This window comes from Paramacrobiotus metropolitanus, unplaced genomic scaffold (assembly GCF_019649055.1).
Source record: "Paramacrobiotus metropolitanus isolate TYO unplaced genomic scaffold, Prichtersi_v1.0 Parri_scaffold0000095, whole genome shotgun sequence".
Classification (NCBI taxonomy): domain Eukaryota; kingdom Metazoa; phylum Tardigrada; class Eutardigrada; order Parachela; family Macrobiotidae; genus Paramacrobiotus; species Paramacrobiotus metropolitanus.
The window spans coordinates 425,034-497,122 of NW_026570315.1; the positions used below are offsets into that span (position 1 = coordinate 425,034).

General features: G+C 46.9%; 2 protein-coding genes across 2 annotated transcripts; both read left to right on the forward strand.

The window, feature by feature from the left end:
* Window positions 1-18,072: 18,072 nt before the first annotated feature.
* On the forward strand, window positions 18,073-37,121 carry LOC129596770 (uncharacterized). Its single transcript, XM_055494117.1, has 3 exons — window positions 18,073-18,541; window positions 29,487-29,955; window positions 36,431-37,121. The coding sequence occupies exons 1-3, from the start codon at window positions 18,392-18,394 to the stop codon at window positions 36,892-36,894; spliced, it is 1,083 nt and encodes a 360-aa protein (XP_055350092.1). The 5' UTR covers window positions 18,073-18,391; the 3' UTR covers window positions 36,895-37,121.
* A 4,146-nt stretch (window positions 37,122-41,267) lies between these two features.
* Window positions 41,268-45,149, forward strand: LOC129596787 (uncharacterized protein K02A2.6-like). Its single transcript, XM_055494131.1, has one exon. It carries the CDS (start codon window positions 41,268-41,270, stop codon window positions 45,147-45,149), a length of 3,882 nt encoding a protein of 1,293 aa, XP_055350106.1.
* Window positions 45,150-72,089: the final 26,940 nt, after the last annotated feature.

Below are 72,089 nucleotides of genomic sequence, written 5' to 3' on the forward strand. Positions count from 1 at the left end.
GTCCTTGCACATTTCAAGTACTTTGCTCCACAATGCACCCGATTCCTTCGTATTTTCTTTCACGCTCCATGGATTAATTTCGACAATTATTCTGAGTTTGGTGATGGTTTGCTGATCATTTTCCGCCCTCGTACGTTTGTTCTGGGTGTTTGTCGGAATATCGGAGGTGGTATCAACAGGAAAAGTATTGCACTCGCTACCGGTATCGGTCATTTTAATAAAACGGTATAAACAAAAAACAAAAAAAATCATCAAGCAGGTAACGTACAATGCAACGCTTAGAAGTTCTGCTTTTCAAATATCAGTGTGCTGTCTAACTAAATGTCAGCCTGATAAAAATTTGTTGTTGTGACACTTGCAACAGCTGACCGATAGAGGATTAATCGGGGAATTTCTCCCTTCTCCTATAAGTCTTCTATTGTTGGTTTTCTCGCATATGCCTGACATCTACCGGACTCCGCATGGTCACTTTTTTGAGTCGGGCCCGTGCCTGTGGGAGCAGGCTCTGTCTTAGAGAGCTGCATCCTAATTACTTTTTAATTACTTTTTATGGCCCCTGCGCTCGGTTTGTGCGCCTGCGCCCCAGATCGGCGGCTTATCGCAAATCACGAAGTGTCCCGCGACGAGGGCCGTTGGCCTGTCGCTCGCAACTGCGCCTCCGGCTGTTACTTTCGAAGGGCGTTCTCCCTTCGGGTTACTGATGGCCTTGGAGGCATTTCTTTTGGCAGGTTCTTTGGGCCTGGCCGTTTGGCCAGTTGAGTCATGTTATATGCATCTTTGGCCCTGCCTCTGAGGTCTTTGGCCTTCGCTCCTACCACCCTTTTCTGCTCGAATCCCATCTCGTGCCAACGTCATGCGACACATACAGAGACCGTTGGGTCTTCTGTGGGATAAATCCGGGGACAGCGAAGCGTAATGGTTCGGCGCGGAAGGCGTTGGTCGTTTCAAGGACGCCGTCCCTGACCAGTGCTAGTAGTTCATTCACTAGCTGGCTGCTCAGTTTCCATGGATCCATCGTTCCCTTGTAATAGAGGGCGTTGATTGTCCTGGAAATGTCCATCAAAGGGGAACCTCTTGGGTCATGTAAATATCCGATGGCTCTGCAGATTTGTTGGAAGTAATTGTCCCTACTGCGGGAAAGTCCTTGTGGTCGATGGGCAACATGGATTTCTGCCATACTGGTCCAGTCGCGATGTTTGCGAACCAGCAGGCCTGAGTTAAGGATAAGAGTGACCACCCGCCGCATGAAGGGTGCCGTCAGTACGCGGTCCGCGAGCGGAAGTCTTCTAAACTCCTCGCCGAGTGCCATACGGGCTCGAAGGACACTGACGAGACACTGGTATAGGTGTCGGCCTGTTTATCTTCTCATTATTCTGGCGAGTGCCACCCATTTTTCGACATGACCCGCTGGGATCTCGATATGAGTAGCTTCTGGTCCTGGGTTAGGAAGTTCAGCTTCATCGTCCCAAGGTTATGGGAGCATGACTTCCTCCGAAGGCGGGTCTCCTTCGAGGAGTGGTTCGAAGTCCTCCTCTTTGCATCCTGCTGGCATGGGAGGTAATGGCCTTGGCTCTGCCAAGGGTTGTGATGGCCCTGGTTTGTCCGGGCTGTCCGATAGGACCTGGACATCCTTGTCGCCTGACGGCCGCTTCTCAAGCTGGGCGGTTTTGGCTTCCCGACTTTTCTTGGCCTTGGCCTCCTTCTTTTGGCGGTTCCGTTCGGCCTCTGGGTTTGGTGCGGGCCGCGATGTTTCCGCCTGACTCCCGCTCGGTTGAGGGGATGTTGGACGAGAGGCCGGTTTGGCCCTCTCTGGCTTCTTGGCTTTTCTCGGCTGTTTAGTGTTTAGCTCTTTGTGAGTTGGCCGAGTAAATCATTTGTGTGCCAAGCGCCAAACCTTCCATTTTCCCAGCTATGGGGAAAGTTACTGGCTGGCCAAGGGGTATGTCGTCCACTTTGGCTGGCATGGTTGACAAGACTGTTGGAACAACGGCCGTTGGGCCTGTTCCTGTTTGGCTCTGGTCCGCTGGTGTCTTCGGTGGTGAAGTGGCCCTCGATGGTCCCGCCTGCATTGGCTAAGCTTGTTGCATGGCCACAACTGGACCTGACGGGAATGTGTCCATCGGTTCCGGGTCCGGAGGCGCTTGCGTCTTCGGTGGCACCACTGTTGGTGCGATTGATGATAGCCGTTCGGCCATCATTAAGTCCTTCTCCGGTGAGGGGAAGAGGCGTCTGCGTCCTCTGATCCAGTAGTCTTCCACCATTATTAGCACCAGTCGGCAGATCATTTCGGTGAACATTTCGTAATCTTCCGGCTTGTTCTGGTCCTTAGCCTCTTGTCTCATTCTGAGGAGGTAAGGGTACTGCCGTCGGTCATTGTGTTCGACGTGGGCCACAAGGTGCCTCTGCTCCGTAGGAGTCAAAGTACTCATGGGCATTAAGGCCGAATCTGCTTCCACCTGTTCGGTCGGAAGTTTGATTGCCGTTTCCGGACCAAGGATGCTGGTGCGGTCACAGTGATTTGCACTTCCTCCAATGTGGAATCCGCGGCCACCGTTGGTGCAGGGATTCTTTCCACCGTTATGGTCATGACTGGCTCTTGAGAAGGTGTAGTATCCATCTTGTCCTTATCCGGTGATTTACCTGGCCGGCTCGGTGTGAACCTGGGAGGTGCTGGTCCTGGGGCCGGCATACTTGGCATTCGCGCCGGTTGTGATGTGGCGCGGCCAGGAGAAGTCCGTTTTTCTGGAGACCAACTTTTACGAGGCGATCTCCCCGGTAGAGGAGATTTATCCCTTACGGTCTCATAGAGGACTTTTTGGACATCTTTATCCAAATCCTCCTCGTCTTAGCTAGACAGGACGCCGTAGTAGGCTGCCAGGAATTGGGGGAATTCCTCGTCACTTTCGATCTCTTCCGGTAGGAGTTGGTCTTCCACTGGCAGGCCCGGTCTTGGGCGCGGTTCCACTGTCCAAGCTCTCGGGTTAATATGTGGCCCTCTAATGCACATCGCGTGTTCGATGATTTCGCCAGGGAGTTTGCGCTGGCGAAGAGCCTGGCTTTTGCTTCTCATAGCCATAAGTCTTCGGATGAGATATTCCGTTCCTGGACCAATAACTGTTAGCCTCGGCTGGTGCGGTCAGTCTCGTGTTCGGTCAAGGTCGGATCGCCGGCACGTATCCGCTGGCGCATGTCCTCTTCAGTGGGGTTTAGAGAAGATCAACTTCTATGGTCTCGCTAACCAATTCATTATGCGGATCCATTTGATACTGCCTGGTTGGGCTCGTTGGGGTCAACCGAATACGATGCCTCTTTGGAGGCTCGTCCCGCAAAGGTTCCGTTGTCCCCGATGGAATTTTGCCGCTCTTCCGGTGGTGAGAGCACATGGCCTTTCCCGGGAAAGTTCTTCGGCGGTGACTTCTTCTTCTTGGTCGGTAACCACGAAGTGTCAAAGTCGGTTGTTCTTTGGTCGCCGGTTTAAGTATGGACGGCTCTGGCCTTGTTGGGCCAGGAAGCTCTAAGTCCATTGGTGGTCCCCTCCATGCTGGGAGTGACCGTTGCGAAGGAGGTTCCTCTGCATCTGGAGGAGTCCTCTTCTTTCTTATGAACCCCGGGCGACTGTGGGCAACCAGTTGTAGCTGGTGTGGCCGTTCTTTCTGGTATGGCGGGCTTTTCTCCAGTCGACTTCCTGTCCGTTGGACGGGCGACCAAAGTGCCGCCTGATGTGTCGCCTTCAATTCGGTTTGGCGTTGGCGTGGTGTCTGATGATACCGTTGGCTCATCGACTACCATAGGACTTGTCGATGCACCAGCCGGTTGGACTAGTGCTGACTCTTGGGCCGGCTTCTCCGGCGAGAGCTCGAGAGTTTTATCGAGCAAGCTCACGTCCATTTCATCTTCCTGCGGAGGGATTTCCATGCTGGTATCCGGGGTGGCGGGTCCAGCAGTGTACACAGGTTGGCTTGATGTTGTCCCAGGCACGGTTGGTGCTGGGACCGCTGTTGGAGCTTTGACCAAAGTTGGGTCCGCCGATGTTGAGGCTACTGGTACGTGTGAAGTGTCGGCGCCGTTGGCGGTGCCACTGAATCTGGTCGCCATTCATTAACTGGATCAAAGCTACTGAAGCCTTCCGTCGTTGACGGGCCAGGTCGTTGGACCTTCCAGTAATCCTCCACAAATGTGCGGAGCCACCTTATAGTGTCCTCCACAACAAGCAACGAATCGCCGATAGGCATCGTGCTGTTCGTTGTAAGTTCTCTGAGCAGGGCTATCCGATGGGATTAGCTTTGCTGCTGTTTTCTCATCCGGACCGCTTCTGGGTCGAATGGGCTGAGATCCCCTATTTGGTTGGACATGCGGCGATCGATGTCCTCGGCGTCACGGACCAGGTTACTGACGTGTAGCGCCACTTGGACTGTTATTTGGATCGTGCCGTAGCCCGCTTCACCGAACCTTCGGCGCCGAGCTTCTTGTTCGTCTTCCCATTGTTGACGAAGGGTTCGGCGGCCTGGTTCGGTAGGTGCTGCCATCTGCATGATGCTAGCTATAGCACCTATTCCTGAAGTGATAGGCTGAGCCGTTGTGGCTCGCATAATTTGTTCCAGGTGCTCCGCAATTTCTGGTGGCGGCGCCGGTGACGTGGGTCTGGTATGGACCTGTCGTTCTGGTGCAACCATATGATCTGGCGGAGCCGTTAGTCCTGGCACAGGAATTGGAGCGGGCAGGTCCAGCCATTCAATGTCGCTATCTGTCTCCGTGTCCGATTGGGACGGAGTGGGTGGCCGGCTAAATGCTGGTCCCGCTGCAAGTCTTTCATTTGAGACTTGCATGATGCGTCTGTATCGTTCTCTCAGTTTTTCCGACGGTCGACGGTCTGAGGAGTGAGTTGGGACCAAGAGTCCGGTTCGGGCTCCGGGTGTTGATTGCCCCGGTAGGGCTGTAGACAGCACTCGTTGGAGTGCTTGTTCAATCAGGCCGCGTTGGTATCCTTGGTTGAAGAAATTGCGCATTTGTGGTCCTGCGTTGCCGGTGTCTATTGGCTTCTCCATGTATCGAAGCATGGCCCGTCGAAGTCGCTTCAAGTAATCTAAGATGCGCTGAAGTTCCGCGTCCAAAGCAACTCTTCTGCGAATGGTTGCGATATCCGTGCCTTTTAGGCCACTGACAACTGTGCGGATTTCTTCAGCTAAGGTTCCGTAGCGTGAAGTTCGCGGTCCAGGGGCATTGGGTATGGAATTGTCCGTAAGTCATACGGAAATGACGCTGGTTGACGCTGTTGCGAACCAGTGGCTATTGTCGCGTCGGTTGGCGCTGACAGGGTCACTGGTGCGGCTGAAGTTTCCCCTGTCGTAGCGGTTACTACGACTGTTGGGTTCAGCGATTGAGATGGCGCCGATGGTGCTGGAGGCGGGCGCGATAGTGCTACGGACTCTTTCATCAGGATCAGGTGCGCCATCCAGTGTTGTTCCAGCTTATATCTCATTTCGTGGGCTGCCGCCAGTAGGGCCTGCCCGGTTTGGTCGTGCAACGGGAATGCCTCGAGCTAAGCCCGGCGGATCGCAATTTTGTCGATGTGTTCGCGCGCTAAGCGTCGGAACTCATTCTGATCCTTAATAATCCGCATGACGAAGTCACGTTGGTGAGGGTCCTGAATGTTCAGCTCGCGGATTATCTACTCCAATTCTTTGATCGAATTCTCTATCTCCGCTAGATCTTTCTGGAGGGCGTAGAGAGGAATTCTGCCATCGGCCAAGGGTTCGCCCGGAGGCTCTGACCGCAGTGATGGCGTAGATACCGGTTCAATCATGTCCTCGGTATCATCTATTAGTGGTGGTGGTGGCGATGACAAATGTTCTGTCGGTGAAACAGCCTGGTCACGCCCGGCCAACACCGGGTTTGGTGCTGGCCCTGCAGTCTGGTCCGTTTCATTAAGGCAAGGTTGGGCTGCCAATTCTGGTGGGACTTCTTCTGGCCGATGGTATACAGTATACACCCCTTCCACAAATACCCGTAATGGGAAATCGCGCATCTCGCGATTGCCCGATGCGGTTGGCTGGAGTGGCTGGGGCTGTTCCGTTCGGAATGCCTCTGGCCCCGGTTGCGGGGCCGGTACTGACAAGTCGGGCGGCGTCTGAGCCGTAGGTTCAGATTCTGCCGCTGGGGGTTCATATGGCGGTTCGTCATACCCCCCATAACCGCCGTATGGCGGTGGATATCCTTATGGTGGTGGCGGATATGCCCACGGTGGTGGGTATCGCCACTGATTCTAGTCCGGCAGCGGCTGGTTCGAAGGTCTAGGCGCAGTATACGGTGGATATCCGTAATATGGGTTGTAGTATGGCGGCGGAGTGGAGCTTGGCCTTGGCCCAGTATGTACCGGCGGAGTCTGGACCGTTGGTCCGACTGCTACAGTTGTGACAATCGGCTGATTGGCCGATTGACCACCATACAAAACTAGTCTCGGGCCTGCTGGGCCACGCGAGTGATGTCGGACCGTTCGACCCGACGAAGAACTTGGCTGGCTGCTGGCTGCTGCTGCGTTGACCAAGAGCCCGGTATCGTCGGAAAATGTCCCTGGCGGCAAGTATTGCGGCGGTAGGGCTCGAGGTGGCAGAGGCTGAGACCGCGGTAGCGGTGTGTCGGCCCGTGGCCCGGGTCCGACTGACATGCTGGCCAGCTGTTCAGCGGTTAAGTTAGCTCGTATGTTCGGTACCTGTACACTCGGTGGCCGGTTAGACGACCGAGAGGAAGATCTGCCAGACCGGGATTCCGGTCTTGAATATGGGTGTGATCGGCCACTTTGGTCGGAGTCGTCTGAGCGGTCGGTACGTCGGCGTCCTTCCATCGTTCTTTTGGGACACTGTTGCGAGACCAATTACGCTACGTTATACTCCTACCTAGGGTTAGTTTCGATTTTAGGCTAGCTACTTCTAAGCTACCTATGTCAGACAGAACCAACCGATCCTTTAAAGTTAATGTTAAGTTGTGGTAGAAGACAAGCTGCGTTGGCTGAGATTAATATTAAGTAAAGTTAATTAATTATGGTAGCAGGTCACGGTAACGTTCGTGGAAGACTACTTCCAAGTGTTTTTATTTAGGCAGATCCTAAATTTATTTTAAGTCATTCTGTCCAGGCTTATCAACCGTCTTATCCAATACGCCCGGTTCGAGCGTATTGACCTTCTGCTTTTATCCCGTCGAGCTTTTCTCTGATTTTTCTCGTCCCGCAGTTATACGAGTGAGTAAGCCTTTGTCTGCCTCATCATCAGCGACTTGCACTTCTAGGACCTTCTGAGCCTTAAGGGTTGCTTTCGGCTTTTTTGGCGACTTTGGTCTTTTTGGCTTCTCTTGCAGCCTCTGACTTGGTAGACTTGTCTCGGGTTTTGACTTGTCAGGTGCGGCCAATACTTTTTCAGGTTCCGCAGTTACTGTCTCTGGGTTAATGACGGCTAATGGCTGGTTCTGAAGTTTGGTCAAGGCTGGGGTCTCGAAGTCCGGTTTGGTCTTCCGAGGACGGCCACGGCCTCGCTTCAGGGCCGGGTCTTCTGGTTCTGGCTTAGGAATTCCGAGTATTATGAACATGCCCTCATATTTGTTTGGGTTGGTAGGGTCATCCACCATTTTCTTCAGGGTGACCAATTCCAGCTTCTTGAACTCGGCCTGGGCCTTCTTTTTATTGTAAATGGCCGCATCCCGCAGGAACCCTTTTTGATGTGAGTTTTCGCGTTCGTTAGTCGTAAATTTTTCTGGGACGTTGGTCCCAGCAAGGACGTCTTGCGGTATGGTCATCTCCGTCCATATAACATGTGGTACGGTGAGAATCCAATGGTCGCGGGAACGGCACGGTTCATGCCGGAAATCACGTAAGGTAAGGCCCTGTGCCAACGATGTTCGTCGCCGACTCAGCCAAAGTTTCGAATTCCGTCCCAGATTGTTTGCATCTGGCGTTCGACTTGGCCTTGGCCCTCCGGGTGGTAAGCGGAACCGAACGTTTGTTTGATGCCAGATTTTGGCCACTTTGGCGAAGGACTTTGCCGTAAAATGCGTGCCCCGGTCGGAGTGCATTGTATGTGGCATTCCATATTTGAGGATAACTTCCTCGACGAAGAACTTTTCGAATTCCTTGGCCCAGTTTGTTTTGGTCGGCCGGGCTATGGTTTACTTCGTCATCTGGTCGACCACTACGGCGATGTACCGGTATTTTTCGGTTTCGGTCACCGGTAATGGTCCTTTGAAATCGGCAAAGATGCGGTACCAAGGCGCAACAGCGTCGGTCGGCTGCAGCTTACCGTAGGCAGCTCGCCGCGGTACTTTGCCGAAAACGCACGTCTGACATCGGTCGATGTAGTCGTGTATGTCGCTGCTCATACGGTCCCAGTAGTACCTGAGCTTAGCGGATTCAATGGGCTTGCGGTATCCAAAATGGTTCCCTGTTTTTCCGTCATGGAGGGACTGGATAATGTTTTTCCGCATGAAAAGTGGTATGACGAGTCTCCTTTCGAGCTTTGCATTATTTTGGTCCACCTTGGTCACGATCACACCTTGGTCCAGCATTTCCTGCACTTGGTTGTTAATGAACTCGCGTGCCTTCCAGCTCGTTCGGGTTGGGTTCATTTTGATTGGAGCAGCGTCGCCAACTTCTATGACGTGGGTCACTCCCTTTACGTCGCCGTAAGGCTTTTTGGACGTGGGGAATATGGCCCTGAGTTCCCATAATTCCTGACGGAGTAGAGCAGTTTGCTCCTCAGTCAGGTGATCGCCAAAATTTGCGTTGGCGATGTGGGCGCGGATTTCGCGTTCCACTTCAGGTCTTCCTCTCCGGTTTCGAGGGACTTGATCTGGGCGAATTCTTCGTCGGTGGCCTCCTCGTATGGCTCTACTAATCCCATGTCCACTCCCTTTCGGATTATATAGGTCTCTTTCGAGTAGTTTGACACCAGTATGGTGAAACTTCTGCCATCATGCTGGACTGGTCCGTCGAGAATGGCCAGACTCCGTTTGGTGTCCATGCTTCGGAGGTACATAAGTTTCTGTCTCGGGACCACTTCGAAGACAATGGTTACTTGGACCGGTGTAATGGATTTCGGTAGGAGCTCCGTTTTTACACTGGCCCGGACTTTTGCGGAATCAGTAATGGTACGCTGTCTCTTCGGATTGCGTCCCGTCTCTTTTGGCCATGGTAGGGCGCTGGCGTTTGGTATGGACCAATCCACACCGTCCCCACAGATGTCTGGCTTATATATATCACTGTAATACATATAGCCGATTCTTGCACCTTTACGGAGAACTTGGTCGCGTAGAGACTTATTTTGGATCTGGATCCACGCGTACTCGTCCTGACGTGTTTCCACCTCCGCCTCGATCGGTAAGAGCTGACGGTGTGTTCGTCTTAACGAGGTAAAGTGGATTGGGCGCTTTGGATCCATGGTTCTGTATGTGCGGACCTTTACACAGCAGGTTGAGTAGGCTGGTATGGTGTACCGCTTATGGACGAAGACAACTTCTTTTTCTTCTTTAAGGCCTTCCATTTGCCGCTGCAGTCTGGTTCGACGAATGGTGGGTGCTTCGGCCCGAAGTTGGCGGATGGTTGGGTCGTCTTCGTCATCACTGGACTCCTGTGATTATTGGTTGTCACAGTCAGTGTCCGGTGAGTCGCTTGAGCTTTGAACGTCCGAGTCGGCAGACTCGGTTTGTCGTCCAGCTCTAGCGCTGGCCCGCCGTTGTCATCGTTAGAGTTTGGCGCGCCGCCGGTTACCGTTGGTGCCGGTTCGATCAAGAGATCCGGTTCTCGGTTCTTTGGCGTTCCGGGTTCGATTTTCTGCTACTCAGGTTCGTCCGTTTTCGCAAAAGTGGTTGGACGGTCCCCGTTAGGGAGAGGCGAGGCTGGTCGGCCTCCTGTCCACCGCTGAGCAGCACGGGTCTGTATGGCCCGTGTTACTGCTTCAACGCCGTCTCCACATAGAGGACAAGTCAGTTGGACTTCCTCCGTTGAAGGGTCCTGCATTTGGCTGGTGTCCCACCTATGGCCTCCCTGTTCTGGGTGTGGGCCATCAAAGAAGCGCACTTTTGTCGCTATGTGTGGTGCAACTTCTGGCAGTGGTGCCGGTATGGTCCTGACGTTAGTCACGGAAAAGTCGTATTTTGTACAAATACTGACGGTTACGCCAGGATGTTGGTCCAAATTCTTGTGAAGTTTTATGATGTCATCGAAGAGGTCCGAGCACATCCGTTGGAGTGCTTTCGGCATTTCCATGTGGTGCTCTCTATATTCCTACCAGAGGGCTAGACGTTCGTACTCCCATAATGATCCCTCTTCGTGGAGTTTGTCCATTTCTTGGGCAAATGGTCCATATTCTGCTCCAATCTGCGCCCACGTTAGTGGCACCCCTTTTTCTTCAAGCCAGCCCTCTTCCAGGGCAAGGAGTCGGTCATCGCGGTACTGGTGGAAATTTCTTACTCCGATGGACCATGTTTTGTATCGCTAGACCAGTTTCTCCCTGGTTTCTCTGTCAGGCACCGGCCGTTGGCCCGCCGACACCAAGGATTTTGTGTTCCGTCCTAATGGCTCAGTTTTGATGCCATTGGCCGCTGCAGAATTGCTGGCTGATAAGGGAAGTTTCTGCTCCCGTATCTATCATGGCGGAAGTATGAACTGGTCCAATTTGGACTGAGTGTGTCCAGGCCCTGACAGTCTTCGGTTTACGATTCTTATCGAGACCAACTGTCACTTCGCGCATCACCGGTATAATGGGGATCAGCAACACTGGTCCTGGATCGTCAGAAGCATCCATGGCTGTTAAGAGCTTCTGTTGAGCGGACTCTTCCCGTTGTGGCGCTGCCGATTCCCTTAAATTCGAAAACGCGTGAATTCCCGGGAATTTTGTGAAAGTCCGTGAGCTGTTAATGGTCCGCGCTGTTGGTGCGGATCCGAGGGGTCGTCCACCGGTCTGGGGCCAGCAGGTTCGGGGACTTGACGCCTCAAGAGGTTCGGCTGTCCACTCTTCTAGTGGTGCCACCTCGCTGTCCGTACTTGCTACGGACCATCCTTCCGGTGCGCTGTCGGAGGATGATTCTGACGCCGATCTTGGGAACGTCATATTCGTGGTGCGACGTCTCGCTTTCCCACGTGATCGGTTGGCCTTAGGGTTAACGGTGGCTCCAAAAATCGACTTTGGTCGCCAGCTGGACGACTGTCAGTCTGGTCTCACTTCTAGAGCCAGATGGACTAGGCGCGACTTCTACGCGTCCTGGCACGACCACAGTTCTAGGGTCATGTGGCTTAGTCGCCGGTTGGGCGCTAAACCTGAATCCGCCGGCGGCTGGTTGGACGGCCGGTTCCGGTTCCGCTGCACTTCAAGCAGCAATTGTTAGTTTAACAGGAGGGTTAATTATATCCGGCAGTTTTGGTTCCGGTAATAGGTCAGGAGAGTTGCCGTTACTCCCTGACCTTAAGCGTTTTCCGCAGTTGGGCTGGCCCGGTTAGAGCCGCCTCCAGTGTTACTGGTTGGCTGCAACTGCTGGTCAGTTAACGGCGGTAAGGCGGTCCTTTCGGTCGCGGGTGTTTGAAATCCGCGTGGTCCGCCGTTTTGCCGGTTTCCGCCACCGGACCCACTTCCTAAGCCGGTGGATTGCCTGCGGTTGCCGTTCCCCCCGCTACCACGTTGTGGTGGGGTTTGTTTGGGTGGCACCAGGTCGAAACGGTTGGGATTTTGTGCCCCGGTAGGGTATCCCTTCCTGTACCTTTCGCGCCAATCCAGGACCCAGTTGTGGTTAGGGTTGTTCTGAAGGTTCCTATTGGCGCAGCCGCATTCATTGTTATTGTGGTTTCCCCAGAGACAGAAGTTGCAGGTTATGGCTTTGTCCCTGGCCCACCTTTCGAACATCCGTTCGATGCGGTCAATGTACATGTCCTCTGCTTTACGAGGGTTTTCGGAGTTTGGAGCTTGGCGTTGGCCGGTTTGGCCTCCGCTGCCTCCTTGGCTCTGGGCATTGCGTCTGGGGCTATTGTTGTTGCCGCCTCGCTTTCCGTTGAGCTGGCGTTTCGGCCTCCAGAATAGCCGCCTCGTTGTACTCCGCCGCTATTTTCCTGGCTATAGCCATAGTTACCCTGGTTTTGGGCCTGGCCATAGCCACCACCACTACCATTAGGCGGTGTGGACCCACATTGTGGGAATTTAGGTTCATAGCCGCGATAGCGGCGTATGTTGGATCCACCTGGGGTTGAGGTGAAAGCATCTGTGGGGGATAGTATGCCGGCGGTGTTGACTGGCGAGGTACGACTTGGGCTGGTGCCGTTGGCATAGCCGCCCGAATTACCGGGTAGTCTTGGCCCGCCTTCTCGTCGTACTGGGATTTTCCCGACGTGAACTGCCGAATGTAGTCCCGGAATTCTGTCGGGGACCTCGGCAGTCTGATGTCCAGAGCGCGGCGCAGTTCGGACTCGTGCACGTTGTTTTTGAGAAAGTGCAGCGTCATGGTGTCGTCCAAGTTGGCGCGTGCCTGGAGAGTCAGGATTGCATCCTAATACTGTTCCGGAGTCTCAGAACCGTGTCGGTAGAAACGGTTCGTGATTTCTCCCAGAGCGTTGGCTTGCTGGTTGTCATTGCCATACCGCTCTTGGATCTTCTGGAGCCATTTTTCGACCGTATAGCCATCGTCTTCTTCGCGGTTCATTTGGTCCATATACCACTCTTCGACCGGTTTGGTCAAGACTCCATAGATTCGGCTCATGAAGTCCGGGTCTGGCTTGGTTAAGTCAGACGATTGCTACAAGATCCTTTTGACCCGGGCAATCCATCCCTTCACCATGGTTTTATCTCAATCGAAGGGTGGTAGAGTGGTGCGGTTATTGGCTTTCACGCTGGTTTTCGCATATCGGTCAATGGTCTCCAGGTTGTTGAGGGGTGGGCTGGCCCTTGGCGAAGGTGCAGGCGTTATCTGCTGTACCACCACATGTGGTGGCGGCTGCAGTGCTGTGACGCTGGGCCGGGGATATATTGGATGGCCCCGTTGGATGCCATCCATCCACATGTCCCATTAGGTAACTGGACCAATGTGGGCGCATTCTAGCCCTGGTTTGGCTGAGTAGCCAGTCCGGGTGGAGCCGCAGCCGTTGGCGCGGCACCGGGTGGGTGGGGCACATTTTTGCCCTGGGGCTGGCCCGGGGGTACGTTCTGGCCCGGGGGCGCACTTTGGCCCGGTTGTGGCTGGGCTTGGCCCGGTTGGGCTGCCTATGAGATAGGGGGCCAGTTAGGCTGAGTTGGCCTATAAGTGGCATTTGCACCGTTGGTGTGCCACTTTGGCCTCCTATCTGTCTGAACGGGAACATTAGGCTCGACGGGTTGGTCCGGTTTGGATCCACGCCTCTGGTTGGAGCCTGGCCCGAGCCAAAGTATGAGCTTGGGTGAGGGTTCAAGTTCGGATATAGTGAGCTTGACCCGCAGAATCCGTGGCTCGGCGTCTGGTTCTGAGACGTCGGCTGGTTCGGGCCGAAGCTGAATGGCCAAGTTGGCACAGACGGTCGCGTCTGTGTGGCAGGCGTCACTACGGTCGATGGACCCATAGTGGCTGAGGTAGTTGTAGGAATCGGTTGTGGCGGCACTGTTGGTGTCGCCGTTGATGATACCTGGTTCACAGGGATCGAGGGCGCCGGTATGGTTGGCCCTTGAGGTGGTCTCCCCCTTGATGGATCCGTTTGGAGTATATGAGCGTGGTTACGTTGCTGGTGATACACTGGCTGCTGGTAGAACCGTTGGTCCTGCCGTAGCGCCTCATTGACTTTGGCTTGCCGACGTTGTGTATCCGAGTCTGGAAAGGTGTGGTATGAGGGTGGCTCTGCGGACACCTCAGAATGTAAGTTCTCGAGATGTGATTTTTCCGCATCTAACAAGGCGTTTTCAGTGCTTTGCCTTTCCAGGTCCTCGTTAAGTTCAGTTATGCGTTGTGTGGCCGTCTGGTAATCTTTAACCGGACTGGCGTTGTTGGCCTAAAAATTAATGATCCGGTCATGTTGGCCCTGGAACACCTGTTTGGCTTTGACGAAGGCCTGCTCCAATTGGACAAAGTTCTGTTGACCAATGGCGCTGTTTTGCGCCAATTGGGCTCGAGCCGTTGACTCGGCCCTGAGCTGGTCCTGGAGGGCAGCATTTTGCTGCCGGAATTGCACGTTTTGTGCTTCCAATTGTCCTGCCGTTTGGTCCCACTGTCCTCCAGGTTGGGTTGCTTGCAGCAGAGTCTGATGGTTCTGGTGCAGCATGTTGTAGCAATTACGCAGGCGGTTGATCTCGTCCTGCAAGTTGGCCAGATCGTCGTTTAGGCGATCGTTATCCGTTTGGAGACGGTCCGTCTCCTCATCGGTTTGGTCAATGGTGGCCATGGCTTGGGTCAGGTCGTTCTTGGCCTGGGCCAACTCGGTCCTCGTTGAGGCGAGTATAAATTCAAGTCCCGCCACCGCCACTTCTAGGCGATGGATGTCCTTGTTGAGCTGGTCTCGCTGAGCATCTGGACACGGAGCAAACTTGAGTTTAGTAAACTCAAGTTGGGTCTGGGCCTGTAGGGCCGAGACACGTTTGGCCTCTGCATCCGATTTGGATGCGAGGGTCCTGTAATGGTCAATCTGTTCCCGCATCAGCTGTTCGACTGACAGGGCGGCTTCATTGGCGGCGACAAGCTGTTTGGTCAGGTCCCGCACTCTGGTCCTGAGAATATCGATGTTGTCGAATGTCCTCGGGCGGGGTTGCCTGAATCAGCTTGTCTGGGCTGAATACGGCGCGACTCATATCCAAGGATGGCTGGTTTAAGTCGATCCTCATTGTGGTCCTGGTCAGATGTCCCAGGTTCAATGGTGGAAGGTCCGGGTTCCGATTGGTCTGGCCTGGCGCGCCGATGAAGTTATTGGTTGGCGATTGCGTTGCATTGTTTGAGCTATCGACTTCGAACATGATTGGCGACTGTCTCGCGGGCGGTTGGCCCAGGTCATGTTCCTTTGGACCAGGCTTTTGGCCTTGGTCCTGCGCCTTGCGCCCACCTTTGGTCACGGTTGGTGCCTCAGGTTGGACTTGGCCCGGACTAGGTATGGCCGGTTGTGCCAAGTCCCGAGGGACACTATTGGCCTGGGCCGACTTATCGGCGCCAGGTTGGCTGTCCTTCGGCGAGTTGGCCGCGGACGGAGCCTCACGCGCTTCCAGGAATGTATCGTCCATGGTGGCGTCGCGGCTTTCCCTCACTTGTGTCCAAGTCAGGAGGCAGGATCTGTTGGTCCCGCCTTTCTTTGGCCTCGACTGAACTCGTTGAGACGGTCGAGTTTGGCTGGTCCGGGTCGGAGTCTGCCTGTCCGGCGGTGCGGAAGGTGTATCGCCCTGCCGCACCACGCTTTGAGTAGTTCTTACCCAAAGGCTTAGTGTAGTCATTGGTTTTGCGCCCGTCCATAGGACTGCACAGTCTCCGCTGGAGCCGGTCATGGCTGGTGTATAGCATCACCTTGGCCAAGGCGCTTTCAGTTTGGCCCATGGTATTGGGACTTTAAAAGTTTCTTTGGTCTTTGGTCTGGACCGGAACGTTGGCTCTGGATCGCGGGTCGGTGCTGGTCAGGTGCGCTAGAGCTTAGGTAAAGCGTTAGCTTCCTATGGCCCTATGTAACGTTACTGACCAGTGTGACATCACGTACTTAGTGATCTTGCGACAAGTTCTACGTCACGAGCAGCGTGCCGTGAGCAAAATTTAAAAAACAATATGACTCATTACGAGCCTTATAACATAGGGAAGTTTCCCAAATGCTATGACTGGTCGGTTTTCATACGGAAATAGACCACACTGACGTCACGCGACTTTTCGCGAAAATTCCGGCTGGACAAAATGCCAGTGTTTTTACGCCAAAACATTTGTAAAAATTCGGTAACTAATTTTGTAAAAGCAAAAGTGGTCGGTCCTAGACCTACTTTTTACGCTCTTTCCGAAAAAGCAACTTCTACGCCAATCGGATGAAAAGTTCAAAAGTTATTGATTTTTAAAGGTTAGGTTCTACGGAAAACCCCGAATTTTTCGAAAGTTCTACGAAAACCTAGGCGTCGCAGTCTGGTCTTACCGGTCAGTTTGATCGTCCAAACTGCTGTTCCGTCGTTCCACTTCACCCTCTTCTACCGTGAGGGCCGCAGCGCACCCGATAAGGCGTCAATTTGGGATCAGCGTCGTACCAAACGCAGTTTTGGCGCTGGGAGTCAAGTCGCGGGGCGCCTACTTATAGGCGAACGCCCGTATCAATGCAACCCGATAGGGCGCTTCAGCTGGTAAACTGGGTCGTACCGAACGCAGTTTTTGCGCGGGGAGCCGCGTGGCGGGGCACCTACTTATAGGCGAACGCCCCTATGATTAATCCGTCGCGCTGCAGGCTTCCAGTGAAGCTTGTATGATCAGGAGATGAGTGGCAACCTCTTCTAGGTCGCAGGACACAGGAATACTTTTAGTCGCTGTGGTAAGACTACTTTTCGTCGCTACGGTTCATTTGACCGAAGATTGCTTCCACTGTGGTTCAGAGATCCGTCGGAAAGAAAACCGAACGCATCTGCTACCATGTCAGATATGACACAGAAGCAGGGAGCGAAAATGGGAGCAAGATATCTTCTTTATTGTGATAACAATAAAGCAACCAACAAAAGCCAAAAGAAAACCAATGCGGAAAAGCTGTGGTGAAAAGTGGCTGCGAGCGAGCTCGGTGAAAATCAACGTAATGCCGCGGAATGCTGCAGCTGGAACCCAGCTGGTACCGCAAAGCTTGGCATCGCTCGTAAGCGCTGGGCAACACCTCCAAAAGTGCATAGCGAACGCTGATTGGTCAGCGTAGACAAAGTATACGCTGACGTTATCAGCGTACATGAGCGGCACGAATGGCGTGGCCATATGCGTACGGGCGACAGAGCAAGCCACAAGAGGTGTCTACCGCCTCGAGCGAGCGGTCTCTGACATCTTCGGGAAATCCTGATTTTCAATAGGAAACTCGCACTCCTTCGTTTACTGCCCGCTGGAGGGTTAACACACGTACCAACTGATGGTCAGACAGACAACTTTCTACTTCTTTTGGATTAGAGGACCTTGCTGTACGCCGGTCGATGAGTATGACGTAATAAGAAAGTTGCGGGATAAAAAAGTGATGCCGTAGTAAGAAAGTTACAGGATAAGGAAGTGATTGCGTAATAGAGAAGTTACGTTCCACTTCCGGGACAGACAGACAGCGTGACAGACAGACATTTTTTTAGTTTTGCTGAATTAGAGGACCTTCGCTGCGCTCCGGTCAACTACTTCGAAAAATCTTATATGTGGGCTCCTAGCATATTACAGTCACATATCTAAGCTCCCTGCTCGTTAAAACGGCTGCGAAAATTCAAGTACAATGTAAACGAAGTGCACTCTTCGACTAACTAGCAAGTCAAAAAAATATCCGATTCGCACACGTGCACTGTGCCGCACGCGTTCAGAATGCAGCTGTTTTAACGAGCAGGGACCCAGATAAGTGTCCGTAATGTTTTGGGAGCCCATATATAAGACTAAGCGAAGTATCCCGCTTTACTTAAGGCTCCACAGTATTCGAAACAGTATGGTCCGAATCGAAAAGTTTATAAAACCCTAAACTGGCTTTTTCTAGAAAGGTCAATCAGCAGCTTTTGCTGACAAAAGGCGACAGTGCTTCCGTATTCTGCTATCGGTTTGATTAGCGCATCGTTTGTGTTACTGGAGCTGGGCGATCGGTAGACTAACTCTGATATATTTTGTAGATTTCTCTGTATGTATTAAGGTAGTCTCTTAAGGTTCTACTTTTGTTCGATTTTAGGTTTCGCCGTACGGATCATAGGTATTATCGCCACATTTAGTGGTTCTAACAATACGTGGCTGTGCCTGTAAGTCAAAGTTAAGTAACGCCCTCTGCTAGGTGAAGAACGTGTTTTACCGTAACTTCTAAAAAAGTTTCTGTTCTCATTCAGTTCACGTTTAAGAAGCTAATGATGTCCATATGTTCGCCGTCTTTCCTTCACGGTTTTATGCGGTTAACCTATTTTTTCGCCGACTGGTTGTTAGCGTCATTTCGGACGTCCCGCAAATTATTTTCACAAGCGGAGAACCTGCATCCGGACGACTTAACTATTAAATTGGTTGTATGTGGAAATATGGCCACTATGCACGGTTAAGCAGGAGGCAGTAGTTATGTTGTATTACCTAAAACTCGCTCATGTCAGGCGGAAACATCATTTCTAAACAATTTCATGACATTTTTCTCTTACTTTCGTTCGATTACGCGTTTCGTCTAAGGTGCCCGAGGCATTCAAACTGACTTTGAAAACTAAATTATGTGGGCATAAGTGGAAGGTGCTTAACGGGCTCTGCTCGGCTAAGAAAGTGTGTTTTTATGTTCTGCCTGAGTCAAAATGCTACTACCATTGTGAAACGAACTGAAAGAGTTCCCCTGCTTATACCGCAGGAAATGGATTTCCCTATGCGATGTGTTCTCGCTATTCTGATCGGAGTTTCTTTGTGGTTCGCGTATGGAGTATTTCAGGTAAGCTTAAGCTATATTCAAACCGCTGCGTCGCTTACCAGTTTGCAGAAACGTTTTCATCATTTTCGAAAAAAAAAGTTTTTTTTGTAAATCAAATATGTTTTTTTTGTTAATCATACTGGTGTCTCTAGGTACGATGGTGCTCAAAGATATCTAAGTACGATGATGCTCACAGCGAGGTAACCCACTAGGGTCCACGTAGATGTTAGGTTAACATAGTGGAGGACATGGTATGATTTCTGTAATAATGCACATTGCTCACGGGTTGTTTGTTCTTGGTTTTGTTTGACAGAAAGCTAGTTCAAAGTAACTACTAATTTTTATCTGCTAATCAGTCTGGGTTTCTAAATCCTGACACCCAAAAAGATACCAAACAGCTTTTTATAACGACACTGATATGGGCGGAACTGTACCGCGAAAACGTTTATTTTCTTCAGTTTCGAACAACTGCATTCAGAAGCTATCCCAAATTTATTGTTTTTAAATGTAATATATTTTTAATGTTTGCATCTGATATTTGTCGCCACTGATTATTTGAGCGGAATTTCACACCTTTATTGGTACATAAAAATTCAAATTTCTGGACGTTGAATTTGCATTCAAGCTGTTAACAAAATGCCATCCGTCTCATCCAATCGCGCCTTATCGAGCACACACCGGGCTAATAACCACAACTGCTTGTTCCGGATAGGTGCCGCGGAGCAGAAAACTTTCCCAGAACAAGAGTCGACTCGCATTTCGTGCTTTAGTTGCACAAACTCCAGAGTTTCTGTTTCGTCTATTAGCTCACACTCATAGCAGTCTGAAATCACTAACTTAGTTTGAAGTAACAAACGCTCCACGCGTAGGACAAAGTTGTGACCGCCAGGATTTTAAATCCATTTAATTAGCGTTCGGTTTAATCAAGTTTATTTTATTCGTTGAGCTAAAACCCTAGAGGCATTTTAAATCTGTTCAGATGAACAGGAAGAACATGTTACATATACTAGAAAGCAATCTGAACACTACGAATACGGTTCCGAATACGAATCCCCGCCTCTTTTGCAGACGTCATAGCCCTATTCGTTTTGTAAACCTTCCGTAAAGCACGAAATTTAAGATTTGAATCGTAACGTGTCTCCGAGCAGCTGTCGATTCGGCTGTGTTGATGAAATTCCGTTTGGTTCGGATTTTAAGTATAGAAAACATTCCTCTTTTTATGAGTCTAAGAATTTCTTGAAAATCCTTTTCACAATTTATTAACAAATTTTTGATTGACATGGGGTATCGCAACTGAAATTACGTTAAAAATCTAAACTTGTACGAGTCGTACAGGCATACGCATCGAGCTCTACCGACCAATAGGAAAATATTAAAAGCAGTTGGATCGAGTGCAGCTAGTTAGCTTGCAGTCACCGAATTGGACGGTTGAGCTTTTCCGGTCTGAAGCAGGTTTTGCTTGACCACTTCGGCCGCGCTACGTTTCGGCCACATGTTTTCACTTCGGCTACATACCGTTCGCCTTGCTCACTTCGGTCCGCACTCTATTCGGCAACCGTTACTTTGGCTACATGACATTTCGGCTTTTATTTTTTTTTTGTGCCAAGTGGTTACTTAATATTTATTGTAATTTGTAAGCTGTTTACTCACAATTTACAACAGGCTCCCAGAATTTCTAGTGTTTTTAAAGGAGAAACTATTTGTTTTGTCAGTTTTTTTTAGGTTTTTAAGGTGCCTTTGGTTTCTTTAGAATTTAGATTATATGTTTGGGTTTTTATCGTGAGAGAATTTTTGAATTATGAGAGGCTGAAGATGATCTGGAGCTGCAAGCGAGCGTGGGGTAATCTGTGTTTTGTTCCAACAAAATAGTTAGCTTCTTTTTCTGAGCATCCAGTAATCTGTTATCAAGTAGACAAAAAACTCATGTCAAACACATTATAGTTAAGTGTCATGCGAAACCATAAACACCCTCAGTTTATAGATTAGCTGTATTTATTGGCTGTAACTATTAGCTGTATTTATTGGCTTATTTTCTAATAAAAGCAAGTATTAATGAAATTTTATATAAACAAATAAGAGTAGGAAACAATGCATCGACGCATTCGTGCAATTTTCTTACTAGACTGCAAGTTTGCAAATTTGTTCATTATTAATAATTAGCATTGTTAATTAACTAATACGTAGCATTGTTAATTATTAATAATTAACTGAACATTAATTAACACTCAGCCTAAATATAATGTGGTCGAATGTGAGTGGTGGCCGAAATTAGCGTACCCGAAGTGTAAATGGCCGAAATCATCGGTACCAACCGTATCGGCATCTGGTTTCGGTCCGAATGCATAGTCAGATCTTGGATGCGCTTACGAGCACGATTTGAATCCGTGTTCGTATTCGGTTCCGTGATCGTAGTGTTCAGATTGCTTTCTATTGACACGACAGCGATACAAACGGATGAAAGCCGAATTACTACAGGATATCCCTTTGTCTCTTCATTTGCAATTTGTACAGAGACGAGCATCGCTAGCAAGAATATCTTCAAACGTTCTTAAGCTTATTCTAAGTTTAAGTTTGTGATATTTATAAGCATAAGCACAGACAGGTATTCTCCAACAGAAACCCCCATCAAAAATGCGTTGCACTATTCTTTATACCGACACGCACTTTGGGAATCATTAATTTTGAAATGGCCGCTGGAATTTCAGTACGATGTGCCTTTCTCGAACTTTCGTTGACTGTGACAGGCCAGTGGTGCCCAAGATTACAAAAGAATAATCAAGGAAAGGAAGTTTTCTGGTCAAAAAGCGAAGAAAACTTTGTAACATGTGGTTTTATGGGCGCCCACATACCATCGACGGCGAAACAGCGGCGAGCCCGGATTGAAGCTTTATTGCTGAAATCTAACATGCGCACCGTGGCGCACCAAGTGACCAAACACCAGACTGTATTCTGCAGCTAGCACAGCTGTGCTGCAGACCCTGGAAAACGCTGGGATGGAAATTCCCAGAAACACTAAAACACTGCAGCGAATGACCAATCATGAGGGCGGAGATACCGGTCCTCACAGATTTAAAGAAAGAAATTTCTGTGGTTAAAACAGGGAGGAAATGTCCATGATCGAGAAGAAGTAGGAAAATTTCGCGCTCGAAAAACTTCGAAATTTTGCACGAACAATTGTCTGTAATGCGAGCCTGCATTACAAAGGGTCATTCGGCCAAGTGCGAACTGTCAGGGGGCGCTGGCTAAGCGCACATCGACCATCGATGGCGGAACAAACGCAAACCCGGATGTAGCCTTTTATGGCGAATCTGAACACACACCGCGCCTTGCGCGCCAGCCAAAAACGTGACTTAAGGATCTCCAGCCAGCATGACTTAAGGATCTCAATATAACGACCAGCTAGTCTGAATGCTTTTTGCAAATTTCGGTGAAAATCCAGCTTGAAATGCTCGCCATATTGTCTGTTGAACAAAAGACTCCGACCTTCACTTTTTGACCAGGCAAAATTTGGCTTTCGATCATCTGGCCGTAAAAGGATTGCCTGTTTTTTGATCTGCATGATTTATTTGTGAAAAATGCCGATCCGAATATGTTTTTTGGCAGAAACGACGCCATATTTTTGCGTGTTCTTGTGGTACAACGGTTGAAAAAAACGCGAAAACAGGAAGAAATCCGCAGGAGCCTTGCCCGTTGCGTGAAATCTTATGCACGAAACTATAGCTATTCTTTTCGTTTTCACAAAAACTATTGTTATAATGTAAGTCTTTCTACACCATTCACACGGTTGATTGGTCGAGAACACGCTCCACGGAACAAGCCGGGCAGGGAAGAAGAAGTCATCTAGAACCTGAAATAGGCTCCCGGAGCACTGCTGAGAAAACAGGGATGCTGCTTCCCAATCGAAAAAAACTAGTAATTCCTTCTGAAAAATTATTTTCGAAACCCTTGACAGGTTGTCATTGGATTATAGCGAAAACGCAAATTTTAGATTATTTTTAAGTAAAGCTATTCCATTTTCTACAGCTGAGCTGGTCAAATGTTGTCAACATTGGTGTGATAAACTAAATTTTCTCCTGGGCTATATATGAGTGGCCTTCTCCTTCTCCTTTGCCTCCGCCTTCTAGCCAGTAACCATCTCCTTCGCCTTCTCATTCTACGTTTCGCGCCTTCTCCTTCTCCGTTTCCTTCCTGTTTGGTGTGCAAATGGCTCCAGCTGCTTTCCAAGCACCAAGCATTGTTTTTACCTAAAAACTGTCTTGGCGCCCCGAAGATCATTTATATGCTGGGGTGCTGTCTGTAATGCATGGAATGACCCAGTCTTGTGGCACCAGTTGGATGAAACGATGCCCGCTTGTTTTCTAGAACCTGTCGAATGTACAAACCAACCATAACGACTATCCGCCTTGTCGTCAAGCGACCCTCCTGGTTAGCAGAGGTGGATTTGCCATCCGTCGGTCGGAAGAATTATCACTGCCAGCCTTCTTGGCTTCTATTCATTCAGTATCCGGCTTGCTGTCCTCATTAATTCCTAGACAAGGTGTTGTCGCGGCTACGTGACAAGTCGTCGCGGGACATTTCGTCGGGGACACTTCGTCTAGAGGGCTTCTGGTCGGGGGACATTTGGTATTAGGACATTTCGTTTCCGGATGTTTCGTTAACGTGACAATTGGTAGCAAAACTGCTCGTTGCCGGACTGGGACATTTCACCGCATGGACTTTTCGATGCACGGACTTATCGTCGAATGGAATTTGTTTGTATTTTAATAATAACATTAAAGTTACCACGAAAAAGCTATTATTAAAAAAATTAAGCCATGAAACCGAAATAAAAACTTATTTTAAAATCGGGAAATGAGTTCAACCATCAGCCATTTCTGAACTACAAGAACCTTACGAGGACATTTGGGTGCTGTGAACATACCCTGCACGATTAGGCTGCGATGAACAGCCGGCTAAATTTATAGCCGTTTGCATTCAGACTGTGATATCAGTAGCGTTGCGAGCTACGGCTAACCAGCTGTTCATCGCAGTCTAATCGTGCAGGGTATGTTCACAGCACCCAAATGTGCTCGTATAGAATCAATTAAACTACGTAAAAAAAGGATATGCAAAAGTTTAATTAATGACAGCATAGCTCAATACATTTATGATTTAACGAACATGCTTATGCTAGTGGAAACATGCGTTGACCTTACTTTTAAATTAATCACTTTCCAGTTTCCTCCAGGGCTAGTTGTAGAAAACTGTTATTTGACCATTGTGCCAAGATCCGACGAACACTAAACTTATTTTTATTAAACGAAAGTAAATGGTCACCAGTCACGAGTACTCGGCAGGACGAGTATACTTTACTTAATCACACGGAAATATTTGGCTACAAGCGCTGTTAGTTTGCAGTTATCACTTTACTTGATCATCATCCTTTGTATGTTACAATGGAAGTCAAAATTGTCTTACATTCGGTCCGGGACCGCATGACCAATAAAAATAAATGGCCAGGACCAAATGACCAATAAACAGAAAACGCGCAGGAATACGAACACTTGTTCCTGGCGCATTTCCGAACTAAAACCATCAAGCGATATCTCAAACGAAAGAGAAAAAAATTTCAAGAATTTCGATACCAAACGGGTCATCCTTTATAGGATCTAAGAGAAAATCGAGCCATTTCAGTTTGTCGTAGACAAAGCATGCGATTTCTGTGTGAAAACGGAAACCAAACCGAGGATGCAAATCCTGTGCTATGTCTACGAGAAACTTTAGATGCCTTGATTTTCTCTTAGATCTCATAAAGAACAAATTGTTTGGTATCAAAATTCTTGAAATTTTTTCCTCATTCGTTTGAGGCATCGGTCGATGGTTTTCGTTGGGAAATGCGCAAGGTGCAAGTGTAAATGTCAACAGGCCGATGGCCAGTCAAAAATTTGGCTTTTTGAGTACAGAAAAGTGTTTGGTTGCGCGCGTTTTGTGATTACATAAGTGTAAGACAATTTTGGCGTCCATTGTATCTGTGTCAATGTGCAACAGAGACTGGTTCGGTCCAGCTCCCATAACACATAACCAAAACGTGTGATGGGAACTGGAACGACTTCATTATTCGGGGAAAAGAAAGTGAGGGAGACCATTGTCCGTGCTGTTATTTCTACTGTAAATAGGCTCAAAACAGAGAATATCTTCAAAGCTGGAGACAGCCAAACGGGATAAGTAACCAAACAGGGTCTCGCTTGTTTGTTATAGCTGCTTTATTTTTGCCCGTTAAAGTGTGAAAACGAGGTTGATCTTACTGTAATATATTTTGTTATTTAATACCACGTAATCAGTCAGCAATAAATTAAAAAATCTGAATTTAGATATACAGATACTGAGCTGCAACTCGCTTATACAGTATGCTCATCAGTCTATTACAAGAAAGGTTCTAGGTATGTACAAATTAGCAAGTTAAAAGCAACCGAGTCAGGGTATAATTTACTGAAAACGGTGGTACTACGGTTGAAAAATTAAAAATTATACGGGAATGTTTAGTCTTACACACTAGTCTTAATAAAATTTTTTTGAAGACAAACGACGGCGCTTTTCAACTGAAAATTAAGTTTTTCTTAAAAAATAATTGACTATCCAACTGTCCTGCCGACGAACTGTCTGACTGCGATGTGTCCATGTTACCGGATGTCTCGCGAATAAATGTCCCCCGGCCAAATTGACTAGCAACGATTTGTCCAGAAACTAAATGTCCAGGCGACCAAATGCGGCCGACGAAGTGTCCCGCGACGAGATTTTATGCGACGACTTGGTCGGTCACGGTTGTGGCCGGCGCAATGGAGTTATGGAAATTAAAAGCACTTCAGCTTAGAAATCCAGAAATAGCATTCTGCAAGTCCCAAAAGGCATGTGATTTGCCATTATGCAATGTTTCCCACTCCGTCCTGCTTGAGGCGTTTCGAGGTGACGAGGTTAATACAGCGCGCTTCCTTGCCCAGTCCAGACAAGAAGGCGGTATCTGGTTGAACGCCCTACCGTCCGCCCAATTTGGCAACGTACTGGGTGACGATGAACTGATGATAAGCGTTGTTGGTTTATGCCTCGGCGCCCCATCTTCGAACCACACGACTGTGTGAAATGTCTGAAGCCCGTGGATGGTTACGGACTGTCGTGTGCTTTCTCCACCGGAGGGCACTCGCGCCACGGAGGACTAAACAGCATCATTTGCCGAGGATGTGTGCCTGCCGGCGTGCCCGAAAAATTTGAGCCGAGCGGAATCTCTCACACTACGGAACGCCGTCTGGACGGCTGCAATACATTTACGTGGAAATGGGAACTTTGTCTTCCATGGGATGGGACATGTGTGGACACGGTTGCACCGTCACATTTTAAAGCCCTTTGACCACAGCGGAAGTGGCCGCCGTGCAAGCCGAGGATAAAAAATCTTGAATTTATTCTTACCCAGCGGGCCGTTATCTATTCGCTCCAGTCGCCTTTGAAACGCTCGGCCCGCGGGGACCTTCAGCAATTGCAATTGTCGAAGAACTGGGGAAAGGACTTCAGCAGCAAGCCGGCGAAGCGCGCTTGCTACCGACAAAAACGTCCGGACTACCTAGACGTCCGGCGGACGCTTTGGTCGTTAAACGAACAAACCGTCCTGGAAAAAAAACTTCCGCCGTAAATTTTGCCCACTTAAATTTTTTTGCGTTTTCGATGCGACCTCAGGCTTATGAGGGCTTTCGCATCATGGACACTTTAGTCAGGGCACGTACAATAACATGTACGCCTGCTCCCTGAATTTAAATTTCGCTACTGGCAAAACCGTATTCCAAACTGGTAGCCATGGTGTGTAGTCAGCCGGTATCTACTACGTACCAATTTTCAGCTACCTTGTAAAACGCCATGGAGCTGCTACTGCTTTGCACGTGACCACTCTAGCCACGCCTTTCGCCTGTACTTAATTGCAGGGTAATTGTACAGTCTTGCCTATCCTCTTTTTAACTCCACGAATAACCATTAAAATCCACTTTGGTTGGCCTTAACACTAGTAATTACAATATTTTCAGGGTTAATCGACCACAGCTGTTGGGTACCGCGACCACCTACGGTTGATTGTACCCGACCAAAACGTCTGGACCACGAAGACGTCCGGCGGACGTTTTGGTCGTTCAACCGAACAAACCGTATGTGTAAACCGTGGGCCAAAAAAACGTCAGCCGACAATTTTCCACACCCAAAGTTTTTCGCTCTCTCGAGACTACCCAATGGCTAGTAACGGCCCGACCAAAGTGTCTGGACAAAGATACTGGTCCAGACGCTGGGCATTTTGTACGGGCAAAAATATTGGTCCGACTAAATGTCCGGCTCGAAAAACTGTCGGAAGCATTGGACATCATCGAAGGAGTTTAACATTTGCACTATAGTTCCGGTACGTTATAGCAGTCAATGCCATTCATCGATGACGCCAGACGAATTTTAATTGTCTGCAGTTAAATGCATCTACGAAAACTGATTCTTTGATCGTCTGCGCACACAAATTTCCTAATTAACGAAAGTCAGCTGTGTTAGCATAGACTCAAAAGTTCTGCTCATCTCAGCTCTCAGGTACGATTAAAAAGGGATCAGACTAGCTAATACTTCGTTGTTATTGCCGCGGCATTATTAGTACCTTGTTTGGCACTTTGTCTTTTTTGCGCGTCCGGTGTGCTCTCTTCCGAGTTTTCTACGCAAGCTCTCATTGCAACACTAAAAGCGTGCCGAAAAAGATACTGCACTTATATCAGTGCGTGTAATACCTCGTGTGCCAGGTATAAATACTTTTAATAATTGAATTATGGCTCTATTTGAAGTTGAAAGTGTTGAAAAAATTCTGCCGGCGTTTTGACCACAGAAAAATTCGGCCAACAGGAAATTCGGTCGGCGTTTTCACCACACAAAAATTCGGCCAGCGTTTTGAAATTGGCATCACAAAAGTTGCCTTTGCCGTGAACTATAAGGCTTAAAAGTGCTTTCTCCTCGTGAGAAAGTGTTAGAATATAGGGGGGAAAACCGTGTCAGTCGAACTAAGTCACGGCACTGCTGCCGTCACCCGGCTTGAGTGTGACGTTACGGCAGTACATGCGGCTAAATCAGGCGCGGTACATAACACCATGTTTAGCCACAACGTAAAACTCCAGCCGACTGACGGCAGTAATAAAGGAGAATGGTTCGGCTGGACCAATTTTTCCCCCTATATATCGGATAACGTACTGACTACACGTATCCTGTAACGAACCAACACACTTCCCGTCGTATTGTTCATTAGACTGATACACGATGTTCAAGTAATCAATGCTGTTGACACGGCTTTAAGTACCACACAGGGTGCGGTAAACACACTCACTTACACAGGACTTAGCCCGTATGTATCATCATTTAGGGATCAGTGTACCGGGCGCATATGATCAGATATTAGGTTACACATACACAACGAGTAATCGTAATATAAATCCTAACAGAAAGGATGTGTAGAACATTGTTTGCTTACTGCTATTGTACCAGTGCCGTCGACATTCAGCTCCAGTTATATTAATGAGGCACGACTCGAAAATGTAAAGTGATAAAACGATATCTTTATTTTATTATACGACGACAATTAAATATTAGTACTGACGCGACCATTTCTGAACCTTGTGTGCTCTGCCGGCATAACCTGTAACCACGAAAAGTGCGATGATATCATCGTTTATTCATGAACGGAACTATTATCTCTAACAGCATCTTAAGAATTCGGATTTATATAAAGTTTTTTGGAAAGTTTTAATGGTAGGTTTCATAAATGTCGCTTTTTACCTGATGCGGCTAAACTATGATCGACCGGAGCGTAGCGAAGTTCCTCTAATTTCTGGACCAATGGAATAACAGAATCTGTGTCCGTTACGGAAGTAGAAGCGGTAACGCCTCCGGTTGCGAAAGTCACGATAATAGTATGACGTCACAGCCGCCGACACGCAAGGTAGCGCAACCGCCGCTGCGATTTGATTCTGTGATTTTATTTGATTCTTGATTCTAAGATTGATTCTAACTGATGTCATATACATGTATAATCAGAATGTTTTTGAGACGTATATGCTTATCAGTTGTTGACGCAATGGATCTGCATATCAGTTATTGGACACAGATAGAAGTTTCTTCTAAAACGAATACACCCAAAATGGCAAATAATGTGTTAACCGTTTACTGTTGCATGGATCGCTTTAAGTTGGTGTTCTCCCAAATTTGTAACATCTTATTTGCCTTTTTTTGCGCGGCATCTGCATTCTCTTCCGCGAGTTCTTATGCACGCTGTCCAGCAACACTAAAATCGTGCCGATGAAGATACTTGTGTAACTGTAAGTGTATTGACCCCAGGTTTTGTTATACACCGCGTGGCAAGTATACTACGAGGCAGGTAATTTTTTTCTAAAAGTTGAAAATGTTGAAAAAATTCTGCCTGTGTTTTGAACACCGGAAATTCGGTCGGCAGGAAATTCGGCCGGCGTTTTGACATTGGCCTTTTTGCGATAGTCAGCATGCGAACAGCAAACGCAGTTCCGTTTGACTACATGGGAGCAGCCAGTTCTATTTTCTACCGAATAAGGGTCAATAAGAAATCTGCGAAAGTGCCAATGTAGTCAAGAAGCAGTAAAGTTTTTGACGATAGCCGATCATGCAATAGTTATTACCAACGGGCAACGGTAAAGCTGATTTCAAACCGGTTTTTGGGAAGACTAAGTACTACGATAAGGTTTTCGCGGCGGCAATGGCAAAAGTAAAGGGAAGATTGAAAATAGCGAAACGGAAGGCAGAGGCCAAATTCAACTTGGCCGACCCCCAAAAGCGCTGCAAGAGTTTGCAGAAACTGCGAAAACAAGTTTCGTCGCTAAACGTTTTGATAGATATCATCGTGTGTTCCTAAGCTAAAAGTTACGCTTCTCTGTTGTTTTCTAACATGCTTGCCTACTTGTAGGAAAATTTCTCTAGGCTTCAAAATACACAAACATCTCAGTGCCGATTGAATTTCATTAGCTACCACAGCAGTCAGCTCGAAGATTCTTGGCTGCGCCGAATTAAAGAATGGCAAATCGACCCATGCAGTGTTTTTCCTGAACAGAAGCGCGAGGCAGAAGTTTGGATAAACTATTCGACTTCGACTGACTTCAGCAGACCCGATTTCAGCCCTCCAAGAAATATCTTCAGCTTTTTTCGATATAAACGATCATGCGATGGTGGGGAAGTTATAGTGCATGTAGAACCTCTGGCTTTTTTAACAAGGCACCCGTTCTTCTGCTCAAAAGAACCAATCGCTGGAAAGCCAAACGGGGATTACGTTGTGGATAAATCATACCTACTTCTGGACTGGGATAAACGAAGAAATTGGATCAAGAAGCGGGCGCTGTACTTTGACCTAGGGGCAAGTACGTTCGATAATGGAGCAGGTAAGCAGTTCCAGTGTCAGTCGAAGTTCTAGCGCAGCCATAAATTATGACGTGCGCACCCATAATCGATTGTGTGCATCCAAAAACACAGCCGTACTTTGCGATTGCTTTATTACGCTAGTTGTTTCGAAAACAACTCGGTTTACATGTTCAGCAAGGCCTGCGCTGAAAGTTTGAATCTGATTCTGAATGCTAAAAGTCTGAGTCTGAATACTAAAAGTCTGATTCTGATTCCTGGAACTCTGAATCTGAACACCAAACTCTGAATCTGAATGCAGTAATAAGACACTAAGTCTGGCGGGTGACGACCCGAGTCTCTCATTAAAATTATACTGCAGTTGTGTTTAGACAGTAGTTATTAGCTCTGGCGATAAAAGTTATCTATACGAGTAATTATAGATTAGTATTAGGCGGTGGGAACTGCTCGTAAACAACAACACGGGGCGCGGGACAGAGACGTTATGAATACGTTTGTGCGGTAGAAAATATTGTTTTGCGTCCGGTGTATGATGAGATATCCGGTAATTCCTCTGAATTTACCGAACGAGCCGGTGCCAGCGTAATATACGCCCATGTAAATAAATGTGCTGTTATGTTGCATAGTAAGCATAGAGTAGTCGAAAAAGTCTTTATTGATGAAAACCGAAACACAAAAGAGCTAGTAAAAAAACCATTGAGAGCAAGCGAAAAAGCATAGAGTAAGGGGAATACACATATGCAGCATTTACACGTTCCATTTATTCATATAAAGTCATAATTATTAGGCGGTGGGAACTGCTCGTGAACAGCAATACAGAGTACGTACAAAATTTTAAAATTCACATAGTTGTTCGCCGTTTGCGCAAAGTACCGCAAAGAAAGAATGACGAGGCGCGTTAAAAAAAACAAACGCAGTACTTCCACATCTACTATAGCAGGCAAACCGATGGAATATGCCTTGCGCCTTGCGGTCCAGCGTGAAATTGCGCGATATTCTAATCGGTTAATCAGGTTCAGTTGATGGATGAATGAATGAATTTTTAGTCTTTTCCGCACACTCATTTGGTGGTTAAACTTGTGATGGCTACCATACGTGAACACCTGCGACAAAGTGCAGTAATTACAAACTTCTGTCAAACCAAGTATATCTAGATTTGGTATAAACTGATCAGTTCAGACCAGCTTTACTGGATTACTAATTTTATTTTACCAATTATTTTTTGGATAGCCGGCAAAGCTAATTAAAGGGCAAAATTAGAAACATCGAGCAACATGATGTATGAAAAATGCCGCTAGCAAATCACTGATTGCACGTATAATTACTGCATATGTGTCTGCTCCTTACTCTATGCACAGTATGCAACATAAAAGCACATTTACATAGGCGTATATTATGCTGGCACAGGCTCGTTCGGTAAATTAACAGGAATTACCGGATATCTCATCCCACACTGGACGCAAAACAACATTTTGTACCGCACAAACGTATTCGTAACGTCTCTGTCCCGCGCCCCGTGTCAGTTCCCACCGCCTAATACTAGTCTATAATTACTCTTATAGATTAGGGTTAGGGTTACCTATACGAGCTATTAACTATTTTCTTGAGCTATTATTGAGCTATTAATTATTATTAGCACAACTTCATTGTAATTTTATTAGAGACTCGGGTCGTCACCTGCCATACTTAGTGTCCTATTATTCAGATTCAGAGTTTGGTGTTCCGATTCAGAGTTCCAGGAATCAGAAGAATCAGAATCAGACTTTTAGTATTTAGACTCAGACTTTTAGCATTCAGAATCAGATTCAGATTCAGACTTTCAGCGCAGGCCGTTCAGCAATGCATTAATCAGGTGACAGACAGAACATTCTGTGCAAAGTACGGTAATTTATTCACGCAGAGTTACAATGGAGGCTATAACACTGCAACAGACAGATCGTATGCTGCAGCAGCTCGCAAACGCGAGCTGCCGCATACGCGAGCGCCAGCTTTATTTTAAGGCCAGGGTCAAAAAGAGGGAGGGAAAACTAAAGGAAGGGATTTTGAGTGGTCAGAAAAGGAAGGGAATTTGGGCGATCCAAAAATTTGAAAAAGTTCAGAGCGAGCAAAATTTGAGCAAAACAACTTTTCAAGCACTACCTCTTGACGCTGTTGTGAGAACAGCATTTCTTTCGTAAATGTTTTTTGTTCTGGTGCATAGTTTGTACTCGTATCACGATACTTATTAAGGATTAGTGCAAGTTGTGAGAACTTTAGATATAGTGGTGGTCTCCCACTTTACAAAAAAAACATATTACATTTTCTCAGCTATATGGAACGTTTTCATTGTCACACTTAAGTACTATTTACAAACTACATTTAGTCTATTTTGCATTCAGGCACGCGAGCGAAGCAAGCATTTCTTTTATCCAGCGGACGAGCAAAGCAAAGCCGCGTTTCTAATTGATGACGTTTGAGTTTCTGCAACGGAAAGTTCCATGACCTTGGGTCGCTGTGTGACCTTTTGGAAATATTTAGAAATATTTATGAACAAATTTTAAGAAACATTTAACACCCAGCAACCTTGAAATTCTGAGCCTTTTCGTTTAATTCGAATCATCAAACTGTTCTTGCTAAGGTCTCTCCCTAGCAAGAACTCAATTCTTACTAATAAGGCTATCGTAGCGACCCAAAAATAATCCGTGACCATTTTTGACTGTCATGCGCGTCGATCTACTCAGCCCTAATTTCATATAGAGGGTTTTGACTATTAGAATAGGATATTTAAAGATGTAACGTAGCGAACAAAAGGTCACTCAGCGACCCAAAGGTCATGGAACTCTCATTTACAGAAACTCAAACGTCATGAATTAGAAACGCGGTTTCGCTTCGCTCGTCCGCTAGATAAAAGAAATGTTCGCTTCGCTCGCGCGCCTAAATGCAAAATAGATTAAATGTAGTTTGTAAAATAATAGTACTTAAGTGTGACCATAAAAACGTTCCATATAGCTGAGAAAATGTATATGATTTTTTGTAAAGTGGGAGACCACCGCTATACCTAAAGTTCTCACAACTTGCACTAATCTTTAATAAGTATCGTGGTACGACCGTACGAATACAAACTATGCACCAGAACAAACAACATTTACGAAAGAAATGCTGTTCTCGAAATGGCCACGTTACCCGAGCGCAAATCCGGTTTGACAGTACAATGCCGGAAACTTTTGAATTATAAGAAAAGTCATGTGCCTTTGTTAAATCTTTCGTTCCACATGCGTTTTCGACAAGCCTGACAAAGACCGTTTTCAACTTAAGAACGCTTGCAAGCTGCAAACAGCACCTAAACACCTTCAGCAAGATGAACAGGGATAAACTTCATACTGAGACTTGGAAAAATTTCCATGACGAAAGTTTCGTCAAGTTTTCACCTGAGGAATAGTGTTGTGCCCTAATCCTAATTATATCCCGAATGTGTGGCAGGGCTCAAAACCTCCATCGCCTGAATTTTTAAAAACGGATTGCAGGCATATGATAAAAATCTGTTGAGAAAACTTTAAAGGGGGTGCTGAATAAAAAATTTCATTAGAATCTGCATTGTTGGTTTTTTAAGACCGAATCATCGAACGCCTTCGCGCTTCGGCGAAACAGATAGTATTTTACGTATGAGATTGTCCCGATGGTCATCTTGCACTAATGCGAACTTAAAACACCGTCTGACCAGCAAGAATTCATGGCTGTTTTACTTGAAATTTTAATAGGGTTTAGATTTTTGTACACCTCTGGCAAAAGACAGGCCTCAAAAAACATGCATTAGCAGCAGTAACTGGTTCATTTTACGTGAACAGGTGAAGATTTACATATATTGTATTTGTTTGCTTGTAATACAGGATGTACAAGGGTTCGAGATTTTCTAGCCTCGTCGATCTACTATCGTCCTAAAAACGCGAGGCGCGGCACCAAAACCGTCTCAAAATAAAATTTCAGTCGTTATTTTAGGAAAGCACCTTGTCGGCTTCACGCGAAAATCTTCTTAAGTTTATGAGGCATACGCATCCGTAGTAGTTGCGAAGCAAACAAGTTACTGACAAGTTAGCAACTTTACAAGATGTATTAGACCCTACGCGGTCCCCGGGGTATGCGGGGGGAGTGTGTATTATAACATTTTTACTGTTTTAAATCCCTGGTTTCAGGCCGCCTGAAAATTTAATCTTCCCTGTGTTCGTTATAAATTCGATAAAAAATATTAACTTTTCCATGAGCGAAATATGAATTGGACTGAGCGTTACACGTATAAGTTGAGGAAGCAGACTGTGAGGTGACCTCAGACACCAAACGACTCCCAACTCGGATAACCCGTTTTAGCGATGTTCTTCGGTTCGGCGTGTTGACTTTAAGTACCTAACCAGTAAAACCAGGATAGTGCCATATTCATCAAAAATTGATGTCAGTATCACTGGATAGAATAAAATCTATACTATTTAAATAAATTTTTTGTTTTCCGGTAAGTATTACCAATTTTTGTAAACGTTGTGTAAAGTCAGTATGGGAAAACGTTCGGTGACGTCTAGCCGCGCACATCAGAAATGCCGCGCATCGGAGATACCGATCTTCTCTAACGCTGATCGCGGATATGCTGCATCGCATGGTTACCAGTTGGCAGATCATATGCGGATTCAGTGCGAGCTGAAGTGAAGTGAGCTGTATCTTCTGAGCACTGAACGGCATAATTTTTGTTTTTGGTTCGTAGAAGCAGAAAAACTGCAATTCAAAGATTTCTAGACTTTAAAACGTATAAAAATAAGAGAGATTTGTCGGCGCTCTATGCAAACCGAAAATTGGAGCGAATAACAAGTTTTTTTTATCGCTTACATAGCTGCCGCACAGGCAGGCCAGCGCTCCAGATCCGAATGAAGATCGGTATCTCAGATGCGCGATAGGCGGCATTTCTGATGTGCGCGGCAAGACGTCACCGAACGTTTTCCCATACTAACTTTACATAACTTTTACAAAGAACTGGTAATACTTACCGGAAAACAAAAAGCTTATTTAAATAGTATGGATTTTACTCTACCCAGTGATACTGATATCAATTTTTGAGGAATATGGCACTATCTTGGTTTTACTGGTAAGCGGCAAAAACTCTGGGCAGAAACCATAGATTCAGGTTTAATGCCTCTGGGTTATCAAAAAACTTCAAACGTATCTATAAAACTTAAATTCACTCCGCTCGCTTCCTTGATATTCTGTTCACTGATGCAACAGCTTAACCATAAGTCTATGGTCAAAAATTTTGCGTAGTGTGTTCCCCGCGGTCCGCTATGTCATTAGCAGCACTATAGCCGTCCTCGCTTCTTGTCAAAACCCGTGGTTCTTACATAAATAAATAGTATTAAGGGTTTATCAAAGGTCAATCGTATAAGGATCCGCTTTTTTTAGCCATGAATGGCTTATAAGGGGAATGCGAACAGAAAGATTATTAGTTAGGCTGAAAATTCAGTTATGTAGATTTCAGCGAAGGAAATCCGTGACACAAGCTTAAGAAAAATCAAACTTTGAACCTTAACAAACATCAAATAACTGCACGGCAATGATGCATCACAAATGTGCATCGAGCGCGCTATTTTGGGAGCGCAAAAACGAGCGACATTTTGTTTTACGGTGTGTTTTCATTCCAGTCTGTAACTTTACTTTGCAGTTTGCACCTTACAGAAGCCTATATATGTTTTGCCTACCGAATTCAGTGCTTCAAATTAACTAAAAAAGGTCCCAAGATTAACGAATAATTTAAAACAGTTAATTAACGCTACCAGTTGCAAGTTAATAAACGCCAGCCGGTCAGCTAATTAATCAATACTCTGTACTCCATCTATCCGCAAAATTTTTAATTCTAATGAACCCGTTAATAATTATTTAATTTTAATTAGACATTTTAACAGGTCGTGGTAACTTATAAGTTACGTTAGAGATTTATAGGCCCTACGCGCTCGTTTTGGTTTAGACTTCCAGAATGTGTTTGGATGAGCAATTAACACTAATTATAATCTTATTAATTAGTTATCAAGATTGTGCACGTAGCAGTGTAGACGATACCCGATAGGCGTTAGCAGTACTTATTAATGAATAATTATTGAGGTGTACGATTACGGCACATCGCAGTGAAACGTAAGGATTAAAATGTGTGCACATTAGTTTGCATGAGAATAATCCAAATTGGCGACTTTGACGCTCGAATAAGCTACTCTCGAGTAGCTTTTTCTAGAGCAACATTTCTAAATATTTGGGGCGATGATACCAACGTGCGAAAGACACCTCATCGCAATATGGACCAGTTATGAGCGCTTATCTAATCTCGTGCGTTACTCAGCTTTTGCAGAATTCTCACAATTGCTAGGATTTCCTAAATTTCCGGTCTATTTTGAATTGGACAATTGTTTTAAACGACTTCCAATCTTAAGTAAAACATCTATCGAGGTTCAAAATGGTGGCTGGTAAATTTTTGAATTATTTGTTTAATCGTAGGTGGGAACAGCCAGCAATGGATAATCGAACATTATGCTAAGCGTGGCATATTGTTCGACTCAATTTTTGCTTGGGAAGCTCTGGCTATGAACGCTTTGGATGTGTTCAAAGTGATTCCGCAGCAGTACTATCACAAATATCATTGGTACAATTTCCCCATTACGGCAAAAGTAGAAGACGGAAGGAACCCTTGGACAGTTTTATCCAATACTGCGGAGTCTGAAGATTTTGTAGTTGTGAAACTTGATATCGACAATCCCGACATTGAGAACGCTTTGGTGGAGCAAATTATGAATAACGAAACTCTGAGTGGTTTGATAGATGAGTTTTACTTCGAGCATCATGTCAATGTTACACCAATGTGGCCTTATTGGGGACAATCCTATGACCTGTTTTTGAAGGACACTTACAGTACTTTCCTTAAGCTGCGAAAGACTGGCATAGCTGCGCACGGCTGGGTTTAAACTTCGAACTGATTTTTGTGCAAAATCGGTTTGAAATTTGACGGAAGCTTTTGTAGTTCCTTATCTGCCTAAGCATAATTGTTGGCTAAAGCAGGTGCAAAAACATTTTCCCTGTGAGTAGCGAAAAAAATAGTCAAGTCATCAGCATTACTATAATCGTCCCACTGTAGTTGTCAAAATATTCAACAGTCAATATCTAAAAAAGCCCAAAGCCAAGTTATGCCGTATAAAAAGAAGGTTCCTGATTGATGGCCTCGTTTTTTCAAGTCAAAACAATAAATAAGCAGCAACAGTACGAATTATACGATGCCCTGATATTATAATTATAACATACAATTATTACCTTATACGTACAATACAAGGTATGCCTCGCGCTCCGCGCTTGGCAATACCCTTTTGGACGGAAACTAATATTTGACCACCTCACGTTTCTTCCTTGACCCTATGACCACAAGCTAATTTTCCACTTTTTTATTAAACGGTCCGTGCAATTTCGACTTTTCTCTATAATATTGCGCTATTTGCTGCCCCCGTGGTAATAGTTAGTTTGTAATCGTAGGAATGTAATGTACAAGGTAGGACGAAATGGTCGCATAGCCCCATACCCAGCATTCTGTACGCATGCGGTGCAGTGCACTTGTACGAACCGGATATTTTGAACTCAGTCGTACAGTGCACTGCACTGCATTCGTACTGAATGTGGATATGTTGGGTATGCGACCATTTCGTCCTACGCTGTAGTACCACACTATCGCCGTACCAGTATGATAGTATCTAAAGAACGTCCTTATATTAGAAGTTTTTCGCTGAAACACCGTACCCATACCTTAACTATCTATTATCGGATGAATTTAACGCTATGGTAAGAAAGTGTTAACCGCCATTTCGCTTTGCCTCACTTCGCCTTTCTCTAACTTTTTCTTAAAGAGACAATATAACCTTTAATACAAGTTTTTATTTCACAAAATGCGGTAACATCACAGTTTCAAAACAATAATTCAAAGCAACAAAATTTAATAAGTACCTTTAATAAGTATTTACCTTTAATAAGTATCATGGTACGAATACAAACTATGCACCAGAACAAACAGCATTTACAAAAGAAACACTTCCTCTACGCTATCCTGATCGGGGATCGTACCCATTACACAAATCGCGTTTGTCCGTTGTATTTGCATAGATATTCGCTGTTTAAAAAACTCTTTCGCCCGCTTTTGGCCAGTTAAAGTTGCTATACCGTTTCCAACCATTTCCACTAGCTTTTTAGTTCCATCTCCACAAGGTCCGTAAATTTTGAAAGCTGCAGCAACGGAATCATATCTTGTTGCATACAAGCGTGTTTCGCTAATTTCGCCCTTTCCGCAAACTGGGCTACTGCGCCGGCATTCATGGAAGTGCGGTCGATAAACGAGGCCGCCAGCGTGTCCACGCAAGTAACATCCACTGCCAGCGGTTTTCCGCGCTTCCAAGGAAAAAAGGATGATCACATGCGGTCTCTTGTCTTTCAAGGAATAACCTTTTGATTCCATTCTCGAAGGAAAGCCAGCTGATTTCATGCCCCGGGTGAATTCTGCGCTGATACCGTCGTGTCGTGGTAATCTTCCGGCAGACCGCTTGCAGCGAAGTCCGTGCCGGCCGAACTCGTCGACCAGCCTACCACAAACGCATACGTTTGGAGTGACGATCGGTGCTCTCTAACGCAACGCAAAACTTATGCGAAATGCTTTGTCATCTAACAGATTACATACCGAGGCAAGCTGCCGGTAATGCATGGATCCACACGCCTTCCGGGACTAATACCGCCGTGAGATGCGCGACTTCGTTCTGTGCAGTCCGTTGTGCGGTCGGCCTTGAAAATATCTGTAGTATCGTGGGAGTGTCCCAGGCTTTCTGGACGTGTCGGAAAGCTTCCACCGGAAGTTCTTCAGTGTCTGCTTCTAACTCCCAGGCGCGCGTGACGGTACTACTCTTGTGGTAACATGCATACGACGGAGGTGCGCAATATGTGCAAAATGTTTTGCATTCCAAGGCAGTTCTTCAACAGAAACAACACTGATATAATTTTATTGGTCAAATCGAACTGAAATTAATGAGGGAAAAATGCGTAATTAGGGATTAGGAATCACTGAGCATCCTTGGGGGCGAACAACCACTCGCGCACCCCAATATTAGGAGGCCAGTTTTCAGGAGTAAACATTTTATCCGACTCATGAGCATAAGAACCAACACGTGCAAACAGGCTATTCTTACGGCCTTTTTAACAGAGTAAATCGACACAAATCTGACAACACTTGGTGTATAGGGATAAGCTGTAAGCGACCACACACTGATCCCAACTGGTCGATCTTCTTATTTGTTATCGGGGTTACGGTGGCTGGTAGACCAGGGGAACCAAGCAAATTTAGCTTATCAGCTGTTACTACAGCTGTTCCTGGGAATAAGCTGGTGAAGTTGGTAGCGGCCGCTGCACGCTGTACTTCTTTGCCCCCGCATAAGAACACTTCGCACTTTGCAATGTTGACTTCCGAACCGATCTTTTTGGCTTTCGCAATCAACAGCTGGAAGTTACGGATCACTTCCGATGGTGTTCCTCCTAGTGTCCTGTTCATCCATATACCACGCGTTCGGGTAAGCGTTCAGTTTAATGACAATGAATTGCAGTACCAAGCAAAACATACCTGGCCCAAGCGGATCACGTTGCTGCACGCCAGACTGAGAGGAAATAATTGTTTCTCCCAGAAAAAGTAAAGAATGTACGCCGCAACACATTTTAATGAAGGTGTAATATTCCGGGATGACGTCGGCTGCTATTCGCAATACTTCCTCGCGTGACACGCAGTTGAAAGCATTGTTGAAATCAATATTCAGAAGAGCTTTAACACCACTGATGCATTGAAGAAGAAAGTATCAGGCTGCGTGAATAATTCCTTCCACTCTTTTCTTTACTCCGGAACCAAGTTGGTGTGGTTGGAAAATCTCCGATGTAACTGGCCGAATTTTCATACCCACCGCCTTGGCGGCGGTATACATTTCCGACGGCAATTAGACGCAGGCCTCCGTTTCCGTAGAGCGACGAGTCGAGCGCCGCAGAGCAGGGGAATAACTTCCTGAGGTACTTTACCCGCTAAGGATAAGGTTGAGCAGGTCCGTCAGGGTATAACACAGATCAGACGCATCATCATCCAGTCTTGCGCCGATCAGGTCCAAAAAATGTTGTGGGCGCAGGTAATCTAAACCTCATGCGCTGCCACGTGCATCGCTTCTAACACAGACAACATTTCAACGGGGGTAAGTGGGACAAAAGTAGAATCTGGAGGATCCGTCGGGAGCGTGGGTAAGGGATCTGCTGGATGGATCTTCATGGACTCTATCACATTCGGAGTCACGTCTGCTACAGAGTCGGACGAAAGCAGTGTGCGTACCGCTCCGCTGACGTTTAAGTCGTCAATTTGAATACCGACGCCACGGGTAATCTCGTCATCAGGGGTAGCGCGTCGGGGTTTGCCAGGGGCTTCAGGTTTTTTGCTGTCGAGTTCCCCGTTCTCGAATCTGGCGATCCGGTCGCGAATGTGGGTGGTAATTGGGGTTTTTCGTGATTTTTTGTTACCGCCTGGAAGGGAGAGGATCGCAGAGGGGGCGGACAGCAGCTTCGGCTACGAAGAGGAATCATTGGCAGATACGGCGCGCCGCATTAGCTTTGTCAAGGCTATCGCTACGGAGGCGCGTGCTGCTTTCGGTATACGCCGCTTTATCTTACTCCTAGCTAGGAGAAAAGGAGGGGCTGAGGTCCCTGCTGCATTCGGAGGTGAACAGTGTGCTTGGCTTGGAAATGTGGAGTGCCAACAGCACAGGGACTGAAATAGTGGAAAATCAGTGATGGACGCCCCCCCAGGGGGCGCAGTCTAAAAATGCTTGGCCTTTTGTACGAATTAAAATACTTAAATTTTGATGAATTTCTAAATTGCTGTTTCGGGATGACGTTTTGTAGAAGTTGTTTGGGAAACGACATCTTTATACACATCTGTTAAATTCGATCGGGTCAATTCGCGCGAAGCCGACGGACAGATTGACGGGGTAAACTGCCACAAATTCGATAAAAATACTACAGATATTTCTTTTTTGCAAGCTGTGTTATAGGGAGGCTGGGACTCCCAGCCTGGGAGCTGGATGGAGATAAGGTGTGATGCCGTGCAGTATTGCATGACCTTTTTACCTAGCAACGACTGCCATGCTGTAAGATATTGTTGATCGATTCAGTCAGTAGAGCAGCGCGCGCGTACCAAATAAATATTACTATTTATTCCCTACTTCGTGACAAACTGGCGTGAAGTATTTCGAACTCACGCACGGTCATACTCCCTTCTCCCTTATAAATGACGCCATCAATACCCGCCTCAACCACCAACACCACCGCCGCCGCGAGTGCAGCGAAAGAAAAGGACGCCTCCGGCCTGATTAAATTTGAGCCTTCCAAAATGACCTGGCGCTGGTGGCAATTCCAGTATAGGAATTACGTCAAACTACACAAAATCACGGATGGCGAAGACCAGAAATGTCTACTTTCCGATTCCCTCGGCGTCGAGGCTGGAGAAATGCTTTTCTCTATGTGTTTGCCGGCGAACCCGGACGATTTCACCACAGCGCAAATTGTAGACAAACTTGAACACGCCTTCGTGAAGAAGACCAACGCTGCCACCGAGTGGGCCAATTATTTTAAGCTCAAACAAGAACAGGGTGAATCCCTGTTGGATTATTCCAATAAGCTCCGCCGCAAAGCCTTTCCGTGTGGTTTTCCAGCCGATGTTCTTGAAAAGAACATGTCGGCGACCTTTCTTAATGGTCTCGCCAGCGACGCTGTACGGGAGCATCTCCAGTCAAAAACGTACTCCACGTTGGAGGAAGCGCTGGATATTGCGGAGAAGTACGAGCTCCGGCGTAGCACCAGAAAGGGTCAAACCACTGTCGATGTGGCGCGCGTGGAAAGCGGGAAGCGAAACCCAGCGGGTAATGGCTACAGAAGGCGTGACGGCGCTCGTGGCGGACAACGAGGCCGTGACCTTGGTGGTGCACGCAAGCCTGCTGGCGCAGAAGGCGGCAAGGGTGCAGCCTGTGACGGCTGCGGATCCACGCAGCACGCACGAAGCGACTGCTGGGCGAAAGATGCGGAGTGCAGAAAGTGCAAAAAGCGCGGCCATATAGCGAAGGTCTGCCGGAGCGTACAGAGCTCCAGCGGTCGACAGGGACGCGATGGGCGCCGAACGTTTTTGGTGGAGGAAGAGTTCGACGTGCTCTCTGTCGATGCCACCAGCGGGCGCGCCATTCACGTACCGGTGAAAATAAATGGTGTACCGGTGTCACCAGTGCTGGATACTGGCTCCGGCGTCACCATTGTCGCCTCGGAAACCTGGAGATCGATCGGCTCTCCAAAATTATCACCGTACACCAATCCACTGAAGAGTTTCACTGGCCATACTTTAAAGGTCATCGGCACAGCGATGGTGGAAGTGGCCCACGCGAGAACGCGGAAGACGCTGCCGGTGATTGTGGTAGCAACGGGTGGAAATGTACTTGGACGAGATTGGATACACGCGTTGAATTTAAGTCAGCTGAGTTTGCGTGACCTCCAAATCCCAGCGGTGTGTGCTGTCTCGGGAAACGTCCAGCTGGAACAGATCCTTGCCAAGCACAGTGCTGTCTTTCGCGAGGAACTGGGCCAGTGCAAGCACTATAAAGCCCATCTGCACCTAAAGCCAGGTGCCACGCCGGTATTCCGCAAGGCGCGACTTGTTCCGTTCGCCTTCCGGGAGGCCGTGGAACGCGACATTGACCGACTGGTAGAGAAGGGGATCCTCACACCAGTGGAGCATGCAAAGTGGGCAGCACCGATCGTCGCAGCGCTGAAGCGTGCTGGGGACATCCGGACGTGCGCGGATTTGAGCACGGGGCTTAATGACGCACTGGATGTGCAACAGTATCCCCTCCCGACGCCCGACGAGCTGTTTGCAAAGCTCAACGGCGGTCAGAAGTTTAGCACGCTCGACCTGGCCGAGGCCTATGCGCAAGTGGAGCTTGACGAAGAAAGCAAGGCGCTGGTGGTGATCAACACCCACAAGGGGTTGTTCCAGTACAACCGCCTGCCGTTTGGTGTAGCCAGCGGCCCGAGCATCTTCCAACAAATCATGGAACGGATCCTCCAGGGGTGCGAAGGCGTCGCCATCTATCTGGACGACATCATCGTCACAGGTGCGACTGATGAAGAGCACCTCCGGAACCTGGAGCGGGTCCTACAACGCCTCGAGGAACACGGACTCAGGCTGAAGCGCTCCAAGTGTCAGTTCCTCCAGGACTCGGTAGAATACCTCGGGTTCGCGGTGGACAGCCGAGGCCGGCACATCTCACGCGACCGAGTGAAGGCGCTTTTGGACATGGACCGCCCGGCCAACGTGAGTCAGTTACGTGCATTTCTCGGGCTGGTTAACCACTACGGCAAGTACGTGCGTGACCTTTCGACGAAATGCAGTCCATTTCACCAGCTGCTGAAAGCGGGAGTGCAGTGGTCATGGTCCAAAGAATGCGAGTCACAGTTTCTGGCCATCAAAGAAGAAATAGTACGGGCAACGTTTTTGGTGCATTATGATCCAGAAATGCCTCTTGTCCTGGCAGCGGACGCCTCGCAGTACGGTGTGGGCGCCGTGCTGTGTCATCGGTTCCCGGACGGCACGGAACGACCGATTGCGCACGCATCAAGGACACTCACCGCAGCTGAGAAGAACTACGGGCAAATAGAGAAGGAGGCACTTGCCCTTGTTTTCGGCTGCCGCAAATTTCACCAGTATATTGCTGGTCGCGAATTCACGTTGTGCACGGACCACAAGCCGCTGCTGAGTGTCTTCGGAAGCAATAAAGGAGTTCCGGTCGTGACAGCCAACCGACTCCAGCGATGGGCACTACTTCTCATGGGCTACTCCTTCTCAATCGAGTACCGGCGCACCGAGGATTTCGGCCAAGCCGACGGCCTGAGTCGCCTGCCACTCCATTCGACCGAACTGGATGGACTGAGCGGGCTGGGAATGGACAAAGTGGTAAATGCGGTACACGAAAACAACGTGTCACGCTTGCCTGTCAAAGCAGAAGCCATTGCCAAAGCAACCGCCGAAGACCAGGATCTGTCCACGGTCCACGGTTACATCCTGCATGGATGGCCGGCCACGGTTGATGAGCGGTTGCGTCCCTACAAACGACTAGAGAATGAATTGGTGCTGACCAACAACTGCATTTGCTGGGGATCGCGCACGGTAATTCCGGTCAAGCAGCGTCGGCAGATACTGGACTACCTGCATGAAGCGCACATGGGAGCCGGTAAGATGAAAGGCGAGGCACGCGCCTATTGCTGGTGGCCACAGATGGATAAAGACATCGAGCACATGTCTCGTGAGTGCCGGATCTGCTCGGAACGCGCTAAGGAAACGGCCAAAGCACCGCTCTCGCAGCGGGAAGTGCCCGAAAGCCCATGGATGAGGCTGCACATGGATTTTGCCGGTCCATACCACGGCACAATGCTGCTGCTGGTGGTCGATGCCATGTCCAAATGGCCGGAAGTGGCGCAAATGAAACACGCTACATCCGATGGCGTGTTGGAAACTTTGCGCAACCTGTTCAGTCGGTACGGCGCTTGTACCGAAATCGTTACGGACAACGGCACCCAGTTTACGTCACAGGAGTTCGCAAACTTCTGTGCGGAACACGGGATAAAGCATCTCAGGACACCACCGGGACACCCACAATCGAATGGACAGGCGGAGCGGTATGTCCAGACCATCAAGGACGGAGTTGCGAAACTCATGGCTGACCGGAAGAACCTGTCCGAAGCACTGCGGCAGTTCCTCTGGAGATACCGAGGCGCGCCGCATGCAACAACCGGAAAGTCGCCAGCGGAGTTGTTCCTGGGTAGAAAGTTCCGTACTCAGCTCGACCTGTTGTCCCCTGTTATGTTCACACATACGGAGAGAAACCGCCAACGATACCAGCACAATTTCGACAAGCGCACCAAGCGGAAGAGTTTTACGCCTGGCGACTTGGTAATGGTTCGCGATTACCGTCTCAACCGAACTGTCGACTGGACCAGCGGCCGGCTGGTCAGACGTGAAGGCACCCGGATATGGGAAGTGTCTGTCGAAGGCGCCATCTGGCGCAGACACCTGAACCAGATCCGACCGAGATATTGGCTGCAGCCGGATGAGCGACGTACCAAATAAATATTACTATTTATTCCCTACTTCGTGACATAAGGAAAGAAGCCGGTAAACAGAAGATAGAAGTTGCTTCAAATTGCGCTGTAATCCCCAGTTAGTTCAACTTTCGGCCATCTCACCTTTGCGGTCTCATTGTCACCTTTCTTCTGAAATTAACCGCTAATTTGTGCAGCTAACAGTGTGTTGAGTTTAATGATGGGCGCAAATGTGTTGAACTGCATGAGGACAGCAGTCAGCCAACCCGTACGCGTACAAGATAGCGCAATGGGCAAACCCAGTTTCCGGCTTTTATTAAACCGACTTACTGCTGTTTTTAGAATCGCGCGGAGCACGAAAAAAAGTAATTTTTTGGTGCCTAAACGGTGCTGTTTCGCGTGTTCCTGGACAGAAGAAGATAAAATTATCACCCGCCTTATTTGTAACTTATTTCCATCCCATCTTTCTACCCCCAACCGCATACAAATAATAACCGCAATTCCGCGGTATAACCGCAATTCCCAACACCTTCACTTCCCGCAAACGTTGGCCACTAAACAGTTGCGATTTTGCGTGAAGAAATAGGTAAGTACTCTGACAGTACTCTGTATGTACTATGTGTTAGCACTTGAGAAGATAGACCGATCGACTGCTACATGGCTGCCGAAATACACGGTGGATCCGACCAGTTTCCGCTTAGTGGTTAGTGGATCCGACCAGTTTTGGACCGCCACCACGGACTGAGATTGGCAAAATTTACGGCAAACGTTTTTATCGGCTCCTAAACGCTTGATCGGTTTAATGACCAAAACGCCCGCCGGACATCTTGGTCAGCCGGAAGTTTAGGTCGGTTACAGCATTTAATGCGCGCTTGTGACTTACAGGCGCGCAAAACTACAACACGTGTTTACTTTCGCGCGTCTTCCCTGGATCTTTGCAACGGCTCAGACGTATGACTGAATATGACAGGCCTGCATTTGCTGTCTGTTGATCTTTTTTGTTCATTTAGGCCCCAGATTGGAAGACTGGTCACGCTCTTTCGCACTCGATTCGGTTAATTTTTTGGTTGATTTACAGCCCTTGTAGGGCAGTCTTGCAATGGTTAAATAAATATTTATTTGTTGACAACTGACCGATGATACTTAATCTTTGCAAAAACTGCACACCCTTCCTCAGATGCCTATTACGATATGTCACCGCACTTGTTTGGCATCTCTGGTGCTGACGTGGTGCGCTTTACGTACCGTGAAAAGTAGCGCGAAACCCCTGCAGGATCCGTGTTCTCTGAAAGTGTTCGATTTCTTCCAATCCGCTTATGTAATAACATAAAAGTTTCAGAAAAAAAATCTAAAAATGGAAATAAAAACTTTTGAAGTAAAAATTTTTGCGGAAAAGAGAAATTAACGATTTAAGTAAGCTTTTTGCGTTTAACACAGAAGTCTACGGCAAACCACTCCATAGACGGCTATGTTAAACGCAAAAAGCTTCAATCGTCAATATCTTCTTTCCGCGGAAACGTTTTCCTTGTAAACTTTTCAGCAAACCGTTTCATTCTTAGATTTTTTTTTGCATTTTTTGAGTTATAATTTGAGTAGATTAGATGAAATTGAACACTTTCGAAAATCGCCGAACCTGCACGGGTTGCGCGCTACACAAGACAAGTCGAGAGCCAACCTGGAGATGTCAAAGCAAGTGCATTGACATAGTACTAACAGGCATTTCTTCCACCCTTGGCTGCCCTGGGCTATGCTTAACTGAAATAATAAAATGCAAACCGTTCCAACATTCGAACTGATTTTCCGTCTGCCTACGTATTGTTTCTCATCTGTACGGCCTACCTGTTTATACGGTCTATAATGAGGCTATAGATCGGTCTATAATGAGGCTTTTGGTTCACCTTCTTGCTTCAGAAATCTTCAAAATTTTATTTTAGTCATAACTCCCCAACCGAATGCTTTGCGCACAAACGGTTTCCACGTCGTAGTAAACAGATCATTTGGCTACCGAAGACAATAAAACGATACAAATAAGCTTTTAGGAGTGCAGGAGAGCAAAAGTTTTCGTTCATGTACCCGTATTTGGTGAAACGTACCAGGTCATTTCCGTTATTAAAACGTAATTATACACTGAAATTCATACACTGAAGATACACTTCAGTGTATAATGAAATTCATTCATTATACCCTGAAGTTCTACCGCAAACTTAGATTTTGAGCCTTTTTGAACGTTTCTTCCAAACGTTATTTCTTAAGTACATTCAGCTACCAGCAAATTTGGCAGTTCGCACTAAAAGAAAAATAATTTCTTTACGTACGCCCACGATATTCTGTACTTGTGCGAACTGTGCCGTCACTGCAGCGGACATTTTCTTAAGTTACGCTCCGGTCTGTCAATGCACGCAAAAGTGCATTTTTCTAGTATAGAATATATATATACGAGGACATTTGGGTGCTGTAAACATACCCTGCACGATTAGGCTGCGATGAACAGCCGAAGAAATTTATAGCCGTTTGCATTCAGACTGTGATATCAGTAGCGTTGCGAGCTACGGCTAACCAGCTGTTCATCGCAGCCTAATCGTGCAGGGTATGTTCACAGCATCCAAATGTCCTCGTATACGACACTAAAACGAGTAAACAAACCAGTAACCAGTAAACCAAACCAGTAACCAAAAAAAACCAGTAACCAAAACAAACCAGTAACCAGGAACCAGTAAACCAATAAACGCGTACAGTAAAACCTCTCGCTACATACACTTCTTTATTAAATACACTTCTCTATAGGGTTGTCATCGCACCAAGTTTTTGGCGGTGGGATGGGAAGGGAATGTGAACAGGAAGTGATGTGATTGGTGGGATAGATTACTAATTTACTAATTAATTTCCGACATATTTTTCCCAGCAAAATTTTTATTCTACCTGGTTCCAGCAAAGAAGTCTCTTGAAAAAAATGTTAGATAGTTATTAAACTGACGCGACTATTAAGCTACAACAACAGACCAAACCCAAAAATTGCGCGCAACGCGATCTGATGGTTTTCGCAATCATTTTCGGCGACGGGCTCGTCTAGCAGTTCCTCGAAATCGCTTGCAAAATCCATTAATATGGTGACGTCGTCTGTTTGACTCCCAGATACTTCGCCAACCTCCAGATCTTCTTCGGCAACGACGACAGGGTCCGGGAGCAAAGATACTGTAGTGACCTTTCGCTCAATATGTGTTTTCGCAGCCAGATCCATTCGCCGCTCGCGTATTATGTTGAGCTTTACTTTAGCAAGGTCGTTAGTCTTTCGAATGTCGAGCCGGTTTCTCGGCTTCGTGAGAATGGTACCCATGGAGCTCCAAATTCGCTCTAGTCCAGCAGCGAGGGCAAGCATCATAGAGGAGCAGTGCTAGGTTGCTGAGCTCTTTATAGACCGTGCCGCTAATCACCCAGAATGGACGGATGTCTTGTCCGGCGGCGATTTCTTCATCAAACGGTGTCGATTTCGACAAATAAGCTGCAATAGAAGCCGACAAAATTCCCCCACTGTTTGGGAACAGCTGCTTATAAAGCTCGTTGCTCCATTGCCTGATAATTTGGTAGTTGACCACCGAAGGGTTACAGTGCAGGGCTTCAATCTTAAATGCCGGGTGCAGAACAGTGGACAAAATCCGCAGCTTTGCGTCGAAAAACGTGACCAGCGAGACTCCATTCTTTCCAACAAGTACGATCTCGATTCCGGGCAAGTGAGGCTCGCAAAACTCATGTACAAATCCTCGCATTTTCTGATTCTGTAGCTTGACTGCTCTACCACAAAATTTGTTAGAAATGTTGTTAGAAATGTATGCACTGCCGATGCGCAGTGCGCTCAGGATCGGTACCCGGATTCTGACCTTTCATTTTAACAATACAAATTCTTCCCATCACATCACCGTCCCATCACTCATCACATTTTTTCATCACGCACGCAGTTATTCGGCATGATGGGATTGTGAGCAGGAAAACGGCGTGATTGTGAAATTGTGTGACGACATGATGACAACCCTACCTTGACGGGCAAGTTAGCGAACAGCGACAAGGTGATCTGACAGTATCTGTACTACGAGTACAGAAAGTATGAGCTTCGATAAGCACGAAACGAATTATTTCAACTGATCAAACAGCAAGAACAAAGAAAACCCAATTACCGAGAATTTTAATTTAAAATTGATAGACCCGCATTTAAATTTTATAATTTATTTGAATTTTACAAAAATGGACACCTTTGGCAGCAATGATGGACAAACTATTTTCAGTGATGGACACTGTGTCCATTAATGGACACTATTTCAGTCTTTGCAACAGCATGCCCAGTTCTTTGCGCTTGCCGCTCAAGACAGTTCTCACTACCTAGGTGATTGCCTTGGCGCTTGCTGATAAGTTGACAGTCGGGGCAGGTTCACGGCATCGTTGCTACGGATGAAAATCTCACGACAGAATGTGGATTACAGAACCCAACAGAAGGAAGCTTACAGAGTGCAGCACGGTGGGGGCCTAATAACTACGAGACAAGCTACCACGACAGCCTCCGAAGGAATTCCGAAGAAAACCGTCGAACTAGGTCCCGTAGCCACCCATCATACACGGATGAGGAAAATTATTCATCCGGGGACAACTGAACCCATGCAGAATCAAAAATGGCAAAAGCAAAAACGCTGTAGATGTTTCGTAGTACACGAAGAATCACGAAGATTATTGAAATGATTGTTCGTCAGTCAGCTGAGCTAACCTTCTTGATTATTTGATCATGTCTTTAACCATACACAATATTTTGCCACATTTTGCATATTTTGCGAGCATCGTTTTTGAACTTTATTTCGTTATTACTCATATTTTTCATGTGCATCATCGAATACGATCCGGAAAATGAAATTTTGCAAAAATCTAAATGACTGCAAATTCGAAGCCAGGCGTTTCTGTCTGACATTTAGTGCCTGAATGCCAGATCGCTTTGCGACCTCTAACTCGAAGCCGGTCGTTTCAACCGGAATGTAATTTCGTATCCTGTCGTTTTGTCCTGAGTGGAACTAAGTGGTTTTTTAACAACCATGCATACGGACCCAAGTGGTAAATTACCGCGGTAAAGCTTAAAAAACCATACCAGTTCAGTGCAGATGACAATTCTAATAGCGACGACGACAAGTCAGTTGCTTGCACCAGCTAGGATTGCATTGTAATGCTGTATCTGATATTGCATTACTAGATACAGCACGTATTCAGTTGATATTAATTTTCCTTGTTTCACAGTGCAAACTAAAACGTTTGCTTAACTTATGCTCCAGTTGTGTACAGTACAGTACTTTGCACCACAATGCGTACGAGGACATTTGTGCTGTGAACACACCCTGCACGCTGCGATGAACAGCCGGCTAAATTTATAGCCGTTTGCATTCAGACTGTGATATCAGTAGCGTTGCGAGCTACGGCTAACCAGCTGTTCATCGCAGCCTAATCGTGCAGGGTATGTTCACAGCACCCAAATGTCCTCGTACTAGTGGTGATTGTTTACCATATCATTGCACCGAGCGCAAGCGCCGGTCCGCTGGAATGTGATGAATCGACATGGCGCGCCGCGAAACCAGTTCTGATGGCGCTCTTCGGGAATGGTGTAACCAGCGTATATGCAATATAAGCTCGCTGGTGCAAGTTTTGCGCTGGCGTGTTCCAGTTTACTGCTACGATCCCGAGATCTATAATAATAATAATAATAATAATAATAATAATAATAATAATAGTAATAATAAAAATAATATTAATAACGGAATTTATTGTTCTTCGCTACGGAGCATTGCACCCTTTAAGCTAAGACAGAGAAGATGGAAAACACACAAATTTTCACGCAAAGAAAAAGGATGTTATTTGCAAGATCGAACGGATTTTACAGACATCACTTGCAACCTGTACAGTAAGTTTCAGCTGGAATTTAACGAAACAACAACAGCACAAACATGTCAAGCAGCAAACTGCTTCAGAGGGTGCTTCTTAATCCACTCAAGTTTCATCCAATCCACGTCGCCGAGTGCCTTCTGGAATGCACCGAGGGACTTGTAGGCTTCTGGAGGTAACAGAAGCTCATTCCACAACGTCGCAAGTTGCTCCACGTGCGATCCATGGACAGCAGTCACGGTAGTGCCACATGCCACATCTACTGTCAATCTGGGAAAGTACTTCATGAAAACACTACAGAACACTACATTTAGGAAACCATTCAGGAAAGCAGTGTTGCTTTACTTAATAAAAGTAAATAGTAAACTTTACTTAGTAAGCTGTTTTTGCCCTTTACTAATTAAGTAAAAAGTAAGTAAGCAGCAAAACGGAAAAGTAAAAGTAAAGTAAAAGAAAGAGCAGTCGAGGCTTGAGAAGTAAATAGTAAGTAAAAGTAAGAGGCGCGAAACGGGAATAGTTTAATTAGTAAAACAGCCTTTTTACTAAGCGTCCGCAACGGATAAAAATGACGGGCATCATCAGAATTCTGCTGAACATGCTTTTTTCCATAGCAGTAACGTTTGGCAGTACAAGTTTTCTTCTGAATCGCTAAAATTTCGTTGCACTGCAGACACTTTCAACCGCTTAGGTGGGCGAGTTACGTGACCGCCAGGCGTATTAGCTAGTGCTGCTTCGCTCAGTACTTACCTTGGTACCGGATACGGTGTAAATTGTGTAATGACTTTTGCTAATTTTTTCAAAAAATAAGTACTGTAATTTTACACAGAACCAAATCGCTTCGTTGAAACAAATTTGAGCACAAATTAAAATTAATCGGTGTGCACACTGTCCCAAACTACAAGCCGTTATTTTTGTTTTAGATACGTAATATGCTTAAGAAATTCATACTTTAAGGCAAAATTGGAAAATTTTGTTGTGTATGGCGATTTATCGCAAAACACGAATAGTAAATACTATTTTACTAGTAATTACTAAGTTAGTAAAAGTAAGTAGGGTTACGATAAAAAAAGTAAAAAGTAAGTAAAAGTAAGGAAGAAAGATTATAAAAAGTAAATAGTAAAGTAAATAGTAAAGTCAACAGCCAGACGAAAAGTAAAAAGTAAGTAAGGTTTTGGGGCAATAGTAATACAACACTGCAGGAAAGACTTCGTTGTGGGTAAAAGCAAATGGTTTTTATCGAAACTCTGGCCAGAAAATTTCGTGCTAAAGTTCTAACGACACCAAGACTTAGTATTATTGCGCGCTTCCAATACAATTAGAAAACGATGTTAGTGACATCATTGAAACAGCGCGTACGCTATGAAATACCACTGCCAATGGAAATGAAATTTGTGGAATTGGAAAAGCGTGACCGACGCTTTTCGTGGGCGACGGACAAACTTTGCTACGGGAAACGTACTGTAGCCGCCCGCACAAGTTGCTCTACTGGCAGATCCGGCCGTTGCCATGGCCTGCACACACTGCGCTGAACAGCGAGTAATGTGGGTGCAAATATCCGTATACCCGACTCTGTGGAGCAATTTTTGCGGGCGGCTGCAGTTTTCTATGCTATGGAATGCTATAAATGCGTGCATCGCTTGACGAAAGCTTAATTGTAGCACCTCGCGCTTCGCGCTCGGTGCAGACCATTTTACCACGATGCAACCGCAGTACTTTACCATGACGCTAGCACAGTGCAAAGCTGATTAGTATCACAGTGCAAACTAGCTACTTGTCGTCGTTGTCTGTTCATCATGAAGCATGACAATGTACATCGTACGATAATATAGTCATTGCGCATAGGCGCATCAGGGACTTACTTACAAAGATTTCAGCGTGCATTTACATACAAAGTATGCAAAACCGCGCCCGTTTTCACGGCTTGGGTGTATGTCTGTCCGTGTTAACGGGGACGGTGTGCGCAAAACAGACAGGACGCACATACCTCAATAGGCGACGCTGACATGTACGATTTATACGAGCTGCTTATTGCCGATATTTATTCAAATTACGGCTATATTGAGAATTACGTTTTTTCTGGCGTCAGAAATATAAAATAAATGCCCTGACTCGCAACTAAAAAATTTCCCCAAGCTGGCCTAATACACCGCACAACAGCAAAATGACAGTAATTTTCAAATATCTTCCTCTGGGTAGCCAGATAAGCGGGAACCCGCAACCAGATGAAAGAGAATAATCACAAACATGCTCGCTTTATTGCGACATCTGAAAGTTTTGGTTGAAAGTATTTCACATACTATAACAGTCGTAAAATAATAAAAGTTTTCATTTGATGGTCTTGCTTACCATGGATGGCTATCCAGTAAATAAAGGCTGGCAAGAATCAAACACTCTGCCCAGTAGGTACTGCTGCATTAACAAGAGCCAGCTGGCTAGCCAGCACGCAGGGTTCCCCACAAGATAATTGAAGAAACGTCAACAACATTGTTTTGCAGATTTTCCAAGAAAGCGGAAAGATTTGAAATTTTTCCAGTTACTTCTTAGCTTATAAGCATAACTTGCTGAAATACTTATCCACAATATATCTGAGTGGGTAAAGGATAAACAACGTTTGCTCGTAGCCCTGATAAAATCTCAGACGCAAATAACTGGGAACCCAGAGAGCAGGCTACCCTGCATGATCTCCGTCAGAAAATTGTAAAATGAAAAAGCCTTTCATGTGAAAACTCCATTTATATGGACGAATATTTGAAAAAATAGAATAATTGAAAAGAGATACTCGTATTAAAATAAGGACACAGCAAGCAGGTTGTGAGTTTTTCTTGATAGATCACTCAAAGTACTGAATCTGTACCACGTGGTTTCGAATTTTGCCATTGGCGGTGGGCAGCCTCGATCTAACTCAGAATGCTGACCCACCAATTAAAACCACAGAAAAGCGAAGTTTGTAAGTAACAGGGCGTCACTTAGACCCGTTACAAGGTACGCCCATCTGTGTAACGGTTTTGGTCACCGCCCCGTGACAGACTTTGAGCAAAAATTGTGTCACGGCGTATACTTTAGCCGCCCAACAGGACGACTACTTGCGGAAGGCCGTTTGACACGTCCTTTTCGGGAGAACGGATCATGATTTTTGCTACCATTTTGTGCTATTTCTTATATTTTTGTATTATTCCTTCAGTTATCAATAAAGTTAGTAAAACTAGGAAGTCGTGTGTATTTCCAAGAGTAGAAATATAGGGATTATCGGGGGGATCGCAGATCTACCCGTGACACGTGGCGCTCCTGTTCGAAATTACCACCTTTACGGTTCACGGCCGATCGCGCACTGCGCTAGCGGCCGATATATTCCCGCCGGTATCCGGCTTTTGTTGAAATGTCTCTTCGGAGTGGAACTCCTTATCAGCCAGTGGATCAGAGGTATGTAACGTCAAGAGGGCGAAAGCCCCCTTCGGTTACTAACGGGCACACGCAGCCCGTTCCTCTGGCCCCTGCCGGCGCACCCACGAACCACGAAAATTTTCACGGCGACCTCGGAAACCCAGAAGGGTTTCCGACCCTTCCGTCGTCCAACAAGGGTCCAACCAACCCTTTTCACAGCACACCAAACAGAATGACACAGAATCTTGCTAGGTTTGGCGATCAGCACGGGGTGGCTCTCTCGCCAATCGGGGAACGCTGGCCCAGCGGCACCGGTGCGCTTGCGACCAGTTCTAGCCATTCGGACACTATACGGCCGCTTCATGCTGCATCGTCATTGCCGGATGCTCCCTTTGACACGGCACAACCTCTGCGCAGCCCGACCACTGGGGAAAGGCCGCATGAGATGGTCGAAGAGTCCTCGCACAGGCCGCTAGGTTCTCGATACTTCCAAGAACCCCCGGCCTTTAATCAACCCCCCGACGGCCACCTTCCGGTTGACTGGCGGACCAGTCAACTAGCCGACGCGCTAAAGGATTTGCAGCGTCCTTCGCCATCGCCGCCCAACCGAATTACGCACCCACCAGGTGGACACAATTATTGCGCAGCAGAGTCGCCGTACCGAAACCTTCCAGAATCCCAATGGAATTCTGGTATTCGTCAGCCCATCCCACCGACATCAGGTTCCGGACATTCACAAGAGCTACTACCGCAGGGAACTCTTCAGTACCACCAACTTCCCGTAGGGCCACTCGTGCCAATGGCTCCCTTCCGGTCATTTGCGGAACCACAGCAACGAAGGCTCCCGCCGCCCTGTGTTGACGGCTCCTTCGTTCGGAATCATGTGGGAAGACACCATGGGTACCAATTACCACCCTCGGGCCCAATAAACCCGCCACAATGGCAGCAGCCGGCAGTGCCGCCATTCCACCATCCCGCTCCATTGTCGTACTTGCCGATGTACCAAGGGCAAAACCTGCCTCAGGGTAATGCCCTTTTCAGCACCGTCGGGAATTCTAGCCATCCCGAACCCATTCCGCAAAATACGTGGCCGATTCTGCCTCCTGGCGGCTGGCACCCAGCGCTACAACCCCCAGCGCCTCCGCCACCAGTTCATGCAATCCAAGCGCCCGTGGGCCCTTCTTACAATCAGCTGCAACACCATGCTCAGCAACATCCGCAGTCGCTAACCAAAGCACAACGGGTAAAAACACCCGTTTTTAAAGGAGAAAAAGGTGACCGCATAGAAACGTGGATCCGCCGGTACGAAACCGTTGCAGTGAAAAACGGTTGGGATGAACCGTTTCAGTGCACCGAACTAATCAGCGCGTTACAAGGCGGTGCAGCAAAATACTACGATAAAATCATGCAACAAAATCCGGAAGGGCTATCTTGGCCCTTGTGGAAAGAGAAACTCTTGGATAAGTACTATGATAAAGACAGACAGTTTTTCGCGGCACAAGAGCTATCAGGCCGGATGTACGATCCCAAAGAAACCGTCGACGACTACTACGACGCTATGCTCGAACTAATAGGTGACGTCGATATAGAAATGGCTCCAAAGATGCAGGCCCATTATCTCGTGAACGGGTTAAGGTCTCAGCCGGACCTTTATACGTTGGTTGCCACCATGATGCCTCAAACGGCAGCGGGTTTCCTTACGGTGGCGCGAAACTGCAAACGCATTGTCGACCAGAGAGTGATGGACGCATCGTCCAAACTCTTTGACAAAGGATCACGATCGGTGTCCTTTACTGATGTACGCCAGCCGAGAAGAGACCCTCGTAGCAGCTTGCCGGCTTCAGCAGACCCCGGCGCCGGTGCTCACGGACCCCATGGCAGGGACTACGGGAACAGGACTCCGTCCCGGCCCTCAACACCCGCCACACCGGCACAGGAAGCCGTCCGGGCAGATGTAACTTGCTGGACATGTGGTCATCATGGCCACTATAGTACCTCCTGTGAATGGTACAATGTACCATTTGTGCAGCTACCACCGCAAGTGCAGCAACACCAGACTGCTCGCCGTCAGCAGTGGCGGGACCAACAAAGTGGACGCCCTCCAACTCCGAAAAACCCGTCGGTATCCGTAGCGGAAGTCCTCGACGACGGGCTCCCAAAAGTCGCCGCCGGATTGACAGCAGGAATAACCATTAACGCTGTCCCGGCAACGGCTCTACTGGATACCGGTGCGGATGTTTCCATCGTTTCCCGACGCTTCTGTGACGCAAATGGCATCCGTTACTGGCCATTACCTCCACACCATAAAGGGGTGTGTGTTGTGGGAATCACGGGCAACCGACTTCCGCTGGACACTTGGTACTGTCGGGCTAACATAAAGATTAATGGGCACGAATATGCTCATTCCTTGTATGTGCAAGAAGGAGGAGAAAGGAGCCAAATCCTCCTTGGGATGGACTTCCTAAAAGGAAAACCGCTGTTGGTTGATTTTGCTTGCGGATACTCCATGACGGAGAACACACGCCTTTCACTCAAAACGGCATCTGATATACCACCTACGACACCGTTACACCACAGTAGCAGCAGCATTCCGGCCCAAAGAACGAACCGCACGGAGGAAGAAGGGCTAGCGCATTGTAATAATGCCAGCGAACTCCCTTTTGTTGGCGTAGCGGAAGCCGAGATGAACAAGCATCGGAGACAGCCAAGACCTTGGAAGGCCTACGCTCTCAATTCGGTCACCGTCCCGGCCAATTCAAGTGTGATCGCGGAGCTGAAGGTACACCGAGCGCCCAGTGATGGCGCTTATGTATTTTTCCCAAATGCCGCAGCATGTTCGGCCGCTCACGTAAATTTGCCAAACGCGGTAGTGGCCTTGAAGAACGGCCGCTTCTTGACAATGATAATGAATCATAGCAACAGAGCGCGCACACTCCGTAAAGGCGCGTTAGCGGGCCTTATCGAGGAATATGAAGGGGAAGCACCTGACGCCTCGGTCAGCAGTGGCTCAGCCACTTTGTACTCTGCAGAGGAAGACAAAGAGTTTGAAGAAACTCTTAACGCATTAAACATTAATCCGGACTTAAATAAGGAGGAACGACTCCTTTTGATAGACATTCTACGTAAGCACCGAGCGATATTTCCTACAGCGCAGAATCCATACGGGTTTTCGACCGTTCAACCCCACCGGATCGACACCGGTAACGCGCCTCCCTTCAAGTCAACCCCTCGCCGGTCGTCATGGAAAGGACGTAAACTGATACAAGAGGAAGTGCAAAAAATGCTCGAAAAGGGCATTATCCGAAAATCAAATTCCCCTTTCAGCAGCCCAATCGTCCTTGTGTACAAGAAAGATGGAAATGTGCGTTTCTGTGTGGACTTCAAAGAGCTAAACAAGATCACGCGACGTAACGTATATCCGTTGCCGCTAATCGAGGACTTGTTGCAAGCCGTTGGCTCGGCGGATTGGTTTACCGGACTGGACTGTTTTTCCGGGTTTTGGCAGATTCCAGTGGCGGCGGAGGATCAGCACAAGACGGCGTTTTGCACCCAAGACGGCCTATACGAATTCCTTCGTATGCCTTTCGGGTTGTGTAACGCCCCTGCAACGTTCCAGATGACGATGGATGCCATCCTTGCCGGCTTGAAATGGACGATGGTACTAGTTTATTTAGACGATTTAGTGGTCTTTGCAGCGAGTTTCTCGGACCACTTAGTACGGCTGGACACCGTACTTGCCGCATTGGAAGCTGCCGGGCTCACTATCCAGCCCAAGAAATGTTCATTTGCAATGCGCGAGTTGAGGTTTCTCGGCCATATCATCGACGGAAATGGCGTTAGAACTGATCCCGACAAATTATCCGCCATTGCAGCGTTTCCCCAACCAAAGTCGGCGTCGGACGTTAAATCCTTCTTGGGATTAGCCGGCTATTATAGAAAGTTCATTAAGAACTTTGCACATATCGCAGACCCGTTAAACAGCCTCACAAAAAAAGATGAAAGGTCATCTTTCCACTGGGCAGACAAACACGAAGAGGCGTTTGTTAAGCTGAAAACCGCTCTTGTCACGGCCCCTGTACTTGCTCGTTTTAATTCCGACAGGCCGGTAGTGTTAGAATGTGATGCCTGTGGGTATGGCGTCGGCGCGGTCTTGTCACAAGACGGCAAAATTGTCGAGTGCGCCAGCCGCAGTTTGAACGACGCGGAAAAAAAGTACGGCATTACAGAGTTGGAATGCCTTGCAGTAGTGTTTGCGGTTATGAAGTTCCGACACTACTTAGAATTTACACAATTCACCGTGCGAACTGATCACAAGGCTTTAACGAGCCTTTTGAAACAACGTGGCCCAAACTCCCGCCTTACTCGATGGGCTATAATGCTCGACGCATTCGATATGCGAATCGAGTACCGCCGCGGTTGCCTCAACGGAAACGCAGACTGCCTCAGCCGGTTCCCCGTTGGACCTGCACCGGGCCCGGAAATAGATTTTCCTGAAGCGTTTGCGGCACCCGTAACAGTGGACTGGAGTAACGCGGAGCACGAAGACATTCGGATGGATTTACGTAAAGAGCAAGAAGAGGATGATGCTCTTCTGGCAATTATCCGCCAGCTGGAAGCCGGAAATAGCACCTCAGACCACCGTTTCCGGCTTTATTTCATGCAAAATGGCGTACTTTACCGCAAACGCCATTATGCAGGACGGGATCGGGACTGTTTCGTGGTTCCCAAGCACATGCGGCAGGATGTACTGCGGTCGTGTCATGATATCCCAATGGCTGCCCATATGGGGTTTTCCAAAACCTGGGATCTTGCCGCTACCCGCTTTTACTGGGATGGCATGCTGAGTTATGTGAAGAAATACATTGCCAGCTGCGAACATTGCCAAGCCCGGAAAATTCCAAAAAAAGCCACACAAGGGCTCTTGCAACCAATGCCGGTACCCCCTGCTTTTGACACGGTTTCAATGGACATTCTAGGTCCATTTCCAAAAAGCTCGGAGGGGAAGAAGTATGTGGTAGTCGTCGTTGACCACTTGTCTCGATTCGTCATTGCAGACTCCCTCATTGCGGACACTGCACAGGAAGTGGCGGAATTTTTTTCGAAGGAAGTCATGTTTAAGTATGGGACGCCGCGCACCCTGCTCACCGATCGAGGCACCCATTTCCGGAACAAGCTTTTAATGTCTCTCACAGACATTTGCGGCATTAAACAGAAGCAGACGACCGCATACCATCCTGAATGCAATGGGTTGTGCGAACGCCAAATGGCGCCGATCGCTGAAGCGCTGTCCATGTACGTAGACAGCAAGCAGCAAGACTGGGACACCTATTTGGCGCCGGTAGTGTTTGCGCACAACAGCGCGGTCCAGGCTACAACGGGCTATAGCCCGTTCTTCCTCTTGTTTGGAAGAGAAGCGAACCTGCCGCTAGACACCCTTTTTAATACAAGCGTGCCCAGAGAATATTCTGGCTACCCAGAGTACACTCAAGAGTTTATCGCAACTCTTCGTACAGCTCACGACGTTGCACGGGCACGCATTTTAACTCAGCAAGGGAAAGACGCGTTACGCACGAATGAGCACAGAAGTACAGTCACCTACGCGGTTGGCAGCTTAGTGCGTGTCAGGCAGTATAGCCGAAAGTTGGGTCGAGCTAATAAGCTTTCAAATAAATTTAAACAACCATATCGTGTCGCGCGCCAGATGTCGGAAAACGTCTACGAAGTTGTACCGTTATTTGGGAAGAAACGGTTGCCGGATACCGTTAACGTGGACCGGATATTTCCGTACAACGCTCGTCCATCTGGCGCCGTTGAAGAAGAACCGGCCACCGTCCCGGAAACAGACAACGTGCCTACTGCTGGCTACAGCGTGGTAAACACTGGCCCACCGAGCTCTTTACCAAGTAACGTGGAACTCCATAACGGCCGCAAAAATGCAAGAGGCCGTTCGGCAGCTAATGTAAGAGCATTAGAAAGGAAACGGACCTTTCGGCCGACCGTTACCAGGTACGGTCGGGTGATTCGTTGTCCACGCCGGTTTCTTTCGTAATTTCAGTGTAGCGAATGGTCGAAAAGCACCATTACAACAGCAGTAGCTGCTGTTAGTTTTGAATCGGAAAAGGGCATTTCGTAATGGTGCAGTAAATTCTAATGTTTGCCGAACATTTTAAACTGTTATACCACCGATGGCAAGACACACAAAGGCAGTGATAAAAAATAATAGCATACGCTATTAACTTCCAGAATGGGGCGCTAACCATTACCTCCCGGTTATCTAGCAAAGCAATCACCGCTAGAAGGCGCCACTGTACATCGGCAAAGCGAGTGAAACACTACTACAGTGCTGGGTGTGTATCAGTTCGCACACGCTTCACATTCACATCGAAGCCCAGCCAATCAGGCCGTTTTTGAGCTTCGATGTAAGTATGTAAAGGGTGAAATTCGATGTAAGCATGTCGCGGTTCGTGTTGGCGCAATTGGTATAATAATCTACGCGTTCATGTACTGGTAAATTATCGGTCGGCGGTCCAAGTTCGGATATGCATCATTTTGATTGTTACACTTCCGGCAACGCTGCCGATGTGGAGTCTAATCATACTTGCGAAATTGTCGAAAGCCATGTCGTGCGATAGAATATTCAAATATTCAAATTCTTATTTTAAGTTGTCCTCGTCGTTACACTATATTGCGCCACGGTGAAAACGTGCCTGTATTAATTTCTAACTGTTGCTGCTGTATCACATGCCCACCACCTCTATTGTGTAGATTTGTTATTTAAATGCAACACGTATGCAGTTAACAATTCTTTGCGCCACAGTGCAAACAGTGTCACGGGAATGCGCTAAGGAAAACGAGAGCGATTAAAAGTCTGAGCGATTAAGAAGTTGGTCTGAACCTCGAACTCGTTACGCAATTGCCATTAGCTAGCTGATGCCACTCCTAGTGAAGTTTCTTAATCACTACCGATTAAGAATTCGGCCGATCAAGAAAATTTGTGAAATGTCTTGATCACTCCGTTAGCTGCACAGCATTGTGCATCGTAATGCGCCGCAATTTACCATGACGCAACCGTTTGTGTATCGGTACGGTACAGATCTGTAAAGCAGTGCAAAGAAGATAAGCAGTGCAAAAGCTGTCGTCGTTGCCTTAGCACCACGCACCACAATGCAACCTTTTCACAATAATGCAATGCATAATAAAAATGTGAAAATGGGAAGCCCCCACTAAAATGGGAAGTCCTTTGTTATGCTTAGATCAGTCCCGTAACACCGATTACCTAGCCGGTGTCGCGCCAGGGGGTTGGGGTTTCGGACCAGGGGGGGAGGGGTGCGAGAATATAAAAAGTGAGCACCATATCGAAAATGAAAGGTGGCAAATCGTTCGTATGTATCCGCCTGTCCGGAAATAAAATGCGCCTAATACTATTAGGCGCATTTTACTTCCGGACAGGCGTGGCTAATACATCACTTTCAGTGTATTGATTTACTTCAGAAAGTACTGCCATACTTTCAGATTCCCCAGCTTTTAATCGCCAGTTTCGGACTGTTCGGGAAAGTCACTTTGGTACACCTTGGTACTTGGAGGAGCGCCGGTAATGCCTAATTATTGGACTTCTCTGACGGAGCGCTGCTCTCTGGCCCGAAGAACACCGTGGAGCAGACGTAAGCCGCCTGGCGACGACAGTGACCATTGTAACATACAACGCCACGATAAAACTACTGCTTTGCTACTTTGATGACGGCGCCTTGGTCTATGATATGCTCGTTGGCGCAGTCGCGCCCCACGCACGACAGGGCGATGACATATTCGTACTCTTGGATGGGTCTGGCTGCAACACCGCCGGTTTCTTGGTGTCGCCCTACAGCACACTCATTTACCGACTGATGAAGAAAGCAACACGAAATTAGCCGGTTGCGACGACGGGACGCGCGGGATGGTGCTCAAGAAGAGCCACTCGGCGCCTCACTTGGATTCATCCCGGCAAACCACGAGGCCTCCTTGAAGCCGTCGACAGGGATAAAGCACTTGCGCAGCTGAAGCAGGATGTTGCTGAGCTGCAGGACGATGCTAACGTCCGAACCCAAGCTAACCAATAAAACCAGGATAGTGCCATATTCCTCAAAAATTAAAATCAGTATCACTGGATAGAATAAAATCTATACTATTCAAATAAAGTTTTGTTTTCCGGTAAGTATTGCTAGTTCTTTGTAACAGTTGTATAAAGTTAGTATGGGAAAACGTTCGGTGACGTCTAGCCGCGCACAGCAGAAATGTCGCCCATCGCGCATTTGAGATACCGCTCTTCACATCAAACGCTGATCGCGGATCTGCTGCATCACATGGTTATCAGTTGGCAGATCATATGCGGATTCAGTGCGAGCTGAAGTGAAGGGAGCTGCATCTACTGAGCATTGAGCGGCTTACTTTCTTATCAGGCGAACGATCCTGTGCGTGGTGCTACGCCCACAAGCGGCGTACTTGCACTCACTTACATGCCGTATTCGCCTCTCTCTTGTAGGTACGTGTGACGCTGCACTGCGCTCATCCACTGAAGTGGTTATACCGCGGGCGCACACACTGAGCATACTTGCTCTCTCGTCCCTCTCTCGCCGTATGACTCAGCGTTTATACGCTCGCGTTGGATAGAGTCCAGTCTGCGCAGCATCACACAGCTGATATGGCCGCATCACGCACGTGTTTGCCGCCAGCGTCAATTCACGTTTGGACACGCTCACGAACGCTTCTAGCAACAGTTTTCTAGATTCGACAGTACTGGCTTTGTCCTTTCTTCCTGCTATTACGCAGTATTTTATTGACCAAACTTGAGCGCTGGCTTTCTTCTACGGTAGGTACGTTAGCGATAAAACAAAAATTTTTTCGCTGCAGTTTTTGACTTACATAGAGCTCCGACGGATTATTATCTTCAAAAATTTTTTTTTTGAGTCTAGACATCTGTGAATTCAATTTTTCTGGTTCGTAGAAACAGAAACAAAAAAATATGTTTTGACTCAGAATGTAACAGGCAAGCGCGAGGAGCTCACAAGATGTCTTTATTGACAGATGAAGTGCTGACAATACTGCGTAATAGCAGGAAGAAAGAACAAAGCCAGTATGGCCGAATCTAGAAAACTGTTGCTAGAAGCTATCGTGAGCGTGTCCAAATGTGAATTGACGCTGGCGGCAACCACGTGCGTGATGCGGCCATATCGGCGGTGTGATGCTGCGCGCAGACTGGACTCTATCCAACGCGAGCGTATAAACGCTGAGTCATACGGCGAGAGAGGGACGAGAGGGCAAGTATGCTCAGTGTGTGCGCCCGCGGTATATCCACTTCAGTGGATGAGTGCAGTGCAGCGTCACACGTACGTACAAGAGAGAGGCGAATACGGCATGTAAGTGAGTGCAAGTACGCCACTTGTGGGCGTAGCCCCACGCACAGGATCGTACGCCTGATATGCCTCTGGGCGGCAGTCCGAGCTCCTGCGAAGGATGCTCCGACTCGGTACCGCACCAGTGTGTCGCACAACTCTCCTGTTTGACACATTGTGGGGTCGCCGGTACGCGTCCTCTGGCCGTGGGAGTCCGGTGTCCGGTTGACCGTCCCATGTTTTCCTTCCAGACCCGTGAGAGGCAAGCAACTCACGGCCGAAAATCTGGAGGTCGCTCGGGCGTTTCGTTGGACCGGTAATGCGTCTGTTGGCTGGCTTCTTGCTTCGGTTGGCATCGGAGAACAATGTAAAAGGAGAGATGTAATGAAGATTTATGCAACGCGAAAGAAAAATATGCAATAAAGTTTAATCACACAATTCCTGTGAGCAAAAGTTAAACAAAACAGATCTGTCAAAGAGATCTAACTAGAAAAATACAATTCCGTTTGTTAGGAAAGAATTCTAGAAAAATGCAAGATCTATCCGGGGGCCTATTTCGACTAGAATGACTTCCACGGGGCGTCGAGTCCACGGGGTCTCCTGTCCAGTGTTGTCCGGTAGACTGGATCCGAGGCGTCGGTTCTCGGGTTATCCGTCGTAGCCGGTAAAATTCACCTACGTCGGGTAAGCACGGTGAAACACTTACTTCCGACTCGCGTTCGTCCGTTGCGAATGGAGAGGCACTGTTGCAGTTGCAAATGCCGAGGCATCCTCTCTAAGTGGAGGAGTTGGACCGAGGTCGGTTAACCAGGGTCGGCCTACCGGTGATTCGACCGGCGGCATGGAAATCCGGCTAAGTTTCGAATTCCGAAGATGAGGTCGGAAAAAACCGATACTCGTGTCATGCAACCTTTGTGGTTGCTGAGTACGGCAGTTCCGTTCAAAAGTGATCGGTTAAAACCGTTCAACCTGCTACCACGAGCCTGGTTATGGTTTCATCCGAGACGAACTAGCTCGAAGGTCCGGTCGGAAATTTCATGTTTCTTCGGCGGAAATGGTCGGCTGACTACTACCTTAAGCTTTCTGGCGAGGAGTAGTATTTTCATCCGTTAACTTCCTGGTCTGCATTCCGTTGTACCAAGCCGACCTGTGGTTGGTCATAATGTTATCCGGACATTGGTCGGTTGCAATGCTATGAGATAGGTGGTCGGAGATTTCTTTCCTCGATGGTCGACCAAGGTAACCTGCGATGTTTGAGTTCTTCTTTCCGACGTTTTCTTTCATTTTGACCACTTTAGCCGACCTGTTGTCGGTCGTCGTCCGTATCCGACCCTGGTCGGTTACCCTTGTTGAAGGTCGGAGATCGGTTTTCGGCTTATGCTGGTCGGTTGAAGCGTGTTTCCAACCGTCCAAAAGGTGCATTCTTCCGATAGGGAGTCGATGTCCGACTAGTAGTTGCTTCTTCCGTACATTTCCGACCTCCGTTCGGTCGTGCTATTCAGCCGACTAGTAGTCGGTCAGGTATCCGTCTTTATGGTCGACCAAGAAAAACTTATGTTACAATGGGGGAAAAACACAACTCAAGGCAAGTTCGACTTTTAATCAAAACTCTTTGCAACTGATTTAGACACTAATGTTTAGGTACTCTGCAAGCGCGCCTTTTATTAACGGCACATCAAAGCGAATTAAAAAATGCAAAATAAACAAACACAAAACCACAACAAGATTAGGCAATAAAAACACAATTATGCAACCATCAAAACCAAATTATATAAGCATCTGACATCATCGGAATGATGTCATAACAATTCCTCCGATAGAAGAATCGCGTCTCGCGATTAAAAATCAATCATTAAAAATGCTCACAAAATTTAAAAAGCAATTTAATTAAGCGATTTTAAGCGTACAAAAAGCATTAGTTAAGTTGCTTAACTGGGATGTCCGGGCGTGGGAATCTCATTCCACGTCAATATTCTCCTCCGGCTCCGGGGATTCCGGACTCAACAGCCGTGGTGGCTGATCCGATCCTCCGGAGCGGGTGTCTTCGAAATCATCCACGTTCTCATTTCCCGTGGCATCTCCGTTTTCTCCATTCAGGTATACCGTTTCCATCACCCGGACTGTAACACGCAGAGTTTCCAGTCTTTCTTTAACTTGGGCAAATTCGTTGTCGTAGTCCCGGCGCACACGATTCACGGTACCGCGCAGTTCTTCAATTGCATCATTATGTGTGTTGGTGGCGCGATACTGGGCATTCAAGTTGTTGGTGTGTGATGTAATCGACAGCCCATGAGCATCCAGTCGACCGCACACATTCGTGAATCGTCCAACATGTTTTTTTAGCCTTCCTGTATGAATGGCCAACTGTTCCTTCATCCGTTTTGCTTCACTGCGCGTGTATCTTTCTCTATCGGCGATATAACGCACGTCCTCTTTGTCTCTCAATCTCTTGCGCTCACATGTGCGGATGAATGCATCGATACGGAGTGTCTGGCTGTCCAATTTACGGTGTATACGTTTAAACTCCCCTCCAGAATGCAACGCATACCCTCGCTGTTTCTTATTCATTTCGTTCAACACGTTAATCCCAGTCTCTTGCTGATCGGCCAACAATTTCAGAGCATCGGCTACATCGGCATGATTTGGCCTCTCCGTAAATATGGCAATACGATTTCGTGCCATGTGCAGTGATAATTTTGAGATAACTGGCGGGGTTTCATCAATGTTTTCCATCTCTTGGTTAATCGGTCCCGTATTCATCCGTAAAATCATGGAATGATGTGCATCATCATTAACATAACCACGATAAATAAATCGCTCCATTCTTAACACTCTGGTGCATATATCGCGAAGTTTACACAGTACAGCTTTGCAATAGGCAACCACAACTCCAGTATCCACTTGACTGGTTCTTTCTTTCTTCATGCCGTTAGATTTAATTCTTTTTGGTCGTTTACTCAGATTTCGTTGCACCATGTGGACAAGTATTGATCGTTCATGATGGAATTCGTGAGCATCAACCATCTCCATACTTTCTGAACGGACATCTAAGAGCGCATTCCAACGCATATCTTTATGTAACAACCAGAAATAACGATTCCGGTCAAGAGAAAAACGAAAACAATAATAATCCCAATCCAATAGACGCCGTAACGTAGTTTTCCGAGGAATGAATAATTTAGGTCGGAGTACGTAGAAACAACTGGCACTCCAGTACCAGTGGTGAACTTGTACGGCGTACGAATATCCAAATTATTTAATTGATTCACGTAGTCGAAGGCTGGTAGTGGTCGCCTAATAACTTCCGTCTGTAGAAAATTCACTGACACAACGTACTTTGGCGCAAACCGTGCTGCAATATGGACATGGTTTCCTTGAATGGTCGAATTAACTGGGACCCAGCTACCATTCTTGGATACACGTATTTCGCCGTCAATATTCAGAAAGGGAGTTGGTTGTACACAAATAAAGTCAATCAGCGTTAATCCATCCAAGGCAATTGTGCTGTGGTTGTATCGAGGCTGTAGGTATCTGCAAAACTCAGAATCCACAGCAAAGTCCAGCAGTCGAGATTCACATTTTAGGATTACTGCCTGATTAAGTCCCATAGTATCGACGGCGAAACAATCCGGGTATCCCATCGATTTTCAGCCAAGATCGGGCTAATTCGGGATAACAGAATGAGCTGGTACAAGGCAATCTTGTCCATCCGGCAGTCCAAATTTTCAGCGGTAAGTGCTAGGGTATTACCAATATCAGTCATATCATCTCGGAAATAATTAAAATGCTGCGAGTGATAATTGGACAGCTGGAGTTTCTCGGAAGCATTTCTTTTTGTCCTCATGATATCCAAAGTAAAAATATGCAGCTTTTGCCAAAACTTCCGGGATGCTTTCGTGTCAGTCGGCTGAACAATATCTCCGAGAACAATTTTCAAGTTCGGATTTCTCTTAACATTATAGGCTTTGGCTTTGGGAAGTCCGCATACGGTGGTGGATAGGTTCCCGAGGTAGAAGTCGATTTGTCTGAGGTCATCTCGCAGTCTTTGGAAGTTCTCATCATTTCTTAAGACTCCGACTGAGAAATACCTTCTTCTGATACATTTCTGGTCATCAGGAGTTTTCTGTGCGTTCCACACATAAGTTATCTGATTAGACGTTGCTTCTCCCTTGCTTCGCGAAGTTGCGATCTCTCCTGTTGCTGTCATAACTGGACATCCACGACATTCCTGGCTAAGTTCTATCTCTTCCATTATGCAGGAAGTCGTTGTATAAGTGACCTCTCGCATCCAGGATCCATCTCCTTCCGGTTCTGCATCGAATTTCCAAACCGATCCGTCTTTTGCCATGGTCTGGCCGGCGCATAAGGTATTTTTGTGCATGCTCCAGCATTCCGCTGGTGGTACGATTCGCGCATAGCTTCGGAATATGGTGTCGTGACCACCAAAGAAGAAGGATGTTAAGGTTTTTGTTTTGACCTGTTGCTTACTTGCGATTCCTTTAAAGGTCAGGGATTTTGGTTCCTCCTCATAAAGCTCGTAATTCACAGTTGAATCCTTCAGGACAGCCAGCAGAAACGGACACGTATTGTAGTTTTGAAGAGAAACAATCCCGACATAGCGTGCGGCATGGCAGTCGCACACCATAAATCTAGTTCCGTCAGCTATGCCAATCAATTCTAGTACACAAATTATTGCGGGAAACAAAGCGCTTTTTGATGCCCATCCCAGTCCGTCACGTCCCCTTCTCGGACTGAACACCGGTTGGATGTGAGGCTCACTTTCATCGTTGGCTGCGGGCAGTTGGGGTCCAATTGCAGGGTCAAATTCTGTGTCCATTCGATCATTCCCGGTGGCTCGTCCAAAACAATCTTCTTGGAATAGATCGTCGAAAAATCTGGTACTCGACTCAATCCTCTCTTTTTCTTGTAGTAAGTCCTCCCTTTTTTGGTGTTCGACTTCGTACAAAGTCTTCCATTGTTTGACTTCGTTTCTTTGCTGTTCCAAACTATTATGCGGGTTCTGGATAATTTGCTCCTTGCAGTTTAGCTGATCGAACATGGCGGCAAACGACTGATTTCCGGTAGATATAGCTTCTGTGAGTTGTGTGACGGTCCTTCTCTCTCCATCCAAGGCTTCGTTTACCGTTTCCACAACACTATTTGCTGTTCCATCACCAATCATGGGCACGTCAGGCAGACAGTAATTGAAAGCTATAGAAAGTCCGGTCGCGTTTGCCAGATTTTCGGCAAGCGCCAGTGATGTCCCTGGTTTCACTAGGAACAACACCGGCGGACATGGATTGTCCGTGATCACGCTTGCCAATTTTATCATCATAACTGGAACTGGGTTCTCGTAGCCGTATCTGTTAGGCGGTTTCCTGTTTCTTTGGGGTCTTTTAGTTTCTTCAATTTCTTAAGTAGAATCAGTAGCATCACTAACATTTCCAGTGCCGTCATCAGTATTCAAAAGGTCAAGACCTTTTACCTCTGGCACTTTTTTATTTTTCCTAAACTAACCTTCCCTTTTTTCTCCGCAAAACGTAGCTTCCTTTTCACGGGTTTTTAATTGCTCTACTGAATCTTCTCTTTTATTAAATTTTTTCATTCTGTAGACATGAACCGTATCTAATAACTTTTTCCCGTACAGCGCTTGAACTTCATAATTAACTTCTGATAATTTTTCAAGGACTTCAAACGGCCCGTAAAATCTATGGTTTAATTTATTAGCAGTTTTTAATTTTCGGTAAGGATTAAAAATAAGAACTAGATCACCTTTTTTAAGGTCTTTATCCTGATGTGCTTTATCATATCTTTCAGCGGCAAGTAACGCTGAATCTTCTGTTCGCGCTTTTGCAAGCTCCCTCAATTCTTTTGATGCATCTTGTAACTTTACAACATATACGTCATAATTAACTTCTTCGTTTCCTACCATCTGTAGTGACAGGCAATTTTCGGCCGGAAGTCGAGGCTCCCGGCCATACGTTAAAAGGAAAGGACTATATTTTGTCGTTTCCTGGATCGAACAGTTAATCGAAATTACACAAAGAGGTAGGCACACATCCCGTCACGTTGGGCTGTGTTGTAATACATCGCTATTGCGGATGTAATCGTTCGATTCATTCTTTCACATAACCCAGTTCTTCTGGGATTATAAGATGGTATTACGCTGATGAATTGTTCCCGAAAATCTCAAAATGTGCTCCATGAGTTCAGAACAAAACCCGGAGCCGCGGTCGGTGCCTAAATATCGAGGCGCTCCATGCCTACATAGGATATCTTCAATAAAAAATTTAGCTGTTTCTTTTGCGGTCTCCGAACTTACTGCGTTTGCCTCGACCCACCTCCACCTCTTAACTTGTTCTTTTGCTACGATAAATTTCTGCTTAGCACCGCTTTTTTTAAATGGGCCTAAATGGTCTAACTTCCATCGTTCGCCTACTTTTTTACAGGGTACAGATTGTAGGAGCCCGTATGGTTTGCCCACTTTCTTTTTGTATGTTTGGCAGTCATTACAAGTGTCAACATATCTCTTTGTGTCCTTAGCCATTTTTGGTCAAAAGAATCTTCGCTTTATTTTATCATAAGTTTTCAGAAATCCTAAATGTCCGCCTCCCGCGGGCGAATCATGACAGCTATACAGAATCTCAGGGACTAGCTTAGCCGGTACCACCATGGTAAGTGAATCACCGTCGTAGATATTCTTTCTAAATTTTAGAAGAATATTTTTTTCAACAAAAAACATTCTGTTATTACTTCCCTCTTAAATCGTTCTAAGAATTTTCTGACAATACGGATCTTCCTTCTGCAGCTGTCGAAGACTGTCTACATTATTAACGGCAAAAACAAGTTGGCTTTCTATTTCCAGTTCACCATTATCTTCATACGGGCCTACAGGATTTCTGCTTAGAGCATCAGGCATGGAATTACGTTTTCCAGCCTTGTGCTTTATCGTAAAGTTATAGGGCGAAAGCTTAAGAGCCCATCGGCACAGCCTGCCGGTCGGGTCCTGGATGTTCAGTGAATATACCAATGCTTTATGGTCAGTAACAATGGTAAAATGTACGCCTGAAACATACGGGCGAAACTTTGTTACCGCCCATACTACACATAAACATTCCAATTCGGACGCTGAAAAGGATCGCTCAGGTGCGCTCAGCTTCCTGCTGGCAAATTCTAAAACCTTTTCCATATTGTTTTTGATCTGAATCAACATACACCCTAAACCGATAGTAGAGGTATCACAGTGAAGCTCGATCGGCAGATTTGGTTCAAAGTGCAACAATATAACATTACTGCAAACCATTTTCTTTATCTCTTCAAATGCATCATGTTGGGATTTTCCCCAATGAAAATCGACGCTCTTTTTTAACAACTCGGTCAACGAGGCAACTATATCAGAGTAATTTTTATTATACGCTCGCCAGTAACCAGTCCCTCCTAAGAAGGACTAAATATCTTTAACTGTTTTAGGACCGGCCAATTCAATAATGCAGTAGTTTTTTCTGGGGTGGGCCTGCGCCCTTTCCCATTTATAATATGCCCCAAGAACTTTATTTCAGGTTGAATAGTTATCCTTTTTTGTAATTTTATTTAAAGCGCGAAAATCCGAAACTGATCGGTAATTATCTCCACCTTTTTGGATCAGCAATAAAGGGCCATTCCAATTAAAAAAACTGGATTGAATAATTTTTAATTTTAGTAACTTATCAACTTCCTCTTGAATTATCTCCTGCTGTTTTAAAGACACCCTGTCCGGCGGACAGTGAAGCGGTTTGTGTTCGGTCAATAACAAATTCGGTCAAATGCGTTCGACCTATCGATTCACCCTTCTTAGGAAAGAGCTTTTGATATTTTTCGACTTACGCAATAACTTTAATTTTATTTTCTTTCGATGATCCTTCCGCAATATGTATCTTTTCAAAATCTACGTGATTTTCCATAAACGGTTTTTCTTCTTTTTTATTATCTGGTACCACTTCGATTTCGCTTATAAAATCTGTACTGAATAATTCACCAAAATTAACATGGGTTTCTCCGTCATAAGTGTTATCAAAAACCACACTTTTACTTTTTTCTACACATTTTTTACATGGACTGTGGTCCATAAAATATAATCGGTGGGTACGGTAATCAATCAATGTTAACATTATGCGAGTTTTTGTCATCATCTTCTTCGTACGGCTCAAATGCTTCTTCGTGATCAACTTGACCGGCTTGCCCACGCGGCGGAAGTGTGGGATATGTAGGTCTTGGGTTCCTGTTATTATTATTTTCCCTATTTCCGCTACGATTATCTTGATTAGTTGAATCGC

Bases quoted from the DNA above. Each gene is read 5' to 3' on its own strand.
- LOC129596787 (XM_055494131.1), top strand. From the start codon at position 41,268: ATGACGCCATCAATACCCGCCTCAACCACCAACACCACCGCCGCCGCG.
- LOC129596770 (XM_055494117.1), top strand. From the start codon at position 18,392: ATGTTCTGCCTGAGTCAAAATGCTACTACCATTGTGAAACGAACTGAA. The intron at 18,542-29,486 runs GTAAGCTTAAGC...GCCTACTTGTAG, and splicing joins TCGCGTATGGAGTATTTCAG to GAAAATTTCTCTAGGCTTCA. The intron at 29,956-36,430 runs GTAAGCAGTTCC...GTTTAATCGTAG, and splicing joins TACGTTCGATAATGGAGCAG to GTGGGAACAGCCAGCAATGG.